At 57.1% G+C, this 69,700-nt stretch overlaps 2 protein-coding genes across 2 annotated transcripts; both read right to left on the bottom strand.

Moving 5' to 3' along the window:
* Positions 1-7,157: 7,157 nt before the first annotated feature.
* ASB10 (ankyrin repeat and SOCS box containing 10) lies at positions 7,158-22,151 on the bottom strand. The gene is made up of 5 exons (XM_042857112.2): positions 21,712-22,151; positions 14,340-14,607; positions 10,672-11,176; positions 8,007-8,120; positions 7,158-7,679 (listed from the first exon to the last, which is right to left on the bottom strand). Exons 1-5 carry the CDS (start codon positions 22,001-22,003, stop codon positions 7,494-7,496), a joined length of 1,365 nt encoding a protein of 454 aa, XP_042713046.2. The 5' UTR covers positions 22,004-22,151; the 3' UTR covers positions 7,158-7,493.
* A 2,558-nt stretch (positions 22,152-24,709) lies between these two features.
* IQCA1L (IQ motif containing with AAA domain 1 like) lies at positions 24,710-64,407 on the bottom strand. The gene is made up of 17 exons (XM_065586426.1): positions 64,277-64,407; positions 62,625-62,813; positions 51,012-51,083; positions 40,812-41,017; positions 40,447-40,531; positions 39,797-39,922; positions 39,472-39,547; positions 38,131-38,237; positions 37,802-37,894; positions 37,510-37,562; positions 37,056-37,138; positions 36,622-36,729; positions 35,479-35,678; positions 35,171-35,257; positions 32,436-32,613; positions 27,912-28,150; positions 24,710-25,810 (listed from the first exon to the last, which is right to left on the bottom strand). The coding sequence occupies exons 1-17, from the start codon at positions 64,388-64,390 to the stop codon at positions 25,697-25,699; spliced, it is 2,130 nt and encodes a 709-aa protein (XP_065442498.1). The 5' UTR covers positions 64,391-64,407; the 3' UTR covers positions 24,710-25,696.
* Between the last annotated feature and the right edge of the window lie 5,293 nt (positions 64,408-69,700).

Below are 69,700 nucleotides of genomic sequence, written 5' to 3'. Positions count from 1 at the left end.
TTCAAAAGGGAGCTAGATAGATTCATGGAAGATAGCCAGGATGGGCAGGGATGGTGTCCCTAGCCTCTGTTTGCCAGAAGCTGGGAATGGGTGACAGGGGATGGATCACTTGATGATAACCTGTTCTGTTCATTCCCTCTGGGGCACCTGGCATTGGCCACTGTCAGAGGACAGGATACTGGGCTGGATGAACCTTTGGTTAGGGTTACCATATATCCGGATTTTCCCGGACATGTCCGGCTTTTTGGGCCTCAAATCCCGGTCCAGGAGGAAATCCCAAAAAGCCAGACATGTCCGGGAAAATAGGGAGGGAGGGAGGGCCCGGCGATGCGGGGCCGGGGGCTGGGGCCGGGGGCTGGGGCCGGGGGCTGGGCCGGGGCCAGCAGTGCTTGGCCGGGGGCCAGGGCCGGGGCCGGGGCTGGCGGTGCTCGGCCGGGGCCGGAACGGGGCCAGGGCTGGTGCCGGTGGTGCTCGGCTGGGGGCCGGGGCCCCAGGGCCCGAGCCGGGCAGGAGATTCCGGGGCCAGAGCCTCTTGGCCTGGGCCGGCCGGCCGCCGGAGGGAACCGCTCGGCCAGGAGGGACGGACTAGGCCACGCCGCACCCCGCCCCAGCCCCAGCTTACCTGCTGCCTCCCTGTTTCAGGCTTCCCGCGAACATTTGATTCGCGGGAAGCAGGGGAGGGGGAGGGGCGGGGGGCGGAGCATTCAGGCGAAGGGGTAGAGTTGGGGCGGGGACTTTGGGGGAGGGGCGGAGTTGGGCGGGGCTGGGCGGGGAAGGGGCGGAGTTGGGGCGGGGCCCCATGGAGTGTCCTCCTTTTTTAAAACTAAAATATGGTAACCCTACCTTTGGTCTGACCAAGTATGGCCGTTCTTATGTTCAGGGACTGGCCGAGGCTAGTGCGGAGGAGGGGCTGACAGGGTACAGGGCCAGGCAGCACCTCCACGAGCCCTGGGGGATGAGCCGGTAAGGAAGCTAAGAGCTGCTGCGGCAGCAGGAGGGGGGCCTGGCTGGTAGCTCGCTTGCAAACAGGCCCTAGGAGTGAATCTGGCAGTCACGGCCCTGGGAGCCGTCTGCCAGCAGCTGGTGAAGAGGTTGAAGCAGTGATTCACTTAGAATGATCATCATCCCCTTAAGCAGGCATCAAAGGAGAACGACACGTGTGTGCCAGGCCCAGCCGCCCGCGCTGGGGGAATAAAGCGCTCTGTGGGGTGCAAACGCTTGGCTCTCACCAATAAAGGACATTACCTCGCCCACCTGGTCTCCCTAGGGGACCAAAAGCCACAGGACAGAGCCCTCCAGCCAACGGTCTGGCAGAGAACGAGCCGTGTTGCAGCAAACCCTCCTCCCGGAGCTCACACCCCCAGCGAGCATCAGCAGCTCCTCGGTAGAAGCCAGCTAGTTAATGGCCTGGGGTTAGGAGAAGACCAGCGAGTGCTTCCTCTCTCTCCCATCAGAGCCTTCCTGCCCCTGGGGCCTCTGCTGCCTCCATTACTAGGCTCTCCCCGCAGCAGCTAAGGGGCGCCAGCAGGCCTGGGGCCCCTTCATCCAGCCATAGCTCTGTGGGACGGACTCTGCAAACCTAGGCCAGGAAGGGTTTGCCGGCTGGCATCTTGTAGGCAGCCAGCACGTCCTGCTAGGGTCACTGCTGATCAGCAGGTTTAAGCCAGCAAACTCTGCTCAGTTGTGTCAGAGATGTGATTTCCTCACCCCCAGTGTGTCGGGGGAGCATTTCCAGGCAGGACTACTACAGGACAGGCCCAACAAGGAAAATAACAGAACACCACTGGCCATCACATACAGCCCCCAGCTAAAACCTCTCCAGTGCATTATCCACGATCTACAACCTATCCTGGAAAATGATCCCTCACTGTCACAGACCATGGGATGCAGGCCAGTCCTCGCTTACAGACAACCCCCCAACCTGAAGCAAATACTCACCAGCAACTACATACCACATCACAGAAACACCAACCCAGGAACCAATCCCTGTAACAAACCTCGTTGCCTACTCTGTCCCCATATCTACTCTAGCAACACCATCAGAGGACCCAACCACATCAGCCACACCATCAGGGGCTCATTCACCTGCACATCTACTAATGTGATATATGCCATCAGGTGCCAGCAATGCCCCTCTGCCATGTACATTGGCCAAACCAGACAGTCTCTACGCAAAAGAATAAATGGACACAAATCAGACATCAGGAATGGTAACATACAAAAGCCAGTAGGAGAACAATTCAATCTCCCTGGACATTCAATAACGGATTTAAAAGTAGCCATCCTTCAACAAAAAACTTCAAAAACAGATTTCAAAGAGAAACTGCAGTGCTACAATTCATTTGCAAACTTAACACCATTAATTTGGGTTTGAATAGGGACTGGGAGTGGCTGGCTCATTACAGAAGCAATTTTCCCTCTCTTGGTATTGACACCTCCTCCTCAATTATTGGGAGTGTACCACATCCACCCTGACTGAATTGGCCTTGTCAATACCGGTTCTCCACTTGTAAGGTAACTCCCTTCTCTTCTGTGCCAGTATATTTATGCCTGTATCTGTAATTTTCACTCCACCCATCTGAAGAAGGGGGTTTTTTTACTCACAAAAGCTTATGCCCAAATAAATGTTAGTCTTTAAGGTGCCACCAGACTCGTTTTTATTTCAAGCCCTAGCATCTACATGGGGAACCATTATTTACTAATGAGTTCTTTAATCTAGATGAGAAAGGTCTAAATTCTCCAATGGCTGGAAGTGGAATCTAGACAAACTCAGAATGAAAACAAGGTGCAAATTTATACTGGTGAGAATAATTAACCCTTGGAAAAATTTACCCAGGGTGTTGGTGGATTCTCTATCACTGCCAGTGTTTAAATGAAGATGGGATGCTTGTCTAAAAGCGCTGCTCTAGGAATTATTTGGGGTACGTTCTGGGCCTGTGCTGTACCAGAAGTGGCTTACAGGTTTGTGAGGCCCTGGGCCAATGCAAGTGGGGGCCCCTCCCCACCCCTTCTGCCTGCAGTCCACCCTGCAGCAATCCTGCTGGGGAAATGGGGTTGGGACATCGGGGCTTGCCCCACCTGCCCAGCACTCCTGCCAGGGAGCTGGGTCAGGGCACAAGGGCTTCCCCCCTCCCCAGCAGGAGCACTGGGTGGGCGAAGAGGGTCAGGACATGGGGGCACGTTTTTCTAGGGGTCCCCCAATTGGCCCCTGGGCATGGGCCCCATTGGCCCATCTGACACTGTGCTATACAGAAGGTCAGACTGGATGATCACAATGGGCCCATCTGACCTTGGAATCTATGAAAACCAGGCCGTACAAAGTTAAGGTACACACCACCACCCCAATACAACTCTTGTACCCTCCCTTGTACTGCTCCAGAACCCGCTGTATGCCCCCTCAATGCGCCAATCCCCTCCAACCACACCCAAGTGTTCTGAGTCCCGCACCACTTCTCCAACATTCCCTGCATTGTGCCATTGCTTAAGCCGCAGCATGCAGCCCCTCTGCTAACCCCTCCCAAGCAGTCACTGACCAGTCAGCCTACCAGCTAGAGCCGGCGCCAGGAGTCAGAGCACAGGGTGAAAAGCAGAGATGGAGGCCAAAGTCAGGGGTCAGAACTGGGTTCTCTGCAGCCAGCCAAGCCAGGGCTGGATCAAGCAAGCACTGGTGCCGTCCAGGGCTGGCTCTAGCCTTTTTTGCCGCTGCAAGCGGCGAAGAGGGAAAAAAAAAAAAAAAGCCCGCGATCGGCGGCACTTCGGCGGCTGCTCTCCTGCGCTGCTTCATTCTTCGGCGGCCGGTCCTTCCCTCCGAGAGGGACTGAGGGACCCGCCGCCGAATTGCCGAAAACCCAGACGTGCCTCCCCCTTCCATAGGCCGCCCCAAGCACCAGCTTGCTGCGCTGGTGCCTGGAGCCGGCCCTGGTGCTGTCCCAGCTGTAGGTAAATGTTTTAAGTGGCCACTGAACTAGTGCCATCTGAGGTTGTGCTTAAGTCTGCTGAGTCGTCAGACCAATCAGGTGGTATAGCCAATTAGGTCACCTACTCCAGATGAGCTGCATGCATTAGGTTGCCTGGAGACTGGCTCTGCTGCAGGCCTTGATTTCTGACACCAACTCCATCCTCCACCTTGCCACGCCGTGCCCCACTGCTAGGCCATGAGACAGTGGTGGGCTGGGAGGGGTTCATGTGCTAGCAGGAGGCAGAAAAGTGATGCTAAGAGTCCTTACCCCAAATCCAGACCTAGTGTATGGGGAAGGGGTTCTCACGGCCATCTGCAGCACAGCAGACTCAGTGAGGTGTGAAGTGGCCCATTCATCTCAATGAGATGTTCTCAGATGAATGAGAACACCCCATGAAGATGGGCACTGCCTGAAAGAATCGCTCTAAGAGGTGCAAACTGCTCAAATTTGCTCCATGGAGTCTGGTGGCACCTTAAAGACTAACAGATTTATTTGGGCATAAGCTTTCGTGAGTAAAAACCTCACTTCTTCGGATGCATCCGAAGAAGTGAGGTTTTTACTCACGAAAGCTTATGCCCAAATAAATCTGTTAGTCTTTAAGGTGCCACCAGACTCCTTGTTGTTTTTGTAGATACAGACTAACACGGCTACCCCCTGATAATTTGCTCCATGTGCGTTCTCACCCTTCCTGCAGTGTCCCAGCTCCAGGGGCTGTGTCAAGCCCTGAGCATGCCTGTCTTCAGCTCCCAACCCCATGTGCGCCTGTGCCATGCACTGACTGTGCTCATTCTTGGTTCCCCATCCCAGACTCAACACTCACTGTAGGGCTATGTTTTGAAGAGGGACAGAAATGGGGGGTATGAATGTGAGGCTGTTTGGGAGCAGAGCTGAAGCCTCCCCCACATTCCCCACTGCAAAGCTCTGACACCCCTCCCTTACTCCCCCCCCCCTCCAGACCCACTGCACTGATCTCTCCTTTCCCCCTAGAAGCAGCAGCCAGGGGTAGGGCGAGCTTGGAGCCCTTGCTCCACTGCTGGGGGCAGTACAGGGCAGGTGGGGAGTTCTGGGCTCCTTCCCCGAGCAATGAAAGGAAGTTGAGTCCCTTAGCACCCTCCCTTGGCCTGGTGGAGCCAGGGCCGGCTCCAGGGTTTTGGCCGCCCCAAGCAGCCAAACAAAAACAACAAACAAAAAACAAAAAACAAAACAGCTGCAATCACGATCTGCGGCGGCAATTCAGCGGACGGTCCTTTGCTTGGAGCAGGAGTGAGGGACCGTCTGCCGAATTGCCGCCGAACAGCTGGACGTGGTGCCCCTCTCCAGAGTGGCCGCCCCAAGCACTTGCTTGGTAAGCTGGTGCCTGGAGCCGGCCCTGGGTGGAGCAACTGTGGAGGAGGGAGGCTATTGGTTGGGGAGTAAGGGTCCAGGCCACAGATGGTTTGGCTTCCCTTCCCCTCCCCGAATATGTCACTGGAGGGGAAGGTGTCAGCACTTCCAACCTCCCAGACAGCAAAGGTCCCTTTGAGGATAAGCCCTTATTCATTGAGGGATCGTAGAAAAACTTTTTTTTTTTTTTTTTTGGAAACCCAGTTAGTCAAAGCTGTAGTCATTGACCTGGGTTTCAAAAGCATAATGTCTGACTGTGCCTTGCACTAACAAGGGTGGTTGTGTGCAGGTGAGCTGGCCCTGCTCAGCCCCACGGGTGAAGATTGGCAAAGGGGCAGAACCCCACACCCTGCAACTTCCCAGCTCCTCCACACTCTCTAGCTCTGCACCAAAACCGTTACGATTATCTGGAGCTTTGAGTCGCTCATGTGTATCAGGAATCCCTGGAGCAAATGACCCAGCCATTTGCTTGCCTTTGATCACTTATTGTTCAAGAAACATGTGAAGAGTATGAGTCACGTTTACGTTTTTCTAACTACCTAGTAGCATCTTTCATCTTCCCTCTGACTAGTTAATGCTAATTTCCCTGCTACTAATTCTAAGGTAAAAACAGAGTCTGCTTGGGCAGCCATAGCACGTCACCTTGAGCCATGCAGATACTCTGACAGCCAATACCAGCAAAGCCAATGGGTTCTAAGAGATGCACGCGTTTCACTAGACATGTGCATTTCACTCTTTGACATGTCATTAGCTCAAGCCAACAAGAAGCAACCACGTTTACCTCGAGTAACTTATCCAATATTGCGTCCCCAGGGGACAGAAGGTGCCCTGCACTAGCAGATCTAAATCCCAAGAGCTGAGATCAGTTAAGGGAGGATCAGAATGACCGTTTGAGCCCCAGGAAAATGACTTTATAAGAACCAGATGATTTTGTGGGGTTGTATCTCAGGAGCTCCTTGCTCAAATGACCCCAGATTTGGATCACTAATCCCACCCTGCATCCCCATGAAGCACAAAAAACGTCATGCTGATCCAACTAGCATACAGATTTTGGAGCCCTTGGAATACTCATCCAGCAAGCAAGTCCCAGACAATTCTAGCAGAGCTGCCAAGGGTGCTATAATTAATCTTGGCTCAGGAACATAGACATGCGATCCTGCTGCCTCTGCTGCATACCTCTCACAGCGGCACAAGCTCAGGCAGAGTCATGCACCCTCCTGGAGCAGACAGCGAGAGAATGAGCGACTGGGCTCCCGGCTGCACAACACAAACGGCCACACTTCCAACGTAACCAAGAACTGAAGAGCTTTTGAGCAGAAACCCCCCTCCCCAGCAAAACACCCCCCGTTCCTCCTTGGATTCAATTAACATCACTTCTCCGGCACCAGCCAGGCTTCACCAAGGGTCACTACGTATTTGGCTCTGCGGGGAGGGCCACAGCTGCCTGCACAAGCAGGCTCCATCAGCCACTGTGTCACTTGGGCCCGTCACAAACCTTGGTCTACAAAGGCCTTGGTCCCATCTGACGCGGTGCTGGGAGGAGCAGAGCTGGTGGCATGATTCATCATGAAGAACAGGAAACCGAGGCAGCTGTGAATCTGTCAAGCTGAACTCCAAGCTGGCTCTGCCACACCTCAGTGGTAACTACAGCCCAGAAAAGCTACTGAGGGAGGGGGAGGCCGCAGCCTGCGGCCGTGGCCCCAGCGTCCCTGTGGCCGTGCCTGCACCATGTGTTCTGCAGAGCCAGAGCCAGCGTGGGGCAGGTCAGACGGCAGCCCCCAGTGCGACAAGGAAGGACACATGCCAACCAGAGCATACAAACACCAGGATTTATTCCATAATACAAAGCAGGGCCAGCGGAATGGCTCCACGAAAGGCAGGGCCCCACCACCGGCTACAGCAATAGAGCCTGTGGGCATGGGATGGGCCGGGATGGTGCGGGCAGAGGGTGTCTCGGCTGGGAGAACAAAGGGCAGGCCTGGCACAGGTGGGAATGGCGGGTATGGGGTGGAATGGGCACAGAAGGGCTGGCTTTGGCTGGTGTGAGTGGGGAGGGCAAAGCTGACCTGGGCTGGGCAGAGCAGAGCTGTCACAGGCTGGGCAGGGCACAAGAAAAGGATTTAGAGGTGACTCAATCCAGGCTCCAGGCCCCTAGTAGAGAATGTCCTCGAAGCTGAGCAGCAGGAACTGGTGCAGGGAAGATGGCAGGTGCAGCTCAGGCAAGACCTGCAGCAGCCGGCCCTCCAGGTAGCTCCTGAGTGCACAGCGGGCCAGGTGCTGCAGGGAGCGGGGCCTCTGCCCCAGGGAGAAGAGCGACTCGTAGAAATCTGGGTGCTTCTGTCAGGAGAGAAGAGAGAGGTCAGCATGGGCCACGTTTCCTCCATGACAGCGGGCTGGTGCCCCTACCCCATGTCATGTGACAATGGCAACAAATCGAGGCAGACACTTTCCACCAACACTGAACAAGGAGCTCTGTTAGCACAAAGGTCACAGCCTTATCCCTACAGCCGTTCGATTTCTGTCTCTCCCTGTTTCACTGCAGAGCTTCTGCCCAGCACCTTCCCTGCCCCCTCAAACCTTCAGAGGGGGCTTCTGGGACCTGCCCGGTCAGCCAGGCACTGTGGGGTGAAGCCCCAGGTCCCTGAAGACTCTTGGTTCTCTTACCTGCATGATCTCAGCTGGGACAGCCTCTGCCCACTCGTCAGTGACCCGCACACGGTCATAGCTGTTGATCAGCACCTCGATGGTGCGAGGCGAGGAGCAGCAGTAGCGCAACACCTGCAGCAGGGGAGGGGACGGGAGAAGGCTGGTCTCACACACCAGGCACTGGATTCCCTGCTCTGCTTCTGCTGCCCTGTGATCCTGGGCAAGTCCTGTAACCTGTGTCTTTTCCCAGTCTGTGATGGGCCATGCCCACGTCGCATGTGATGGGGTGGGGTGGGGTGGGATGGGCCGTGCCTGAGGGTTGCAGGCCTGCGGGTCGTTATGGCAGCAGGAGGGCTGCGTGTGGGTGGATTCCCTCCCCATCCCCTGACTCCCACTCCCCATGGCCCAGGCCATCAGTAGCTGTCAGAGCCTATTCCAGCTGCACGAGTGAGCCTCATTATCTGGTGTTAATAGGAGATTAATTAGTGTTAATTGTTGATTTTCCTGTATTTTCCCAAAGGGGAGAGCAATCTGCAGATCTCCAGGCTGGGTAATTATTGCACTGCTCGGGAATTAAGGAAGATAGTTAACCCTTTGCTTGCTGGTGTCTCGCACAGAGGAGGCGGCGGGAGCTGGGGACAATGCCCCATGGAAGGAGAGCACCGCCTAAGGCCAGTGCCGAAGAGACAGGCCAACTTCACCAAGGCGGGACAGCACCTCGTGGGGCCTGGAGATTAATGGAGCTTGGTGGCAGGGCTGTGTGCTCAGCACACAGAGAAGGCAAGAGACCCCTAGGGGGAAATATCACTCCAGGTGTATCCCCCCTTAATACACCTCCCTCTGCAGCCCCCCCAGACCGTGCCTACCCCCACGTCACCTGTTCTCCCCACACACGTCAATCTCTGTAAGTCTGGGCATGCCACAATCCCTGCCCCACACCCTGGCATGCTGCCCCCCCCCGCGCTGCCCAATCCCCATCACAGCCTGGAAGCATGGCAAGGGAGGGGCAGGTCATAGGCTGTTCAGGGCGCCCCATGGGCGTTCCTGGTAGGACACTGCTCGCCAGGCAGCCGACACGTTCTGCATCCACTGCAGCGCCCGCCCTAGCTGATCTCAGGTGCACATTGCACTGACCCAGCTTGGAGGTGACAGAGGTCTAGCTCATGGTGCCACACTCCCTGGCAGACAGCTTCCACGCTGCCCTCCAGCCCAGCACGCTCTGGGATGAGCCCCAGGCACTGGGAAAACCTGCACGCTCCCTGCAGAGGGGGCAGAGCCAGGAAGTTGCATGTGGCCAGCACCTGGACATGCTGCCTGCAGCTGGCCTCTCCTCACACCTAGCCCCCGCCCCACCCCTGCAGGACAAAGCCCTCAGCAGAGGCTGCCACCCTCAGGACCATTGGCGAAGAAGTGTGACTAGGGGCTGAGCGTGAGTTCCTGCCACTTTGTCCTGCCCTCCATGGCCCTGGTCTAAGAGCACAGGTTCTCCGGAGCATGGCCTCTCTCATGCACCCCCTGTGCCCTGCCCCACCTCAGCCTGGGCCCACACAACCCACAGCCCCTCCTGAAGAATGACTGGCCGGACTGACTGCACCAGGACTAACCAACTCGAGCCAAGGGACGATGGCCCACGGACAAAGAGCATCTCCTAAGGCCAGTGCCAGAGAGACAGGCTCACGTTCTCTTTCCCAGCCAAGTCCCCACTGCTCACAACGCCAGGGCTGGGAGCTCACGCCCTCACAGCCCCCCAGGCCCTAGTAACCTCAGCAGGGGGCAGCGGTGCCCTGCCCCGGTAGATACCTGAATATGGCCATTAAAGGGACACAGCTGGGCCCCTCAATCAGCAGCCCAGCCAGGGAAAGGAACCCAAATGCTGGTGCCTGGGGACCTGTAGTGGGGCGGCTGCCCCACTCCTGGAGAACAGGGGTTAAAAGGCAGCCAATCAGGGCCAGGCTGGCCCTATAAAAGAGCTGCCGGGCCACCAGGCAAACAGTCTCCCTCCTGCCTTGGAGGGAGAAGGGCCCGGCTGCTGGGGGCAGGGTACTGGACAGAGCAGGGCTGGGGAAAAGGGCAAGAGGAGCTGGGAAGCTCCTGCCTGGCAACTCCCCAGGCTGAGGCCTTGGTCAAGGCCTAAACAGATCCTGGGGCTGGGAGGTGCAGCCTGGGGATAGGCCGAGGCAGCAGGTCCTACCCCCTTGCTGATGATGAGTGGCCACGACAGACTGCGTCTGCCCCAGCGAGTGGGGGCTGGATGACGACTGGCAGTAGCCATTGAGGCAAGGTGGGGATAGAGGGTTGGGGGTTCCCCTGGGAGGGGAGACCCAGAGTGTGGGGGTACTGTGGGAGCAGAACCCTGAGGTAAAGGGCACCAGGGTCCGGGAGGGACACGGGGGTCCAGCAGCAGGTGAGACACCAGCCTACAGAGGGCGCTCCGGAGGCTGGAGAGCTAATTCCCAAGACGACCAGCAGGAGGTGCCGCGCCAGCGAGTCTTTGACTTTGCTACAGGACCCCAATTGCTGGGCAGCAAGAGGGAACTCAAGCCCCTGAGCTGGCTGGGAACAAGACCTCGACAAGGGGAGGGGGCCCTGACTGCAGGGGAGGGAATGCCTCCTGGAGGGGACCCTGTTCACACACCCCTCTCACGCAGCACCCATCCTGCTGCTGCCCCAGGCAGCTCCACACCTTGAGGAGGGCCCCAGGCCAGATGCGTATGGAGCCATGGTTTAACAGCGCCTGCACCACGAGCTCTGGCCGGTGCCCCAGCTTGTAGGCCGCCACCTGCAAGATGTTGTGCATGGCTGTGTTGCCGCTGTAGCTCATAATGTTGACGCTGGCGCCGTGGGCCAGCAGCAGCTCCACCACCCGGGCGCTGGCGTTCTTGCAGGCCTGGTGCAGCGGGCGCTGCTGGTCCTGGTCCGCAGCATCGACGTTGGCACCGCTCTGCACCAGCTGCTGGCATACGCGATAGTAGCGCTCCATGTCCTGGGGTGGGTGTGCCTGGGCGCAGGCGGCATTCAGGGGGGTCTGACCCTCCTCGTTCTTGGCCTCCAGCCCCGCTCCATGGCGCAGGTACAGCTGGACGTGCTCTTCCAGGCCGTGCCGTGCTGCCACGTGCAGCGCTGTGTCCTCTTCCTCCTCCGTCTGGCTGTTCACGCTGGCACCATATTGCAGCAGCAGCTGCGCACACCTGCAGGGCGTGGGACCCCTCAGCCGTGCGTTTCTCCCTCCTCTGCCCAACACCTACCCACTATCCCCCACAACTACCCACTGCCCCCTAACCCCCATCTGCTGTCCCATCCACCTACCACCTGCCCGCTAGCACCCCCTTCCCTCCTCCATCCACCAACCGCCTGCCCCCCTCTCCACCCTCAGTCCCCATCTACCGACCGCCTGCCCGCTAACCTCCCTCCCCACCCCCATCCACCTACCCACTATCCCCCCCACAACTACCCACTGCCCCCTAACCCCCATCTGCTGTCCCATCCACCTACCACCTGCCCGCTAGCCCCCCCTTCCCTCCTCCATCCACCAACTGCCTGCCCCCCTCTCCACCCTCAGTCCCCATCTACCGACTGCCTGCCCGCTAACCTCCCTCCCCACCCCCATCCGCCTACCCACTATCCCCCACAACTACCCACTGCCCCCTAACCCCCATCTGCTGTCCCATCCACCTACCACCTGCCCGCTAGCCCCCCCTTCCCTCCTCCATCCACCAACCGCCTGCCCCCCTCTCCACCCTCAGTCCCCATCTACCGACCGCCTGCCCGCTAACCTCCCTCCCCACCCCCATCCGCCTACCCACTATCCCCCCCACAACTACCCACTGCCCCCTAACTCCCATCTGCTGTCCCATCCACCTACCACCTGCCCGCTAGCCCCCCCACTTCCCCCAGCCATCCCCCATCCATCCACCCACTGCCCGCTAGCCCCCCCCTTCCTCCCGCCATCCACCCACCGCCTGCCTCCTAGCCCCCACTCCCCCCCGCCATCCCCCATCCATCCACCCACCGCCTGCCTGCTAGCACCCCCTTCCCTCCTCCATCCACCAACCGCCTGCCCCCCTCTCCACCCTCAGTCCCCATCTACCGACCGCCTGCCCGCTAACCTCCCTCCCCACCCCCATCCGCCTACCCACTATCCCCCCCGCAACTACCCACTGCCCCCTAACCCCCATCTGCTGTCCCATCCACCTACCACCTGTCCGCTAGCCCCCCCCCACTCCCCATCTACCTACCGACTGCCCACTAGCCCCCCTCCCCACCCTGTCCCCCATCCACCTACCGCCTGCCCGCTAGCTCCACCCACCAACCTCCATCCACCCACCCCCTGCCTGCTAGCACCCCTTCCCCCCGCCATCCACCCACCGCCTGCACGCTAGCCCCCTCTCCACTCCCCCCCACCAACCCCCATCCACCCACCCCCTGCCTGCTAGCCCCCCTTCCCCCTGCCATCCACCCACCGCCTGCACGCTAGCCCCCTCTCCACTCCCCCCCACCAACCCCCATCCACCTATCAACTGCCTGCTAGCCCTCACCCGCCGCCCCCCATCCACCCACCCCCTGCCTGCTAGCAACCCTTCCCCCCGCCATCCACCCACCGCCTGCACGTTAGCCCCCTCTCCACTCCCCCCCACCAACCTCCATCCACCCACCCCCTGCCTGCTAGCACCCCTTACCCCCGCCATCCACCCACCGCCTGCACGCTAGCCCCCTCTCCACTCCCCCCCACCAACCCCCATCCACCCACCCCCTGCCTGCTAGCACCCCTTCCCCCCGCCATCCACCCACCTCCTGCACGCTAGCCCCCTCTCCACTCCCCCCCCAACCCCCATCCACCCACCCCCTGCCTGCTAGCACCCCTTCCCCCCGCCATCCACCCACCACCTGCACGCTAGCCCCCTCTCCACTCCCCCCCCATCCACCCACCCCCTGCCTGCTAGCACCCCTTCCCCCCGCCATCCACCCACCGCCTGCACGCTAGCCCCCTCTCCACTCCCCCCCACTAACCCCCATCCACCTACCAACTGCCTGCTAGCCCTCACCCGCCGCCCCCCATCCACCCACCCCCTGCCTGCTAGCACCCCTTCCCCCCGCCATCCACCCACCGCCTGCACGCTAGCCCCCTCTCCACTCCCCCCCCACCAACCCCCATCCACCTACCAACTGCCTGCTAGCCCTCACCCGCCGCCCCCCATCCACCCACCCCCTGCCTGCTAGCAGGGGCGGCTCTGTTTTTTGCCGCCCCAAGCACAGCAGGCGGGTGGCTTTCGGCGGCGCGCCTGCGGGCGGTCCACTGGTAAGGCAGATTCGGCGGCGCGCCTGCGGGTGGTCCACTGGTAACGCGGATTCGGCGGCATGTCTGCAGGAGGTCCACCGGTGCCGCGGCATCGGCGTCCCCGCCGCCGAATTGCTGCTGAAGCTGCGGGACCAGCGGACCTCCTGCAGGCATGCCGCCGAAAGCCACCCGCCTGCCACCCTCACAGTGACCGGCAGGCTGCCCGCCACGGCTTGCCGCCCCAGGCACGTGCTTGCTACGCTGGTGCCTGGAGCCGCCCCTGCCTGCTAATCCCCTATGCATCCCTTAACCCCCCCCCCCAACCATTCCCCTCACCGCCCACCATTCCCCCCCCCCAACCTCCAGTTAGCCCCAGACCCGCCTGCCCTGCCCCCACCTACCTACCTGGCTACTAGCCCCTCAGTCACTCAATCCTGCCATTCATCCACCCTATGCTGACACCCCGTTGTGCCCACACCTCTCCCACAATCCCAGTGGTTGGGCCCTGGCATCCCAGGCTCCAGGGGCCCTGTATTCAGACCAGTGGGTTCCAACAAACAGGACAAGGGACTGGGCAGCAGGACTCCTGGGTTCTATCCCAGCTCTGCCCCGGACTTGCTGTGTGGCCTGGGGCACGTCCATCACTCTGTGCCTCGGTCTGCCCCTGCCTGTGGATGCTCTGCTCCTACCTGACCCCCTGTGACATGGTCTGGGCTTTGCCAGTGCAATGCACGCTGGCTGGGCCTCACTCGCCTCCTGCTGGGGTTGTGGGCACGAGCCCTGCTGGCTGGGGAGGCAGTGACCCACCCACCTGAGCCAGCCCCATGCTCTGGCTTTGGGATGGAGCCTGCAGTCAGCTACCAGAGTCCGACCGCACTGCGCTGTGCTGTACAGACAGGCCTGGGCGGCCCCAGCTGCCGGGGCGAAAGCAGGCCTCTCCCCCATGGGCTGTGGCACCCAGACACTCAGCCCTGGGCTGGCGCTTGGCCCTGGGGCGGGGCTGCTAACAGGCCCTGCGTGTGCGTGCACAGGCGGGTTGGGGTGTGCGCCCCCCCCCCCCCCCGGAGGAAACTCACTGGATGGAGGCTGGGCTCTTGCAGAGGTGCAGGGGCTGGTAGCCAGCCTCAGAGACAGTCTTGGGGTCAGCCCCGAAGGAGAGCAGCAGGCGCACGCAGTCCGTTCTGGCCGCCGCGCAGGCCTCGTGCAGAGCTGTCTTACCGCCAGGTGCGAAGTCCACGGCAGCGCCCCTCAGCAGCAGGTGCCTGAGGCAGTCCAAGTAGCCGCGCCCAGCCGTGATGTGGAGCGGCGCGGTGAGCTCCTGCTCGTAGGTCAGCGACCACAGTCCTGCAGCGGGAGAAGGGCTGTGAGGGGGACAAACGCACACATAGCCACAGTGCCCACCCCTGCCTCTCCCCACCAAACCCTCTCCCACAGGAGATCAGCCCCTCCTTCTCTCAGCCTGTGGGTGGGGCTCGCCCGTGGGGCACGCCCGTGGGGCACGCCCAGGTGCCATGGGAAGGGGATTTGCTCTCTCAGCTGCACCCAGCCATGGTGTGCTCACCAAGACAGGCAATCAGGACAAGGCATGTCAAACACTCAGAAAGGGAGGGGGGCTTCTGGTCATAGGCGCCGGCTCCGGGGCTGGAGCACTCACGGGGAAAAAATGGTGGGTGCTGCCCCCGATCAGCTCCCCCCCACCTCCCCCACTGGCAGGCCCCCTGGATCAGCTGTTTTGATCAACCTCCCCCTCCCTCCCCACGCCTCCCGCACAGCAGGAAGGGGTGGGGTGGGGGCAGGGCCCGGGTCAGAGCCGGGGGTCAAGCACCCCCCTGGTGCCTGTGCTCCCAGTCTCCACAAGCCCTGGGCAGTGGAGGTCCCAGGGGTGACCACAGCAGTCAATGCGGGGCATTGTGGGACAGCTGCTCGACCATAGCATCTCCACTCGTGCTGCATTGCCCTAAGGACATGGACGGTAGCTCAGAGCCACTTGGGGAGGCGGTGTCACTGGGGTGGCATGCGGGGCACCCACATCGGGGGGAGACACATGCACGACTAGGCTGATGCAAGCTGCCCTGCGTGTGGTGTGGCCCAGGCCCGAGCGCCTTACTCAATACTTCACATTGCAAATGCTTCAACTGATTTGTCCTCCTTTCCCACATCCTTAACAAAAGGATCAAAGCATGTTCATGGCACCTTTGCCCATGGGCGGCGGCCAATAGAGGCTGGGGGAGGCTAAGTCTCCCAAACCTCCGCTAATGCTCCGCGCCAGCACCCTGGGGACAGGCCGCGGCAGGGCTCAGAGCTCCTCTGGGGACCCAGGCTCAAGGCTCAGCTCCAGCTGGGGCTGCCCCGGGCTGCTCTGGGCCAGCCAGGGTTCAGGGCTACTCCGGGCACTGGCCGGGGTTCGGGGCCAGGCAGTGAAAGCGGGAGGGCGGAGGAGGCGGAGTTGGGGGCAGGGCCTCGGGGGAAGAGGCAGGGGTCTAGCCTCCCCAAACTTGGGGCGCAGGCGCCACCCCCGCCTTTGCCATGGCACTGAGCCGGCAGAAGACTCTGTATATTAAAGCCCAGACCTCGTCTGAAACTGTTTAATGTTGAATGGTGACCTAGTTATATTAACACCTTTAGTCCATATATTCAAGTTAAATTAATACAGCATCCCAACCCCCCACCCCAGACAGCACCAGCACCACCACCTGCCCTGCCCTAACACCCCCAGACAGGGTCAGCGACACCCCCTGCCCTGCCCCAACATCCCCCAGACAGCACCAATGACACCCCCTGACCTGCCCCAACACCCCTCAGACAGCACCAGTGACACCCCCTGCTCTGCCCCAACCCCCCAGACAGTACCAGTGACACCCCCTGCCCTGCCCCAACCCAGACAGTACCAGTGACACCCCCTGCCGTGCCCTAACACCCCCCCAGACAGCACCAGCGACATCCCCTGCCCTGCCCCAACGTCCCCAAGATAGAACCAGTGACACCCTCGCCCTGCCCCAAACCCCCCAGACAGGTGACTAATAAATGCTCCCTAGTTTCGAACAGACTGCCTTGCCTCACAGATTGTAATGCTCCCTAAGAAGGAAAAGCCTCTCTCAGTCATCTGATCTCGACTGGCCTCACTGGTGAGAACCACGGAGAGAAACGAAGGTTGCTGGAACGCAAAGGGTCAGTCTCGGAGTCCTTGAGAATACATGATCTGTCCTTGGGAACAGGTGGGCTCTGGCCCACCGAAGGGGTTACACTAGGGGTTCTCAAACTGGGGGTCGTGAGCTGTCACCCTCCACCCCAAACCCCGCTTGCCTCCAGCATTTATAATCGTGTTGAATATAAAAAAGTTGTGTTTTTAATTTACAAGGGTGGGGGATCGCACTCAGAGGCTTGCTGTGTGAAAGGGGTCACCAGTACAAAAGTCTGAGAACCACTGGTGTAAGATCTGAGGCCTTTGTCTGCAGCCATATTAGGACAGCAATAGCCATGAGCTAAAAAGCAGGAAGTCACATCCTCACATTCCATCTAAATTACATTACAAAAAATGTAATATCGGTCTGTTAAGAAGGCGATCCTGTCCTAATAGCACCCACCAGCACCAGATAATAATCTAGCTCTTAAAATGATTAAACAAAACTTCATTTGATGGCATTCTGTCCGGCAAGAAACCACTTATCAATAGGTTTCCGAGTAGCAGCCATGTTAGTCTGTATCCGCAAAAAGAACAGGAGTACTTGTGGCACCTTAGAGACCAACAAATTTATTAGAGCATAAGCTTTCGTGGGCTACAGCCCACTTCTTCGGATGCATATAGAGTGGAACATATATTGAGGAGATATATAAACACACATACAGAGAGCATGAACAGGTGGGAGTTGTCTTACCAACTCTGAGAGGCCAATTAAGTAAGTGAAAAAAAAAAAACCCTTTTGAAGTGATAATGCATTCTATATGCATCCGAAGAAGTGGACTGTTGCCCACGAAAGCTTATGCTCTAATAAATTTGTTAGTCTCTAAGGTGCCACAAGTACTCCTGTTCTTTTCACTTATCAATAGTCGTGGGTGTGAAATCTATACTTCTCTGTTGTTTGGCCTTTATGGTCCCTACTGCTCTATTGTTTATCTATATGGTTTCGGTTGGGTTCTTTGATGGTTTCTGTCTGTTACATAACTAATTTTGCAAGAGGTAAATCAACTAAGGTGGTGGGCTCTGATTGGTTAAATAATTGTTTCACAATAGGTTAGGATTGGTTAGAGAATTGGTTAGTAATAATTTAGTAAAATGATTGGTTAAGGTGCAGCTAAGCAGGACTCAAGTGTCACTATATAAACTGGGGTCCAAAGGGAAGTTCTTGGGTACCAGCTCCAGGCCCCAGCCCCAGTGTCAGAGCTGCCAGACCAAAACACCCTGCCAACCATACCGTGCAGAAGCTGGAGTCCCCCAGATGACCTGATCGTGACCGGCCAGCGAGAAAAGCTCATCCGCCTTATTGGGAGTGGTGAGCACTGTAGGCTCAGTGTGTGCTTCTGTTTTGGTGATAGATAATAAATAGCGGTTAAGGCAGAGGTCCCCAAACTTTTGAGGGTCGTGTCCCTCCTTACTGCTGTCTGCACACACACCCCGGGGCCAGGGGTGGGGCCGCAGCTGGGGGGTGTCGGACAGGGGTAAGGGGCTGGGGTCACAGCTAGGAGTGAGGCTGTGGCCAGGGGCCGAGGTTGGGGGCGGGAGCAGAGCCACACTGAAGCTGGGGCCAGGGCCAGGAACGCAGCTGGGAGTGGGGAGGGTCTGAGTGGCGTCAGGGTGGGGGTGCCTAAATTCGCCCGGTTACAACTTGAGCCCATGGAAGGTAAAGGTGGGGTGCCCTAGCATTCAGGTAATACTGGAAACTGCTTAAAGGCTGGGGCATAGCACAGACGCTGTGAATCCATCAGACGACTTCATCACCGCTTTATTCTGAGTCACCCCAGCGAACACTTCCTCTTTGTCACCCAGCAGGCATGGCAGAGGTACATACAAAGCCCCAAGAGTTTCCTGCCTACTTCCCAGCAGGGGTATCTGAATATTGCCCAGGAACACGTGTGTTTAGGGCCTACCAAATTCCCGGCCATGAAAAACGCGTCACGACCCATGAAATCTGGTCTCCCCCGTGAAATCTGGTCTTTTGTGTGCAGATTTCAGTCCCAGTTTGTCACATCTCTCCCCCCTTCGAGACCGAATTGAGCGGGGTCACCTGCGGAAATTCGAACCTACCCACATTCCCATGGATGCCCCAACATCCCTCCCATTCTTTGGTGAGAATTACACCAGGCCCTTTCAGTTTCACGCTCCCCTTTAGGTCGGGGGTGCTCATAGTTTGCATGTGGGGAGGCTTATGCGCCCCGTGCCCTTTTCCCACCCCAATACCCCTGGGGTTCCAACTGGGCTGGGGTCTTCTCCCAGCGTTCCAGTCTGGAGGGCTGTGATTCGGGCTCTCTTGGTTCAGAGCCCCCCTTTTGACCTCAGCCACCCTCTGGAAATGATTGGCAAGGGTCCTAAAGCCGTTTTCCCCTTGTCCCGGGCCTTCCTCCCCCTCTGACAGGGGTCACAGGATCGCCAGTACTGTCGGACAGTAGCAAAGACCCCAGACCAGTAAAAGTTTCGTAGCAGCCTCTGCTGGGCACGCCAGGTTCCCTGGTGCCCTGAGAGGGGAATGTCATGGGCTCGGTACAGCAGCTGGCGGCGATACTTCTGGGGTACCACCAGCTGCCTCCTGATCCCCCCAATTCCATTTTCCCTGGGGGAGCCCATTCTCGGTACAGGAACCCCTTCTCCCACAGGAACCTTTTCCGGCCACCTCTCCCCATGGTCTGTACCGCACTGAAGTCAGCCAGGTCCCTTATCTTCCGCAAGGAGGGATCTTTCTGCAACTCGGCCTGGAACTCAGCAGCTGGGACAGGGATGGGCACCTGCTCTCTCTCCCCGGCTGGGTCTGAAGCCGCAGCCTCCCATAGCCGTGTCCCTGGGCGTTCCCCTCCCCACCAGGTTAGGGTCCTGCGCCTCAGGCAAGGCACCCTCCCTGTTGTCAGGGCGCAGTGCCCCTCGCCGGCTCTGGCTACGGGTCACGACCAGGGCACCCTGGGAGTTGCTTGGCCAGTCCTCCAGGTCCCCGTCCCCCACATCAACACCTCAGTGGGCAAATACGGGTGTATCCCCACATCCTTGGCCCCCCACTTCAGGTGTACCCTCGCCACGGGCATCTTGAATGGGGCCCCGCCCACCCCTGTCAGGGTCAGGTAGGTGTTGGGCATCACCTGAGTCCAGTGAGGGGATGAGAAACTACAGCCTGTCTGCAGGGTCAATCTGGAGCAGCTCGCAGGTATTCTCAAAGGCCGTCAGGAAGGTATCCATGTCCTCCCCCTCCTTGCGTTGGGCCAGGAAGCACTTATCAAAGCTCTTTGCAGTCTTGGGTCCCCCCTCGCTCACCGCAGCCGGGGCCCCACTGCTCCTCAGCCTGGCCAGCTCCAGCTCATGCTGACGTTGGTCCCGCTCATGCTGATGTTGTTTCTCCTCATGTTGACGTTGTTTCTCCTTCTCTTCCCGCTCCTGCTTCAGTTCTTGCTGCCGTAACTCGAGCTCTTTCAGTCTCAGCTCCCTGTCATATTCCAGTTGCATCCACTCCCGGGACGGGGAGCTCCGCCGGGATGATCCCCTGCTGGCCGCCAGGGTCAGGGTGCCCTCGGTATTGGCTGGGCTTCCCCCAACCCCTCCCCTAGGTATAGGTAGGCAGGGTCTCGGGATGTCCTCGGCAGCAGTCTGCCCCTTTCCAGCCATGTCAGGCCCTGGGGCCCACGCTGCATCCGCCGGGCGGCTTCTCTCAGGGACAGGGCTCGGTTCATCCAAGCGATCCCTCTCCTCCAGCTGGGCAATGAGCTGTTCTTTGGTGGACCTCCCAATGCGCAGCCCCCTCTGCCTGCACAGCTCCACCAGGTCGCTCTTAAGGCGTTTAGCATCCATCCTCCTGCTGGCCACTCCCCGGCCTGTGCTCTCAGCTTTCCACCGATCCAGGGGGACCCCTAGTGTGCCAGCCCTTCTTCAGGTCACCACCTCTCTGCCAGGGTCGAGCTGCAGACCCCTCCGCCCCGGGACAGCTCGCTGCGATCCCCCGGGGGACCCTGTTACTGCAACAGTCCTTTTCACTGGTCACACACTCCCAGGGGTTACTCGCCCCCTGAAGCATCTCTCTCTGACTCTTCAGCCCACCTGGTCCCCGTCAATCCCCCTTCGTTTTACTGCTCCCCAGTCACTTACTGCAGGAAGCGCCATCCACAGGGTGCAGTAGATCCCACCTCTACCACCAGTTGTCACGGAGTGTGGGGGGAGACAAGGCCCTGCACCCTCGGCTTCCTGCGATTCACCATGACTCTCAGCCAGCCAGTAAAGCAGAAGGTTTATTTAGACGACAGGAACACGGCCCAAGACAGGTCTTGCAGGTACAGACAACAGGACCCCCCAGTTAGGTCCATCTTGGGGTCCCAGGGGCACCACAGCCCCATTGGGGGGTCAGAGCCCCGTCCAGGCTCCCCTCCATTACAAGCCAGCTCCAAAACTCCAACTCCCTCCAGCGTCTCTCACCCAGCCTCTCCCCGGCTCCTCCCCCAGCCTTTGTCCAGTTTCCCGGGCAGAGGTGTCACCTGGCTCCAACCCCCTTCCTTGGTTCTCACATTACATACATCTTCCCTCAAGGCCAGTCTCCCATCCCCCAATGCAGACCATCCCAGCCAAACTCCCCACTCAGCATTCAAAGACCACATTAAGAACAGTCCCAGGTCGTCACAACCCTCCACCCCATCCTGATTTTTCACACTTGCTGTCTGCAAAAAGAAGAACAGGAGTACTTGTGGCACCTTAGAGACTAACAAATTTATTAGAGCATAAGCTTTCGTGGACTACAGCCCAGCGCAACAGCACTGGAAACACTGGGCACCCTACCATCAGGCTGGCCTGAGTATCAATAGCAGTGCAGCCGCGGCTGAGCTGTGCAGAATATAAACCCGCCTGAAACCACTGGGCATGTTCTTGGCACAGCTCAGCCGGGCCAGCGCTGCCATGGCCACGGTGCTACAGCTACTGGTGCTAGCTCGTTGAGAACTAGGGGTGTATGTGCACACAAGCGGAGTCACGCCCCTAGTCTGCAGCGTGGACGTAGCCCTAGAGACTGGGATGGGGACCCAGGTTGGATATAAAACACCCTAGTGCTCCCTCCCCATCCCCCAGCACTCCCTCATCACCCTCTGGCGCTCCCTCTGCCCCCAACACACATCCGCCTGGACTCCCTTCCCCTTGACACCCCCCCAGCACTTCCTCTCCCCCTGTGGCCCCCCCGTACTTCCACCCATTTAGCACTCTGCCCTAGCACTCCCTCTCACCCCCCAGCCTCCACCCACCAAGCACTCTGTCCCCCAGGTGCTCACTCCCACCGAGTTTCCGGCTGGTCCACCGCAGCTCGTCACCCTTGGATTCAATGATGAGGTTGACGGCAGCGCTCTCAGTGAAATGCTTCCGCACCGCCTCCAGGTCCCCGGTGAAGAGCGCATTCTGCACCAACACATCTCGGCACTCGATCGGCTCCATGCGGCTGCTGCGGAATCCCCGGCCCCCGGGCGTTGGGGCCATCAGGCCTTGTTCCATGTGCCTGGTGTGCGTGCACCTGCCCACCAGATCCTCGTCCGGCTGCAGTGCAGAGCTGAAGGGGCAGCTGTAGCCCGTCATGGGGAGACACACGGGGTGAGTCTTGGCTTTATAAAGGGGCAGTTGGCGGCTGCTGCTGCAGCCCCCGAGCTCCTGGCTCAGTGGCGTGTCCTTGGTGGGCTGCTCCCGGGTGCAGGCTGCTCAGGGCTGGCACAGGCCTGACTCAGCCTTTATAAATAGCGCTCTTGGCAGCACCCACCACCAGAGTTTGTTTATCCTCCGCTGCTGGCACTCATCTCCAGGGTCACTTTGGGCAGGGGGCAGGCCCCCTGACTGCTCGCTCTCCCTGGCTAGCACAGGGCAGTGCGGACTCTTTCCCTGTGCCCCTGGGCAGTGGGTGCAGGGACGGAGGAGCCATGCCCACAGCACCCGGAAATGTGCACCGCAGAGCAGAGCCGGCCTGCCCCGGAGCTCACTGGAATGTGGTGCAATGCAGGAGCAGCACGCAGGGGGGTGCATCTGAGACAGGCGTTGGGGGCGATGCCAGGGCCAGGTTAAGCCTGCTCTCCTTTACCCTCTGTACAGGGCCCCTGGGATATAGAGCAGCAGAGTAGTGACGACCCTGGAGGAGCCCAGAGAGAACCGGGGGGTGGGGGGAGGAAATACTAGGGCAAGACTTGGCTGGAGCAGTGCAGTGAATAGACCTCACCTAGGGCCATGGGACTGGGCAGGAGTGGGGAGCAGGGAACGTGGGGACTGTGCATTGCAGTCTCTTTCCAAAGGCAGGGAAGGGACACACTCTCGCTATGGGGCTCTCGGGAGACCCCTCTGGGAACCCTGCACTCCACTCTAAGCCCCATGGTCCCAGAGGCCTGCCCAGGGGCAGGGAGGGGCCAGCCCATTTCTGTGCAGTGTCCAAATCCAGCCCCCAGAAAAGGGAGGAAACCAGTTCTCTCCAGCTGCTTCAGAGGGGAGAGGTTCCTATGGAAACCACCAGGGCTTTAAAGAGCTTTTCCGTTTGGTTAAGTCACACCAGAACACAGCAGCCATCTCAGAGACACGACCTGGTTCGGGGTGAGAGAGATGCAGCTGCCAATGCTCCCCCAGTCAGAGACGTGCTCCCAAGGAGGGCACCCCAGGTGGGCCGTGTGGCTGGGGTGGTTCCCTGGCCTGGCCTGGCTGGGCTGGTTCTGCCGCCTCACGAGGCAGGAACACTATTTTTTGCATGTATTTCTCTTGTGAGTTTGTTCCAAAGTAAGAAGGTGGGAATGGGAGCTGGCCCCTGTGAAGCATCTAGGAGCTAGCTTGGGCTCTCTGCTCTGCTGCCTGGCAGCTCACACACCCCGCTGAGCTGTCAGACTCTCCTGGGCTCATGGCATCTTTAGCTGGGACACCACCAGCTGTTCAAGCAGCTCCAGCCACCGTGAGAGGGGAACAGCAGCCACTGGGAATCACTCTAGATAAAGCAACAGAAAAGATTTTGCTTCAAAGCACCTTCACCTTGCATGGTCCCTTGAAAGATGTGTTAACTCCTTATGCTAAACAATCTGTTCCACCTTGCACTGAGCTGTGTGCTCTGAGGCCAGGTCTGCACTGCAGACCTAGGTCAGCGTAGCTATGTCGCTCAGGGGTGTGAAAAGTCTGGAGACCTTCTCCTGCTGACACAGCTACCGCCTCTCGGGGAGGTGGATTAACTACACCGATGGGAGAAGCTCTCCCGTCGACATAGGAGCCTCTTCACTTAGGCTATGTCTACACTACCACTTATGTCGCTCGGGGTGTGAAAAAACCATCCCTCAAGCAATGTAAGTGACACTGACAGAACCCCGGTGTGCACAGCGCTGTTGGGGGGAGAGCTTCTCCTACCGACACAGCTACCGCTGCTCACAGAGGTGGCTTTATTATACGGACAGCAGCACTCTCTCCCGTCGGCATCGAGCGTCTCCACCAGACGTGCTGCATCGCTGTATGTGTAGACATGCCCTTAAGCACTGCAGCCGCACAGCTGTGTCAGTGCAGCTGCGCTGATGCAGCGTTTTAACCTTGCCCAGACCTGAAGAAGAGCTCGGTGTAGCTTGAAAGCTCGTCTCTCTCACCAACAGAATTTGGTCCAATAAAAGATATTCCCTCCCCGCCCTTGTCTTTCAGAAACCAAACAAGAAAGCTCTGCTAAGGCAAGTCTGAACCTGGCAATTACTGAACTGACTCTCAAAGCTGGCTTGTCTCCAAAGGTTCAATGAGGTCTACAAGCCCATCTGAGTCAAAGCTCCTACAGCCAGACGTCCGAGAGTTCCCGAGCCCACTTCTGACTGGAACATGCAGAAGTATCTTTCGTGCCCCACTTAACTCTAAATAGGATGAACTGATTTTGCCCAAACTTTAAAATAATAATAATGGGAAAAAATGCACTTCTGGGCCACTCTCCTGGCTGGAGAATCCCAGCGCAAGGGGAACTGGCCTGTGGAAGTTCGGAACCACTGCAAACGGCCAGTGAGAATGTAGCAGACAGAGGCACAGCCCCCCTGGGAGCTCCCATGCAACCTAGGAGACACCTTGTCTCTGCCTTGCTCCATCCCTACTGTTCATTCTCTGTTAAGCGCTGGCAGTGACCTAGATGCCGAGCCAGACGCACAAGTGAGTCGCCGCCCTGCAGAAAATGTGCTGCGAACCAGCCGAGCCACCATGGCAGGAATCTGGCCAGAAGAGGCCCCCGCCCCCCGACTTCCTGCAAATACAGAGCTACCCAGGGCTTTATCCAGTTTAAATGGCTGGAGCAATGCAGCTCCCACCACCTCCCAGTGGCACCGTCCAGTAACCAACAGCGCCTGGCGTTCTTCCCCTTTGCTCAGTCACTCACATCCCATGATCCAGTCAGACCCCCAGGGCTACACTAAGCTCCTCTCCCTTCTTGGGGCTCTGCAGCCTGTCCCCACACACTGACACACCCTCAGGCAGCTACACAGCTCCTGGAGCTCCCTCCATGTGAGGGCCGAGAGCCCCAGAGTTGAGTGCAAGGTCTGAGGGGAGGGGGAAGAGAGGAGCATGGTGTCCCGTGTGCATGTGTGTCCGTCCCCAGCTCCCTATAGGGATGGGGGCACCCTCTTCTCAGGGCCTGGGGACCCAGAGCTGCATGCAGGGTTCAGTGGATGGGAGCTGAGCAGAGGGGCCCAGAACCCTAGAGGGAGGGGCTGCCCCCCATTCTCTGGAATAGAGACATCTGGGTGCACAGCTCAGAGCTGCCTGGGCTCAGGGGCAGGGGGCTCGTTCCCTCTCAGGGCTGCATGAGGGCAGTGACCCAGACCACGGGCCCGCTCAGACTGGAGCTGGGCAGACCCCCACCGTGCTCCCGGTTGCCATTCCAGGCGTAGTTCTTGGCTCTGTCTCACCCCACATGCACTGCTTTTGCTCATCCTCCCCAGGGTACATGCATACATGCCCCTACATGCGCACACACACATACCCCACATGCATGCACAACCCCCCACATGCACCCAGTGCATGCATACATGTACACACGTGCGCAAACACACACCACATGCATGCACAATGCCCCAGGCTCACCCCACATGCACACACATGTGCACAAACACAGACACATGCACAGATACCCCCCCAGGTTTGCTCCATATGTGCACTTGCACACCCCCGGCTCACTCCCATCTTTCTGCACAGACGGGCGCGACGAAGAATAAGTTGACTTTATGGGGCTGCCCTGCCCCAAGGGCCCCAGAGCATAAAGCCCGGGGAGGGATGTGCAGGGCCCCTCAGTCAGCACTATTTCTTCCCCTTCTTTCCTTTCTTGTCCTTCCCCTTTCCCTCCTTCCTGTCTGCGCTCTCCTGCGCTGCCTTGAGTCGCTTCTTACCCAGTGGCGTCTTCACGTACCAGTCCTGCCAAGAGGGTGCAAAGGAGTGGGGGAGGTCAGCGCAGAGCTGATGCTGCATTGCAGAGAACACCCCGGGTTGGGGGGATGGCAGGGGTGAGCCTGAGTCAGCCCCTAATGGTGACAGTAACATGGGGGGCAGGGAACAGGCTGGGGTGTGGGGCTGGAGGAAAGGGCCCCCCTGTGCCTGCCCCAAGGGGTGACAGTAATGTGGGGGGCAGGGACCAGGCTGGGGCAGGACTGGGGGAAGAGCCCCTGTGCCTGCCCCAAGGGGTGACAGTAATGTGGGGGGCAGGGACCAGACTGGGGTGGGGAGCTGGAGGGAAGGGCCTCCCTGTGCCTGCCCCAAGGGGTGACAGTAACATGGGGGGCAGGGACCAGGCTGGGAGGACTGGGGGAAGAGCCCCTCTGCCTGCCCAAGGGGTGACAGTAATGTGGGGGGCAGGGACCAGGTTGGGGGGACTGGGGGAAGAGCCCCTGTGCCTGCCCAGAGGGGTGACAGTAATGTGGGGGGCAGGGACCAGGCTGGAGGAAGAGGTCCCAGAGGGGTGACTGTAATGTGGGGGGCTGGGACCAGGCTGGAGGAAGAGGTCCCAGAGGGGTGACAGTAATGTGGGGGGCAGGGACCAGGCTGGAGGAAGAGGTCCCAGAGGGGTGACAGTAATGTGGGGGGCAGGGACCAGGCTGGGGCAGGACTGGGGGAAGAGCCCCTGTGCCTGCCCAGAAGGGTGACAGTAATGTGGGGGGCTGGGACCAGGCTGGAGGAAGAGGTCCCAGAGGGGTGACTGTAATGTGGGGGGCAGGGACCAGGCTGGAGGAAGAGGTCCCAGAGGGGTGACTGTAATGTGGGGGGCAGGGACCAGGCTGGAGGAAGAGGTCCCAGAGGGGTGACAGTAACATGGGGGGCAGGGACCGGGTTGGGGGGACTGGGGGAAGAGCCCCTCTGCCTGCCCAGAGAGGTGACTGTAATGTGGGGGGCAGGGACCAGGCTGGAGGAAGAGGTCCCAGAGGGGTGACAGTAACATGGGGGGCAGGGACCGGGTTGGGGGGACTGGGGGAAGAGCCCCTCTGCCTGCCCAGAGGGGTGACTGTAATGTGGGGGGCAGGGACCAGGCTGGAGGAAGAGGTCCCAGAGGGGTGACAGTAACATGGGGGCAGGGACCGGGTTGGGGGGACTGGGGGAAGAGCCCCTCTGCCTGCCCAGAGGGGTGACTGTAATGTGGGGGGCAGGGACCAGACTGGAGGAAGAGGTCCCAGAGGGGTGACAGTAATGTGGAGGGCAGGGACCAGGCTGGAGGAAGAGGTCCCAGAGGGGTGACAGTAATGTGGGGGCAGGGACCGGGTTGGGGGGACTGGGGGAAGAGCCCCTCTGCCTGCCCAGAGGGGTGACAGTAATGTGGGGGGCAGGGACCAGGCTGGAGGAAGAGGTCCCAGAGGGGTGACAGTAATGTGGGGGGCAGGGACCAGGCTGGAGGAAGAGGTCCCAGAGGGGTGACTGTAATGTGGGGGGCAGGGACCAGGCTGGAGGAAGAGGTCCCAGAGGGGTGACAGTAATGTGGGGGGCAGGGACCAGGCTGGAGGAAGAGGTCCCAGAGGGGTGACAGTAATGTGGGGGGCAGGGACCAGGCTGGAGGAAGAGGTCCCAGAGGGGTGACTGTAATGTGGGGGGCTGGGACCAGGCTGGAGGAAGAGGTCCCAGAGGGGTGACTGTAATGTGGGGGGCAGGGACCAGGCTGGAGGAAGAGGTCCCAGAGGGGTGACTGTAATGTGGGGGGCTGGGACCAGGCTGGAGGAAGAGGTCCCAGAGGGGTGACAGTAATGTGGGGGGCAGGGACCAGGCTGGAGGAAGAGGTCCCAGAGGGGTGACTGTAATGTGGGGGGCAGGGACCAGGTTGGGGGGACTGGGGGAAGGGCCCCCCGTGCCTGCCCAGAGGGGTGACTGTAATGTGGGGGGCAGGGACCAGGTTGGGGGGACTGGGGGAAGGGCCCCCCGTGCCTGCCCAGAGGGGTGACAGTAATGTGGGGGGCAGGGACCAGGCTGGAGGAAGAGGTCCCAGAGGGGTGACAGTAATGTGGGGGGCTGGGATCACCAGGGCTCAGCCAGGCACCTGCAGTGTCTTCTCCTCCTCACTGTAAACGGGGTCAGCCTTGGCCAGCAGCTGCAGGAACTCGCCTGCCCGCAGCGGCTTCTTGGGCATCTGCAGGAGGCGCCGCTCGGTCAGCGCCGTCCGCACGGCCCGCGCCATGTGCCCCTGGCTGTAGCCGTCCGAGAGCTTGGCCAGGGCACTGACGTCCAGGGCGGTGGTGATGGTGCCCCCGTGCTTCTTGATCAGGCGCTGCCAGGTCACTGCGGAGGCAAAGGGGACAATGGTGGCGAGAGACCCGCCTGTGCCGGGGGGGAGGGGGCAGGAGGAGAGACGGGGCATGGGGTGGAGGAACTGGGGGGACCCAGCCAGAGGGAGGAAGGGCTGCAGGGGAAAGACATAATGTAGCAAACTCCCCCCACCACAGAGCAAGGCAAGCCCCGAGGTGGGGGGAGGGGGCATCTGTGCAGCCGCTATGGGGCTGGGCCCAGCCTGCCCCTCTGATGCAGAACAGGCTGAGTTCTGTGGGGGAGGGGTAGAGTGGGTTTTCGCCAGACCCTTCCCAGCTCAGCACTCGGCAGCGCCCAGCCCACTGCTGCTCGGGGTCCTGGAGCTGGGCACTGCCAGCTGCTGGGCTGGCCTGGGGGCTGAACCCTGCAGTCACCTTCCCCCACACTTTGGTGTTAACCCAGGGGCTGCAATTTGGGGGTGGGGCAAGGAGAATGGGAAGCCTGGCAGTGACATCCCCAGGCAGCTTTGGGGGGCTCGGGGAGAGGTCAAGCCAAGCAATAAAAGAAAATAAATCCCCCAGTCTCCCCCTCAGTCCAAACCCCCTCCTGCAGTGAGTCCCCTATAGGGCCCCGGACTTGAAGGTGATTGCCCCACACCTGCACAATCCAGGCCACTCCCCCCTGCACTGGGGTCAGCTCCTTCCCAGGCTAGCAAAGGGCTCTCGCTGCTGCCCATGGCAAGGGTGTTTGATTTTAACTCCCTTGTACTTCACACTTAGCTGACTTGCATCATGTTGATATCAGACCAATTCTCTAATTTGCAAAGGTTGTTTTCAGTTCTTATTTTTCCTCCAAAGTGCTTGCAACCCTCCCCCCCCCCAAGATTAGAGTCACCTACAGATTTTATAAGCATCTCGCCTCTTCATTATCCAAGCCATTAAGGGAAATATTAACTAGTGCCAGACCCAGGAATGACCTCTGCGGGACCCCTAGATACAGCCTCCCAGTTTGACAGCAACCACTGATAACTCTGTGATTACTGACTTCCAACCAGTTGTGCACCCTCCTTATAAGAATTTCATCTAGACCACACTTCCCTAGTTTGCTTATGAGAGTGGCTCGTGGGACTGTGTCAAAAGCCTGAATAGAACCAAGATCTATCACGTCCACTGCTTCCCTCCACCCATTTGGCCAGTTACCCTGCTGAAAAAGAAAATTAGGTTGGTCTGGCATGATTTCTACTTGCAATCCATGCTGGCTGTTCCTTAGAACCCCCCTATCCGCTAGTGAGTGATCACAAACCAATTGATCAATAACTTGTTCTAATATCTTTAGGGTTACCATATTTCAGCGAGCAAAAAAGAGGACGGGAGGAGCCCCGCCCTAGCCCCGCCCCTGCCCCTCCCACTTCCCGCCCCCCCCTGACCTCCCAACCCTCCCCCCGTTCCTTGTCCCCTGACTACCCCCTCCTGGGACCCCTGCCCCTAACTGCCCCCCAGGACTATCTAAGCCTCCCTGCCTCTTGTCCCCTGACTGCCCCAACCTTTATCCACACCCCCACCCCCAGACAGACCCCTGGGACTCCCACGCCCCATCCAACCACTCCCCACCCACTGACAGCCCCCCCCCAGAACTCCCAACCCATCTAAACCCCTCTGCTCCCTGTCCCCTGACTGCTCCGATCCCTCTCCGCACTCCTGCCCCCTGACAGCCCCCCCCAGAACTCCCAACCCATCTAAACCCCTCTGCTCCCTGTCCCCTGACTGCTCCGATCCCTCTCCCCACTCCTGCCCCCTGACAGCTCCCCCCCAGAACTCCCAGCCCCCTACCCCCCCCGCTCCTTGTCCCCTGACTGCTCCGATCCCTCTCCCCACTCCTGCCCCCTGACAGCTCCCCCCAGAACTCCCAACCCATCTAAACCCCTCTGCTCCCTGTCCCCTGACTGCTCCGATCCCTCTCTCCACTCCTGCCCCCTGACAGCTCCCCCCCAGAACTCCCAGCCCCCTACCCCCCCCCCCCCGCTCCTTGTCCCCTAACTGCCCCCTCCTAAGACCCCCCCCAACTGCCCCCCAGGACCCTACCCCCTACCTGTACCCTGACTGCCCAAAACTTTCTCCACTGCCCCCAAAAAGCCCCCCCTGTTTCTTGACCTCCACCTCCAGAACCTTCCTGCCCCCTGACCTCCTTACCCTGCTGCTCAGAACAGAGTTGGGCTCTGTGCAGCCGAGCCGGACACGTGGCTGAGCTCCCCTGCACAACAAAACCCGGTCTGGCCCTGCACAACAAAACCCGGTCTGGCCCTGCACAGTGTTGCCGGACTGGGCTGCAAGGCAGCTGCTGGCTCAGAATGCAGGGCGGATCCGGCTCCTCTACAGCTGCTCCCGAGTCCAGCCCGGGACTTCCCTGCAGCCCTCCCAGCCACTCTCTGCTAATCCCGGACATTGTGAGAGCTTTGCAAATTCCCCCCGGACGCTATTTTTAGCACACAAAAGGAGGACATGTCCGGGGAAATCCGGACGTATGGTAACCCTAAATATCTTTCCAGGTATTGAAGCTAGGCTGCCTGGGAACAATTCTCCACAACCTCTCTAGCATCAACACCCATCTCTGATAGCACAGTGCCTGGCAGCCCATGACTAGCCACGCTGGAGGGTGCTCCACTTGCTCTCCATGGATGTCAGGCCCACGGACGTCCGACAGGAGGGGAGTCTATAATCTAAGCCCCCAGGATGTTTTGGGGCTGCCTGTGGCAGGGCACTGCTAGAAAAGCCCTTCATCAGCTCCTGCCACCCCAGCCCAATCAGGGGAATGGATTGGGGCTGAGTAAATAGCCAGTGCTTGCCTGGGAACTGCCCGCACCTACCAGCCTCATTAGCAGGAGCTAACAGGCTGGGGGGAAGGGGGGGGGGATGATGTTATTAATATGAACTGTGACCGTATAGATCATTGTTGTAACCAAGGTCATATAATGGCACCAAATCTTGTACAAAGGAGGTCAAGTAAGGTGTCCATGAAAAGGTTATGATTTGCTGGTTATGATTATGCTATCTGTATGCATGTATCATTTTTGCATTTAAAGTTATAAGTATTAGCTCTATATTGTTTGTATTTCAAACTTGTGCTGTGCTTCTGGGTGACACCCAAGACGGTTTGGAATCAGCTCGGCCTAGCCTGCTTGATAGCCCATTACGGACCATCAGCTACACAACTGACCCACTGAGAGAGGGCAGATACACCTTGTGACTCAGCAAGGCAGGGACAGGCCTATAGACAGAACTCTGAGGTTTTTCCAGGCCACGTGCTGGGCAGTTTGTGTTTGAAACAAAGAAAGAGACTATAAAAGGCTGCTGCAGCTCCTCCATCTTGTCTTCAATCCTGCTTCTGACCTCTGGAGGGACTTTGCTCCGCTGAAGCTCTGAACAAAGGACTGAATGACCCATCCCAGCTGGGGATGTTCCAGAGACTTGATTTGAACCTGCAGTTTATTCTATCGCTGCTGCAAGCCTGAACCAAGAACTTTGCCATTACTGTATGTAATTGATTCTATTTAACCAATTCTAGCTCTCATCTGTATTTCTTTTTATGAATAAACCTTTAGATTTTAGATTCTAAAGAATTGGCAACAGCGTGATTTGTGGGTAAGATCTGATTTGTATATTGACCTGGGTCTGAGGCTTGGCCCTTTGGAATCGAGAGAACCCTTTTTCTTTTACTGGGGTATTGGTTTTCATAACCATTTGTCCCCATGACGAGTGGCACTGGTGGTGATACAAGGGAACTGGAGCGTCTAAGGGAATTGCTCGTATGACTTCTGGTTGGCCAGTGGGGTGAGACCGAAATCCTCTGTCTGGCTGGTTTGGTGCCTTAATAGTAAAGGAACTCCAGCTTTGGGCTGTAACTTCCCTGTTCTAAGCAATTTGTGCTGAATTGATACGCTCAGTAGTGTCCCACCAGAGGCAGCCTCGTTACAGAAGGACAGAGACCAGGAGGGGAAGGTCAGGCTCAGAGGGAGGAAAGAGCCTACTAGTCTGTTGCTGGTCAGGCTGGTGTGAGGCCAAGCCGTGTAAATAGCCTGTAAATAGTGGGGAAACTGGTGGTGGGAAATGCTCACTAAATAAAGAGCAGGGGTGTTGCACCAGCTTGGAGCATCCCTGAGTTTTTAAGAAGCGGGGTTGAGGGGCCAAACCCGATGGGGCACAGTGTGCACCCCGTTACAGCCCCCTAAAGCACTGGTGAAAGGGGAAGGAACCAGCCAGTCACCAGCACCAGCTGGCTGACCTCCACAACCAGCTCTGCCTGGGCCAGGCTGCCCCCTCACCGTAGCGGGATGCGTAGTCAGGTCGGGGAAGGAGAAGGATCCGCTCATAGGCTTTGCACAGCGTCTTCACATCAGCTGCATAGGGCTTATCCGACGTGCCGATCAGCAGCACCCGGTCCTCTGGCTTCAGCAGCTTCAGAGCTTTAGGTAAATCCCGCTTCAGTCGCTTGGGGTCAGCCTGTGAGGCAGCAAAGGGCAGAGTCATGGGGGTCAGGTCAAACCCACGTGCAAGGTGGGGGAGAGTTTCTGGGGGTCAGGTCAAGCCATGGGCAGGGTCACTGGGATCATGTCGAGCCCACAGGCGGGGTGGGGAGGCAGAGTTACAGGGGTCAGGCTGAGCCTGTCTACAGTGGGGGGAGTTTCTGGGGGTCAGATTGCCTCATGGGCAGGGGGAGGGGAGAGGAGAGGAGGGCAGGGTCACTGGGGTCAAGATGAGCTTGCAGGTGGGGTGGGGAGGCAGAGTTACTGGGGTCAGGTGGGGGTGGGGCCAGGGTCTCTGGGTCAGGTTGAGCCCGTGGGTGGGGCCCGGGCAGGGTCCCTAGGGTCAGGTTAAGCTTGCAGGTGGGGGCCGGGTCACTGGGACCAGAGCGAGGGGCCTGGCACAGGTTAGGGTGCAGCTGTCCCGATGCACATTCTCAGGTGCCTCTGCCCTCTCTGGCATGAAGTGGGGCAATGTCTGTACAGTTCATGAATTCTGGCTAATGTGGTGAGGTGTATTCTGAAAACCAGCTGTATCATGAGTGCCCATATGGCTGTGGGGCCAGCACTGCTGATGGGTCTCATAGTGGGGACACACATGACAGACATCAGGGGATCCTTTAGATTTAACAACCCTACTCGGGGCCAACACCTGGGAAGAATAGGTGAGTGAAATCCCTAGAAAACCAGTTTCGCTGACTCTTGGGACAGGAAGGGAAAGGCAGGAGCAGTGGGAACTCAACCCAAAGACAGAACAAAGGATGCCAGGGGGTTTAAGTAGCAAGGCCCACGAACAGAGGGGGGCCAGATAAGAGGAAGCAGGAGAGACCAAGGTCACCCACCATATAGCAGTCTTATAGGGCAGGGGGCCCGTGCCCACTTTCCTGAGCCCACATGGTCCAAAGACTGCACAACCCATGGGATGCTGACACCAACCCAAAGAACGCCCTGGAATGGTGAGGAAACTGAGGCAGGGACATGGGGGTAGTGTGTGTTGTTTTGTACTCTCCTGTGCTTTATGTGGTTATGTCAAAGAGAATTAATGTGTTACCCTCTGTGCAAAAGGCGTGAGTACGTTCACTGCTTCACAGCTGCTGCGTGCCCCGGGCCTAGAGCGTTAAACTGTAACCAGAAGCTCTGGGAAAGGGTGTGTTTGAGTACAGGGGAATCCGAAGGGTCACCACTGCGCTCAGCTGTGCTAGATGGCTGGACAGTGGCTTCCAGCACTCCAGACAGGGGGCCAGACAGAAGGCCTGTGCCTAGAGACCCAAGGATTGGGACAGTGGCTGGGCTGTGCAGGTTCTGGGACCCAGGGCAGTAGAGGCTTGGACTCCCCTGTCGGCAGTCCTAGTGTGTGGCCATAGGCGCCGACTTCACCACTTTCACATGGGTGCTCGAACCCCCCCCCCCGCCTGCCCCCTTGCCACCCCTTCCGTGAGACCCCACCCCTTCCCCGCCCCCATTCCAACCCCTTCCTCAAAGTCCCCGCCCCAACTCTGCCTCTTCCCCACCTCCGCACCTGAGCGTGCCACGTTCCCGCTCCTCCTCCCACCCGGAGTGTGCAAACAGCTGTTTGGCGGCGGCCGGGCAGGAAGCGCTGGGCGGTAGGCGGAGGAGCGGGTAGGCAGTGCACACGGGAGGGAGCTTGGCTGCCAGTGGGTGCAGAGCACCCACTAGTTTTTCTCCATGGGTGCTCCAGCCCCGGAGCACTACGGAGTCGGCGCCTATGTGTGCGGCCAGGAGGGGGTGCTAGCTAGGATCTATTACACCCTCGGTGTGATGAAGTGGGGGAGGGGTTATTCATCTTGTTATGTTGCATGTGAGTCTTATTGTCCTACACTAATGCTGTTGTACCTCAGTTTCCCAATACTCGGGGGTGGGAATTGGGGGGGTGATTTTGCTGAGGCTTTGGGGCAGGTGAGGCTGCCCAGCTGTTTGCACCTGTGTAACCCGAGACCCAGGAGGGGGGTGCGACCAGGTGACACCTTTGGCCCGGAAGTGAGACAAAGAGAAGGAGGAGGGGCACGAAGGGGGTGTCAGAGGTTGGGTGGCTGGAGGCTGGCAGTCTGTGTGGGGGGACTGGAAGAGGGGGAGTCCAGGGCGTCTGGCCCAGGATTCCCAAGATGGACTTGGCTGAAAGTCACTGATGTCTGTGATAGCAAGCTCTGTTCTATGCTGTGGCCCTGTTGACAAATAAACCTTCTGTTTTCCCGGCTGGCTGAGAGTCACGTCTGACTGCGAAGTGGGGGTGCAGGACCCTGTGGCTTCCCCAGGACCCCGCCTGGGTGGACTCGCTGTGGGAAGCGCACGGAGGGGCAGATGCTGAATGCTCCAAGGTCAGACCCAGGAGGTGAAGCCGTGTGAGCTCCTTGCCCTGGAGACAGTCTGCTCCATGGGAGAGGATGCTCCCTCGGAATCCTGACTGGCTTCGTAGGGAGCAGTTCCAAAGCATCGCCCCGGTGACTCCGTGACACTCCCCACTCCTGGTAACCCCGTCCCCCTCCCTTTCCCCAGCAGCCCCCGGCCCCAACTCTCACCTGCTTCTCCTCTTTCGGCACCTTCTTGTAAAAGGTCTTCTCTGCGTTCCCGATCCAGATCACCGACGGCTGCATCAACCTGGCCACCTAGAACGCCCGGAGAGGAGGTTTAGCCTGAGCCCCAGCCACAGGGAAGGGGAGGGTAGGCCCCTGACCTGCTAGCCCCAGAGAAGCGCTCCCCTTGCCCCCCGCAACACCATACTGCACTAGGCCCAAGTGAAAATCTGCCCCGTCCCTCCTCTGGGGTCTGAGCTCTGCCCTGCTCAGGTGGGGAGTGGCCCACATCCTGCCCTGCACTGTGTCGGTACCTTGAACACCACGTGCATCAGCATGCTGAGGCCAGCCTTCCCCGGGTACTTGCCCACCAGGTTGTCTGGGGACAGGTCGAAGAGGTTGGCACCTGTCTCGGTGCACACAGCATGGACCAGCATCTTCTTCCCAGTTCCAGCAGGCCCGGCAAGCAGGACAGACTTTACCAGCGGCGCCATCTCGTGCAGTGTGGGGGACCCTGGGGGACAACGGGGGTGGGGAGAAGGTTTCTGCTTCACTCCACCACAGCCATCAGAGCATCCTATGGAGACACCCCTCCTCACGTGAATGCCCATCCCCTACCCCACAGAAAAACCGAGTCATGCCCGACCCCTGTATGGGAATGCCAGGCCATGCCCCTCCTCCTCCCCCCCATGGGAATGCCAGGCCATGCCCGATCCCCTCCCCAACACGGAGAAACCGAGTCATGCCCAACTCCCCCATGGGAATGCCAGGCCATGCCCTCCTCCCGACCCCTCCCATGGGAATGCCCATCACCTCCCCCACAGAAAAACTGGGCCATGCCTGACCCACCTCCCCCCCCCACTGCAATGCCAGGCCATGCCCGACCCCCAACCCCACATGGCAATGCAGGGCCATGGCTGCCCCTCCCCCTCCCCACGGACTACAGGGCCATGCCCGATCCCGCCCCCACACACACATGTGAGTGCCAGGCCCTGCCCGACCTCCCCCCACCCCACGAGAACACCAGGCCATGCCCGACCCTCCCCCACATGGGAATGCCAGGCCATGCCCGACACCCCCACCCACAGGAAAGCCAGGCCATGCCTTCCCCACACCCACTCCCCATAGGAATGCCAGGCCATGACTTCTCCCCTCCCCACCATGGGAGTGCCAGGCCTGTCCGACCTCCCCCCACCCCACAGAAATGCTAGGCCTAGCCAGACCCTTCCCCCCCGTGGGAGTGCCAGGCCATGCTGCCAGGCCCTGGCAGTGACTAGGGTGGTGCAGGGCTTTCCCACACAGCGATTTGGGTCTTGCCAGGGGAGACTGCAGGGATACTGCACCCTTCTGCGGCGCACACCCTGACGTCTGTTGCAGGGCAGGGTACCTCCATCACCCACCTGCCCCCCCCCCACCAGACCCCCACGTGCACCGGGATGGGGTGGCTGGTCCCTTACCCAGGCGCAGGATGGCATACAGGGCGATGTTCTGCCTGATGTCCATCACCGAGGGCGTGGGTTCAATGCCCGCCATGCGCAGGGTGGTGCCCAGGTAGCAGAAATCGCCTGTCAGGGGAGGCAGGCAGGAGCGGCAGGGAAGAGGGGGACAGAGACAGTTGCCCACCCTCCACCCCGCCAGTGGCGAGAGACACAGGCTGGGTCAGACCCCTCCCCCCCACACATCCTCTCACGTACAGCAGCACGCTAGGTGGGGCGAGACGCCGCACCTCCCCCTTCCCCTGGGGAGAGGACTCCTGTCCCCACCCACTCCCCTGAAGCAGCAAGCAGCTCCTGTCCCCTTTGCACGCCCACCCTGGCCTGCACCCCCGACACAGAACCGCCGGGGCAGCGAGCTGGTCCCCTCCCCACCCCCACGGCCCTGGCGGACTCACCCGTGTAGTCAGCCAGCTGGACACGCTGGGCCTGCTTGAGGATTCCCTGCAACACCAGCTCCTCGTACAGAGAGTCCAGGGTCCTGGAGGGGGAGGGGGATTAGGGGAGCCCAGCGCCTGGCTGTGCCCAGCCCCACCCACAGTCTGGGGGGCAGATTGGGTCAGTATTGCCACCGAGCCAGGGCGAGCTGTAGCAAGGCGCAGGGGCTGGGGAAGCCCCACCAGGGCCCATCCCATCTAGCCCCGGACAGGACGGTTCCACAAGGCCCAGACTAGCAGGGCACATTGGGGGACAGAAGCGTGTCAGGGGAGGTGGGGGATTCACCCAGGAAAGGGGAGCTGTGGGGAGCAGGAGCTGGGTGTGTCCGGCCACTGGAGTGCAGGAGGGGTCAGGGCACACAGGGGAGCTGGGGGGGGGGGTCTCCCCCAAGGAAAGGGAGTTAGGGGCTAATACCTGTCCGGGGTTAAATCTTTCTCCTTTTTCCCTCCTTTCTTCCCCTTCTGCTGCTGGGAAAAGAACAACAAATCTTAACCTCTAAGAAGGCTGAGAGCCCCCCGCGCTACCACGTAAGTGTCCTTTCCGTGTCTCCAGTGGCAGCCCCCCACCCTTTGTGAGAGTCCCCCCATCTGTGGGCGCAGTAATATCACTCCGTCCCCATTCGCTGGTGTAGGTCCCCAGGGCTGTCCCCCCAAAAGTGCACCCCCTCGCCTTTGGGGGGCCCTGGGGTAGGGACATGCCCTCTGACCTTGCCGCTCTTCTTTGCCCTGCGAGATTTCCCGTCGTCTCGATCCACAGCCAGTTTCAGTCGCTGCAATTCCTCTCGCATCAGCTCGTCCACCTGGGGGCAGAGAGCCCTTGAGACAGCAACTGGGGCCTCCCCACAAGCTCACAGTGCCCAGCTCACACCAGGAGGACCCACTCACCCCCAGCACCCCTGAACCAGGGGAACCCAGAGCCCCAGCTCCCCTCCCCCAAACCCAACCCACACTCAGCATGCGGTCCCTGGAGCAGTGACCACTCAGCAGGGCGAGCCCCCTTGTACTCCCTCGACACAGCCCTGTCTCTGCCCCTCACTTGCAGCCGCAGCTCCTTCTCCACCTCCTTCCTCTTCTGGGCTTTGATCAACTCTGGCTCATAGCGCTGTTCGAAGTTATCGGACTCGCCCCGATTCCCCCAGATGGCTGCAGGGAAGGGGAGCAGGTCAGATGTTGCTTTTGCCCCTCCCAGTTCTGCCTTCCCTGCCCCTCCTCCTGGAGGCACTTTTTTTTTTTTAATGGAGATATCCCATCTCCTAGAACTGGAAGGGACCTTGAAAGGTCGAGTCCAGCCCCCTGCCTTCACTAGCAGGACCAAGTACTGATTTTGCCCCAGATCCCTAAGTAGCCCCCTCAAGGATTGAGCTCACAACCCTGGGTTTAGCAGGCCAATGCTCAAACCACTGAGCTATCCCTCCCTCACCCCGGAGTCTCTTGGGGTCTCCACCTTTTCACAGTGTGGACGACATTTTAATAGGGAGACTTTCTCAGCGCAACTTCCCTCTTCCCATCCACCTCCCTCCCCGCAATTTCACAAGCACCCAACAACCCTGGGGTATCTCTAGCAACCACTTACATGGGAAAATCTTATTAGGAAAGGATTTAAGCCCAGTAAAGTTCTCTGCATTTTAATGCCATGCAGCAGTGACCCCATGAGCAGAGCCTACCCGTGCCCTGCAGGCACCTGCGAACTCTCCAAAGGAAACAGTCTCAAACACACATGTGACAGCCTGCTCAGATCAATGAGACCCAAGGAGCTCGGCGCGGCCTGGGATAGGCTCCCAGCTCTCCCCGTCAGCAGGAAATGACACCGTAGCACAGTGACTAATGCCCCAGGCAAGAATGTGCCAGATTTTACAAAACCAGTTGCCCAATGTGAACACGTGAGTGATCCAGGATAACAACCTAGCTGTGTAGGGAATGGTCTTACCGGAGACCACACAGCTGTCTCTGGGCCATGGCTTCATCAGCTCAGTGACGGCAGATCTCCCTGGCGTAACACAAGCTCTGTGCTGGTTGTTCCCCAGCTCAGCCAGACCCTGAGTCCTGAGCTCGGCAGGGTAGGCGTGTGCCTCCCCTGCCCACAAGGTGGAGGGTTCAGGGGTGGTGGGCACAGGGGGGCAGTACAGGAGATGAGTTGTCTTGGTCTAACACAGCAAGACCCAGGACTAGACTAGACTAGACTCCAGTGACTGGGCCAGGCTGGATGTTCTCATCCCAGGCCAGAAAGTCACAACTGCACCACCCAAGCCAGGTAGCAGGGCCCAGGGCTGGGTTTCTCTGTTAGTCCTGCCCTAACCTGCTCACGACCCCCTGCCACCCTGCTCCTGGGTCTGTACAGGTCAGGTCCCACCCTGCCCCAGGCTCAGATCCCCCTCACTCTGATACTGTGTGAAGCCCTCGCTGATCACTGGCAGGAATTTGGACAGAGCCAGTTTCAAACCTTCATCTTCTTCCTGGAAAAAATAACCCAAACCCAGCAAGTTACTCAAATGAACTGAACCACCATTGGGGGGGAACCCTGGGGGGAGCCCTAGGACACAAGGAACAAGTAGTGCCTGGCCCTGCCCCAGAATTACCCTCCATGTACCACCATCACACTCTGCCCCACCCCTCCAATCCATGTGCCCCCTTGCTCCCCGCATTTGGGGTACTCTGTCCCTGCTGTGGGGCTCTCCCCTACCCCACTACCAGCCAGCTCTCACCTGCTTCTTGCCCTTGCCTTTCTTCTGCTTCCCTTCCTTGGTCTTCTCTTTACCCTTCTCTTTACCCTTCTTCTTATCCTTCTTCTTCTGTCCCTCAGCTTCCAGGAGGTCCAGCTCAGCTTTGACCTGCGGGAATCCCAGCCAGCTGGACCCACCGCTCGGTGCCAGAGTCCCCATCCACAGCAGGATGTGATAGGGGGGAGAGGGGCAGAGCTCCCTGAGTCTCCAGGGGGCAGGCAGCTGCTCCTGGCAGAGCTCAGGGAGCAGTGGAGGTGAGTATAGCTGAGAGTCCTTTCTGACCTGGGGCTGGATCAGGGCTGGCCTCTCTTAGCGGGGAAAGGCCCCATATCCCATTCCTTGTCTACCTGAGCCAGCCACTCTCCGGCTTGGAGCCAGTGACCCATATTCCATTCCCCACACCCTGGGCTGCATTGGAGCTGGTGCACCCTATAGAGGAAAGGCCCCACTCTCCTAGGGTGACCAGATGTCTCGATTTTATAGGGACAGTCCCGATATTTGGGGCTTTTTCTTATATAGGTGCCAATTACCCCCCACCCCCTGATTTTTCACACTTGCTGTCCGGTCACCCCACACTCTCCTGCTCTTGGCTCACTAGCCCCTGCCCCCCAGCCTGGATCCTGCCTTGATACCTGCTCTGGAGTCTTTTCTGCAAAAAGGATGCTGGAGCCTCCAATCTCCTCGTCAGGGAATTCGGGGAAGTGGCCGGTCAGGTCGCTGTGGAAGGAAAACACGAATGTCAGCACTCAGCCGTGACCCAGTGAGCATGTCCCAGGTGCAAAGCCCTGTGCTGGTTTGTTAGCTGACTGGGGGAGGCAGTGAGCAGACGGGTCAGTGCTGCAGGATTGGCTGGAAGGAGACACAGTAGCACAGGGGGTGGGCTGCAGAGCACTGGGATGGCATAGGTGCGTGGTGACTACTGGGCAGCAGGGAGCCCAGGAAAGGGGTGGGGACATGGAGGGGCATGGGAAGGGCCCATGCAGCAGTGCACACTCACTGGCACTCAATGAACCACTGCCGGAGCTGCTCCTTCATCTCCTCCCTCATGTCCGGTCCCTCCACCTCGTAGAGCCCTTCCCGGATGCTCACCAGGGCCTGTTGGTACTCAGCTTCATAGTCAGCCTGCCGCAGGCGCCGGAACTCCTCCCCGAGCTGGGCCCGCAGCATGGCGGCTGACAGGCCCGAGGCCTTGGGGTCTGGGGCCTGCAGGGGGAGGACCAGAAAGATGATGGGCAGGAACATGGGAACACCCCTGAACTGACCAAAGTGGGGGGGGAGCACGAGCAGGATGGGGCACAGGCACAGCCCTGTACTGACCGGGGGGAGGGGTCAGGTTGGGGGACTGGCGAGGGGGGTGTCAGAGCCATTAGCAGCTGCTGGACGTATCTCAGAGCCTCCATTTCCTGCCACGGCAGTGGGCCCCTAACCCTGCTCTGGCCTTGCTCCCTTGTTTCCCCTGCCCCGGTCTCTGCTCCTCTGGGTGCAGGCAGCAGCACTGGGTGACAACGAGCCGGGAGAGTGTGCGACCTGGAAGGGACATTAGCAGCATCAGGGAGAAATTGTGTGCGAAGGCGAGCAGTGCGTGTGTAAATTACCCCGTAATGAGTTTGTAATATGCATGTGTGGTGCTTCCCGCGCGGCGTCATCACAATGGCACAGGCACTTTCCTGCCTCATTGCCTCCCAAATGGATTTTAAATATCATTCTGAGGACACAATTATTTAAAACGCTGAACTAAACACTCGCTAATGGGAAAGCGGCGTGCGGCCCACACCAACCATTCCTCACAGGGGCTGCTCTCCGACGGCCTGGCCCCACCCCGCCCCACTCCACAGCCACTCCACAAACCCAGGAGCTCTCTGCTTCCCTCGCAAATAGCACAAATCTAGGCAGGAAAATCCTCAAGGAAACAGAAAACTCCTGCCATCCGGCAGCCCCCTCCTCGCCCTGCACCCTCCAATCTCCCCATTGCACACCCCAACCTCTCCACCCTGCAGCCTGATCCTCTCCACTCTACCAGGGCTGCTGGGACAGTTTGTATAGCGCGGGTGCTCGAGAGCCATGGAACCAAACTGTAAACCCTGGATATGATGGAAACCACTTCATGCCAGCAGCCCTAGTTCCAGCACCAATGCACCCCACCCTTCCCCCTGCCTGCCCCGCACCTGGTGCCTGTGTTAGCTACAGGAATAGCTGAGAGCGAGGAATGTTGGAAGAGTCAGGCTGTCTCATTACCGAGGGGACTGAGCAGCCGGAACCAAGGCAGGGAGTTGGTACCATGTGACTCACTAGCTTTCATGGAGCAATGAGGGAACCTCTGGCTTAGGCAGCCTTGACCAAAGTTGCTCCATGGTGCAGAGGAGGCAGGCTGGGTACTCCAAGAGCCAGGGGGATGGTGCAGGGCTGCACACAGGCAACGGGAATCACTATCCAATTGATGGGATGGGAGGAGCCTGTGGAACTCACTGCCACACCATCCTGGCAGCCAAGACACAGCCAGGTTCAGAAAAGGATCTAACATTCCTGGGTGGGAGGTGTACTGTGGGGCCTGTTGCAATAACTGGGCCTACAAAAGTGAGAGCTCATCTGTGAAAAGTGAGTGAAAGTTCATAAAATATCCCAACAGTTTAGAACAACAAATACTGATGGAAAAGGAAGAGCCAGAAAAACTGAATTAGTCCTGACAAAAAGGCCTCCTGATACAATTCAAAGGCTGTGTTAAGATCATGCCTGGTAAACAAGAACAGTAGGACTGGAAATCAACACACCAACATGGTGAGCCTTAACTGAGCCTAAGCCCCACATCTGCCCCCGTCCAAGATCCCACTCCCCCATCATCGCCACTCCTGCTCTCCCACCAGCCCCTGCCCAGAGACCACACTCCTCTTTGCACACACAGAGCGGTGCCAAGCACCAGAGAGCTGAGTGTTGATGTCACCAGAGACAGCATGAGTAGAAAAGAACCTGGGGATTACAGTGGACGAGAAGCTGGATATGAATCAGCAGTGTGCCCTTGTTGTCAAGAAGGCAAACGGCATATTGGGCTGTATTAAGAGGAGCACTGCCAGCATATCGAAGGAAGTGATTATTCCCCTCTATTCGACACTGGTGAGGCCACACCTGGAGTACTGTGTCCAGTTTTGGACCCACCACTACAGAAGGGATGTGGAGAAATTGGAGAGAGTCCAGTGGAGGACAATGAAAATGATTAGGGGGCTGGGGCACATGACTTATGAGGACAGGCTGAGGGAACCGGGGTTATTTAGTCTGCAGAAGAGAAGAGTGAGGGGGGATTTGATAGCAGCCTTCAACTACCTGAAGGGGGGTTCCAAAGAGGATGGATCTAGACTGTTCTCAGTGGTGGCAGATGACAGAACAAGGAGTAATGGTCTCAATTTGCAGTGGGGGAGGTCTAGGTTGGATATTAGGGAACACTTTTTCACTAGGAGGGTGGTGAAGCACTGGAATGGGTTATCTAGGGAGGTGGTGGAATCTCCTTCCTTAGAGGTTTTTAAGGCCTGGCTTGACAAAGTCCTGGCTGGGATGATTTTTAGTTGGGGTTGGCCCTGCTTTGAGCAGGGGATTGGACTAGATGACCTCCTGAGGTCCCTCCTGAGGTTCCAACCCTGATATTCTATGATTCTATGATCCGAGAGCACCCACTTTTCCTGCACTCCCTGTGTGAGTGCTATCACCCTGCAGCAGGGCCAGGGCCAGCGCTGAGGCCAGGGAGGCTGTGGGAAAGGCGCCTCTTTACTCTGCTCTGGTTCTATGTCCTACAGCACCGTCTACCAGGGTCACCAACGCTCTGGGTCTAGAGGCAAAAAGGCATCCTTTAAAAACTGGAAGTCAAACCCAAGTGAGGAAAATAGAAAGGAGCATAAACTCTGGCGAGTCAAGTGTGAAAGTAGAATTAGGCAGGCAAAAAAATAATTTGAAGATTAACTACCGGTAGCAAAAGACACAAAAACTAACAGCAAAAAGATCTGTAAGTACATCAGAAGCAGGAAGCTAAACAATCAATGGACGATCGAGGTGCTAAAGGACCATTCGAGGAAGATAAGGCCATTGCAGAGAAGTTAAATTAATTAAATTAAATTAATTCTTTGCATCGGTCTTCACTGCAGAGGACGTGAGGGAGATTCCAACACGTGAGCCATTCCTTTTAGGTGACAAATCTGAAGAACTGTCCCAGATTGAGGTGTCAATAGAGGAGGTTTAAGGCTCCAGAGGTGATACCACCATTTACGGGCTTGTAACTTCAGTACCAGGCAAACAGGTTAAAACTATAGGAAAGTATAGAATTATCAGACACATAGATTAACACAATTTGTTGGGAAAGAGTCAACACAGCTTTTGTAAAGGGAAATCACGCCTCACCAATCTATTAGAATCCTTTGAGGTGATCAAGAAACATGTGGACAAGGGGGATCCTGTGGATATAGTGTACTCAGATTTTCAGAAAGCCTTTGACAAGGTCCCTCACCACAGGGCCGGCTCTAGGATTTTTGCCACCCCAAGCAAAAACAATTTTGCCCCCCCCCTGTTTTTTTCTTACCCCACCCCCGGCCCCGCCTCAACTCCGCCCCTTCCCCAAATCCCCAGCCCTGCCTCCTCCCCCAGGCTCTCAAGCCTAGGAGGGAGGGAGGGAGGGAGGGAGGGAGAGAAGAGGCGCACGCGCCGTGGCCACTCGGAGTCTCCCCCTCCCTCCCAGGTTTGAGAGCCTGGGAGGGAGGGCGAGCAGTGGCGCGCAAATCAGCTGTTTCGCGCGCCATGGCGCACGAGCAGCAGCAGCGGAGATGAGCTAGGGCGGCTGGGGCACATTTTTAGGGGCAGCAGGGGTGGCATTCTGGCGCCGGCCATGCTGCCCCTAAAAATGTGCCGCCCCAAGTACCAGCTTGTTTTGCTGGTGCCTAGAGCCGGCCCTGCCTCACCAAAGGCTCTTGAGCAAAGTAAGCTGTCATGGGATAAGAGGGAAGGTTCTCTCATGGATCAATAACTGGTTAAAAGACAGGAAAGACAGGGTAGGAATAAATGGTTAGTTTTCAGAATGGAGAGAGATAAATAGCAGGGACCCCACAGGTGTCTGTACTGGGACTAATACTTTTCAACATATTCATAAATGATCTGGAAAATGTGGTGAACAATCAGGTGGCAAAATTTGCAGATGCTACACAATTACTCAAGATAGTTAAGTTAAAAGCTGATTGTGAAGAATTTCAAAGGGATCTCACAAAACTGGGTGACTGAGCAACAAAATGGCAGATGAAAGTCCATGTTGATAAATGCAAAGTAATGCACATTGGAAAACATAATCCCAACTATACATATAAAATGATGGGGTCTAAATTAGCTGTTACCACTCAAGAAAGAGATCTTGGAGTCACTGTGGATAGTTCTCTGAAAATATCCACTCCATGTGCAGCAGCAGTCAAAAAAGTGAACAGAATGTTGGGAATCATTAGGAAAGGGATAGATAATAAGACAGAAAATATCATATTGCCTCTATATAAATCCATGGTATGCTCACATCTTGAATACAGCATGCGGATGTGGTCACCCCATCTCAAAAAAAGATATATTGGAATTGGAAAAGGTTCAGAAAAGGGAAACAAAAATGATTAGGAGTATGGAACGGCTTCCGTATGAGGAGAGATTAATAAGACTGGCATCAGAGGAGTAGCCGTGTTAGTCTGGATCTGTAAAAAGCGACAGAGTCCTGTGGCACCTTATAGACTAACAGACGTATTGGAGCATAAGCTTTCGTGGGTGAATACCCACTTCATCAGATGCATGACAAAGTGGGTATTCACCCACGAAAGCTTATGCTCCAATACGTCTGTTAGTCTATAAGGTGCCACAGGACTCTTTGTCGCTTAATAAGACTGGAACTCTTCAGCTTGGAAAAGAGATGCCTAAGGGGGTGTCCCAGAGTCCCCGGGCGATGCTCTGGAACTGCTCCCCACAAAGCCAGTCAGGACTTTGGGGAACCTCCTCTCCCTTGGAGCAGACTGTCTTCAGGGCAAGAAGCTCACACGGCTTCACCTCCTGGGTCTGACCTTGGAGCATTCAGCATATGCCCCTCCGTGCGCTTCCCACAGCGAGTCCACCCAGGCGGGGTCCTGGGGAAGCCAGAGGGTCCTGCACGCACCCCCACTTTGCAGTCAAACATGACTCTCAGCCAGCCAGTAAAACAGAGGTTTATTAGATGACAGGAACACGGTCTAAAACAGAGCTTGTAGGTACAGCGGCGAACAGGACCCCTCGGCCGGGTCCATTATGGGGTTCAGAGAGCCAGACACCCACGTCTGCCCTCACTCCTAGTCCCCAGGTAGCTCCAACTCTGAAACCCCCTTCAGCCCCTCCTTCTCTCTGCTTTGTCTTTTTCCTGGGCCAGGAGGTCACCTGATCATTTTGTTCACCTTTAGCTATTTCCTTGGGGGGGGGGGGAAGGGGCCCTGGCCATTTGTTGCCAGGGAGACAGAGTGTCAGTGATTTATGCACACTGGCCTTTCCCCACCACCTAGAGACTTAAGAAATGCATAGGGGAAACTGAGGCACCCACACAGTATTCAGAGGAAACATTAAGAACAGTCCCACTTCGTCACAGGGGGGATATGATAGAGGCCTATAAAATCATGACTGCTGTGGAGAAAGTAAATAAGGAAGTGTTATTTCTTCTCATAACACACGAACTAGGGGTCACCAAATGAAATTAATAGGCAGCAGGTTTAAAACAAACAAAAGGACTTCTTCACACAACACAGTCAACCTGTGGAAATCATTGTCAGGGGATGTTGTGAAGGCCAAAAGTATAACGGGATTCAGAAAAGAATTAGATAAACTCATGGCAGATAGGTCCATGAATGGTTATTAGCTAAGATGGTCAGGGACGCAACCCCATGCTCTGGGTGTCCCTAAGCCTCTTGACTGCCAGATGCTGGGACTGGACAAGGGACGGATCACTTGATAATTGCCTTTTCCTGTTCATTCTCTCTGAAGCACCTGGCATTGGCCACTGTCAGAAGACAAGATACTGGGCTGGATGGACCATTGGTCTGACCAGCATGGCCGTTCTTATGGGGAAGCCTCCCCAGCACAGAGCACCATGGCCATCCTGGGCTCTGGGCTGTGGTGGGAAGACAGCCTGGAATAGTTCCACTGACACCTGGGCCATGCTGAGCCTAGCGCTGGCAGAACGTCAACGTGGGGGGTAAGGTCAGCTTTGCCCCCTTCCCCGGGGCTGGGTCTTCTGTGCCATGCAGAGCTCAGCATAGAAAAGGGGGCTGGGGGAGAGCACCAAGGGTTTGGGAGGGCATCGGCATTTATATGAGTCTTGGGCATAGTGCCAGGGCCTGGCCTTAGGGTGACCAGATGTCCCGATTTTATAGGGACAGTCACGGTTTTTGGGTCTTTTTCTTATATAGGCTCCTATTACCCCCCACCCCCTGTCCTGATTTTTCAAACTTGCTGTCTGGTCACCCTACCTGGCCTGCATGTGGGGCTTGGAAGGGGGAAGAGAGGGCACCAGGGTGAAACAAGGGCACTTTGATTGTTCTGAGCAGTGATCAATTACTTCAATACAATGACACACTGTTGGCAGAGCAAACTAAATAAGTGCTGTCACCAGAAGCCACACTCCTTGGTGTCTTGGCATAGCCACAGCCCCAGGACAGGGTCTCCCTTCCTGCCCTGGGATGGGCTGTGTGGTGGAGCAATGCCTAGTGGCATCGCAGCTCTACGTAAACTTGTGGCTTCTTCTCAACCCATCTCTCCTCCACCCAGTGACACTAACGCCTGCAGTGACACAGAACTGCCCCAATATGTGTTTGTTGGTAGGGAGCAAAAGTTTTTGCCATCTGGCTTTAGCTGCTTCTTGCTTTGCACGGAGTGGAGCTCTCTTCTGTCTGGCCTATAGAAAGGTGCATCACCCGGGTGAGATTCTTTGCCCTGGACTATGCAGGATGTCAGAGAAGATGCTCAGTGGATTTAGGGAACCGCTATCCTTAAAACAAAATCACTTAAACCAGGCTAATTGGGCCTGGTTCTTTTCTCAAGTGCTAAGCAGGAGTAATCCAGCCAGGGCCAATGGGATGGCCTCAGGCCCCTACTCTGACTCCATATGTCGCTCTGGCAGTGTATCAGGGCCACGATGGGGCTGTAGTTAGGTCAGATGAGAATTTCCCAGGGCCAGAGCAAGCATGGTCTTATTCTGTCCCCACTCCTGCAGGCCCCACTGAAGGGGCAGGCCAGGGAGAGGCCTGGTCAGAGCGTTCAGTGCTGTGGGGCTTTGGGGCTGACATCTATGGGGAGGCTGCCATAAAGCGGAGCAGAGCCTCGGGCTGCTCTCTCCCTCACACGGGATCTGATTCAGCCACTGCAGCAGCAGAGCCTAGATGTGATATAAACCTGCCTTTGCTCCATCTCCCCCTGAGCTGTGCCTGTCAGGAGACATAGCACGGGACCCGGCCCACTGGAGTAACACCAATGTAAAACCAGCCTCAGGGAGAGCAGAATCCGGCCCAGTGGAGAAAGGTTAAGCTGCCAATGGGACCTTATCTGAAGTTTGTTTGGAGCAAATATTACTATGCTGGGTCGGAGCCTTGGGACAGTAACAATCCTGCAGCGCAAATTGGGGGGGGGACGATTCTTACACCATGAGGCTGCTCCCCAACCTCGCCCAGGGCAGGACGTGCAGAGAGGGGAGGAACGGGGGCAAGGAGGGTGTGCAGTAGTCACGGCATGCCTGCCTGGGGCAGCACCCAGACACAGAGGGGCTCTATGGATCCCACATCCCCTCAAACATTCAGGTCCAGCCCGGTATTGACAGCCTGGGTGGGGCAGAGGGGTTTCCCATATCCACTTAGACACCAGGGTGCATCTGGGTGCCACACGGGGGTGATAAAGAGATTCCATAAGCCCTCAGACACTGGGGTCTGTCCCAGTCCTGATGGACCTGCCCTGAATGGTGGGAGGGGAAAAGAGATCCCATAAGCCCTCAGACACTGGGGTCTGTTCCAGTCCTCATGGACATGCCCTGAATGGAAGAAGGGGAGAAGAGATCCCATAACCGCTCAGACACTGAGGTCCGTCCCAGTCCTGCTGGACCTGCCCTGAATGGAGGAAGGGGAGAAGAAATCCCATAAGCCCTCAGACACTGGGATCCATCCCAGTCCTGATGGACCTGCCCTGAATGGAAGAAGGGGAGAAGAAATCCCATAACCGCTCAGACACTGAGGTCCGTCCCAGTCCTGCTGGACCAGCCCTGAATGGTGGGAAGGGAGAAGAGATCCCATAAGCCCTCAGACACTGAGGTCCGTCCCAGTCCTGCTGGACCTGCCCTGAATGGTGGGAAGGGAGAAGAGATCCCATAAGCCCTCAGACACTGGGGTCCATCCCAGTGCCATCATGATGGGGTGGGGGCAGGGGACCCCAGATCATAGCAGACATTAGGGTCAGCGTCTGTTAGGCCTGGATTGACATTTGCTTGTCTGAAATGATGCTGCCCCCTGCAGACATCCCAGGAACCAGGAGGTCATGGAGGTCAGGGTCCCTAGTGTTTGGGGGCAGCAGCCTGTCCCAGGCAGGACTGGCGAAGCCGCGGCGTGCAGGGTGCAGGTCACCCCGACAGCGCTCCCCCTACCCCGCCTGACCTTGGTGCTGAGCAGTAGGAGTCTGTGGAAGTCACTCCGTCTCTCTCACCGCAGGCAGTGGAGCCGCGGCTGCACTTCATTAGGGGGTTCATATTTCACCCTAATGGCTTTCCCTGTGCCGAAGCCATCCATCACCAGCTCATTTCCCTGCAAGTGCCTTACTGCTCCTGCCTGCGCCATGTGGAACGGTTTCTAATGATGCACTAGAGCAGCGGCCCTGGCAGCACCGCCTCCTTGAGACCCAGCACAGCGAGAGGGACACAGAGTGGGGCCGCGCTGACAGCAGCTCTGGCCTATCCCCACCAGCAATGTACCCAGAGCACAGGCGCCGACTCCGTGGGTGCTCCGGGGCTGGAGCACCCATGGGGAAAAATTGGTGGGTGGTCTGCACCCACCAGCAGCTCCCCTCCCCACCCCAGTTCACCAGTGCTCTGCCGCCGCCTCCTCCCCTGCGCGCACCGCATCCCTGCTTCTCCCGCAGCGCTTGCCGCCGCCAAACAGCTGCTCTGGGAAGAGGCGGGGTCTGGGCGGGGATTTGGGGAAGGAGTCCAATAGGGGCAGGGAGGGGGCGGAGTTGGGGCATGGACTTTGGGGAAGGGGTTGGAATGGGGGCGGGGCAGGGCCAGGAGGGGGCGGGGCGGGGCAGGGGTGGAGTCGGGGCAGGACCGGGGGCAGGGCCGCGGGCGAGCACCCACCGGCGCTGGGAAAAGTTGGCGCCTATGCCCAGAGAGAGAGAGTGAGACCTGCAGGACCTGCCCCGACACACAGCCGCTGGAGGCCAGCCATGGACTATCCCAACTCCATCCCGCAGCATTCCCACAAAGGGAGGGTGCGGTGGGACCCAAAAGGTGGAAGCTGAAGTTAGACAAATTCAGACTGGAAATAAGGTGTCAACTTTTGACAGTGAGGAGCTGGCAGATTGGATCCATCTCCCAAGGGTCATGGCGGCTTCCTCATCACTGACCAGCTTTAAATCCCGATGCGTGTGTTTCTGACAGCTGTGCTGTAGGAATTATTGTGGGGCAGGTCTCTGGCCCAGGTCAGACTAGACATCATAACCATCCCACAATGGCCTTGCAAACTATGAAGTATAGATCAGGAGCAGCTGCTGCAGCACCCTGTGTCTGCCCCCTCCTCAGCATACCCAGAGCCACGACACCAACCTCAGAGACGTCTCTAGAACTGAGCCTGCTCCTGCCCAGAGTCAGCTGCACCCTGGGCCAGAGTAATGATTATTGTTCGTGGGTACAATAAATAACCTAATGAATATGAGGGGTGGGGCTTATATTGAGGGTGGGGAGAGAGTACTCGGGGCAATGCCACTGGGTGGGGAGAGACTGGGGAGGGACACATGGACAATGCAGCCAGGGCCATGTGTCAGGGCTTGGAATGGGAGGCATATGGGCAAAGCGGCTGGAGCCTGGGGACACGTGTTGAGGTTGCGGGAGGGGCAGGGGATACATGGGCAATACAACCAGGGCCATGTGTCAAGACTGGGCGGGGGGGGGGGGGGGCACGCATTCAGAGCTAAGGGAGAGACTAACCATCCCAATAAAGGCCATCTCCCTCTGTCTCTCCAGCTTGGTGCATCTGCGTTGAAGGCAGCCTTTCCAGACCTGCGGGGAGAAGGAACACAAGGATGTGAGAACCAGGGCACAGAGCCATTCCCCCTTCACCGTGCTGCCAACCCCCACCTGGATCCATGGGGCAAGGCACCTCCCTGCACAAGGCCCTCATTCTGGAAGCGACATGCTCTGTGGGTGCAACTCAGACACCCTGTCACGGCTTTACTGGTGTGTGCTATTGTGACATTATGAGTGTAATATAATATCTCATTGAAAGGTGACAGGGCCAGAAAGAGTTAATTAACTCACAGACTGTCCTGACCTATGGTGGAACTTTAGAGACTGGTTAGGCACATTCATCTGTAAATGAATAGAGCTTTGAAATGCAAGTCTGCATTGTTAGAGATCGAAGGGTAGATGTTTGCTCAGGTCTTGTGATGTCAGCAAACAAGTTTTGTCTGTTACTATAGCTTTGATTCAAAGTTCAAAAAAGGAATATTAACATTTAGGAAGACACTTGAGTGAAATAGTATTATTGTCTCTATGTCTCTTTGAAGGTTGTGGTAACCTGTATCCGAACTGTTTAATGGATAAATTACACTATGCTAATTGCCAGGATGTTTAGAAGAAGGAAAGTTAAACCTATTGTTTTCTCAGGCCGAAAGGCTGCTGGCAATGTATAAGAACCCTGGGACATGATCCTGCTTCATCTCAGATCTGCTTTGGGTTTCAAGTAGGGGAAACCTTAAGCCATAAGAACTGAGATCCTCCGTCACTGACTGGAGTCACTCTGAACATGGACATTGGACTATAACTTATGGACTATTTCTAAAAGAACTTTTGGCAACTACAAACTCATCTCTCATATGTATCTGAACCTCAAGAATTGAATTTAAGTCTGTATGTATATTGATCTTTTAACCAACACTCTCTTTTCTTTTTTAATAAATTTAAGTTTAGTTAACAAGAATTGACTATAGTGTGTATTTTGGGTCAGATCTAAGTTATAATTGGACCTGGGTGTGTGGCTGATCCTTTGGGATTGAAAGAACCTTTTCTTTTATATGATAAGATTTTCAGTAATCATCATCGTATCTGACGTGTGTGTCTGGATGGAGGCATGAGGCGGGGTACTTTAAGGGAACTGTGTTTTTTGGACTTCTGAGTAACCAGTGAGGTAACACAGAGGCTGTTTTGTGCTGGTTTGGTAAATCTAAGTATTGGAATATCCACCAGCTTTTGGGGTTTGTCTGCCCCGTTCTGTTTGCAGTTCACCCTCATTGAGTGACCTCAGCTGGCTCCCACGGGCAGCACCGTCACAGCTGTACCTGGCTTTTAAAAGCCTGTCTTGGAGTACCCCTCTTGTAAGCCAGCCCCATGGTGTAGCTTTTTACCAGGGTGAGCCCTGGAGCCCCCTCAACTCTGAGACGGGGCCTGTTGGCGTCAGCTGTCCTGGTTCTCTTCCTGTGCTCTCAACAAAAGTCTAACTGAGTTTAAACTCCTTTTGTTAGACTTTTACATCTTCAGTAAATATTTGCAGTGATGTAGTACAAGTCTTTCCTTAACAAAGTAGCATTTATTGCTGCAATACGTACAGGCGAGTCTCATCTTATGCGGGGGTTCTGTTCCACGGTTAGCGCGTAAAGCGAAAACCGCGTATAGTCAAAATTACATTGAGTTCAATGGCGGGCGGAATCGCCCGCACTACAGGTACAGTATTAAAATGGTTATTTTTCTCTTTTTTGTGTTTTTTTTTTTTGCCGACCGCTTAAAGCTGAAATTGCGCATGTTAAATGCGCGTAAGATGCGACAGATCTGTACTTGAGAGACCCGGTTAGAATGGTAAAGCAAAGCTTGCATCAGAGCCCATTTCTGTGGCACCGTCTGGCCTGCTTTCCTGAGTTTCTGTAAATCTGTCTCAGGGTGTGTCTACACAGGGGATTTAATCGGAAACGTTTGATGCGCATCAGGTAACTCTCAGTACACAAGCTGCAATAATGGCCTGCACTCACAAAGCCTGCTCCATTTCCACTTTGCATTGTGTGAACGTACGGCAGTCCACTTTTGTTGGACTTTCACACTGCAAATTGGGAAACTGAGGCAAAGGACCCTGCCCAATGTACTATGGGGTGAGTGTTCTCATATGGTCACATGTTTTTGAATCGTGGTTATGGTGTTTCCCCAAATTAATGTGGTGTCCCCTTTTTCCTGTTAATAGAAATGTTCTTCTGCTAGATGCAGCCTCAGTACTCACAAGGGGGCCACTATTGCCATTAGAGGCACCCAGGGGTGGTGCTAAATTTTCCCAGATGATTGGGTGGGGGCTCGAGCTGGTTATGCTTTGTATTGTTAAGAGGAACCCCTAGATATTGAACCCTGCCCTTATCGCAGCCAACTCCACCTGGCAGAAGTGTTACAGATGGAACCCATGTAACTATCACCCCCACCAGGGCAGAGAATTTAAAAACAAAAAGCAGTTATTTCTCCACTATGCTCCGAGGACTAGTGGACCAACCGTGGCAGGTTTACAGACCTAAATGCAGGAGGGTCCACAATGCTAGGATCTTTTGGACTGCAATACTAGTTAAATTAGTGGAGAAAGAACTGTTTGCCCCCAGGAACTCCATGGGTATTAATGGTGTGGAGGTTGGGCCGGGTATTCTGGGAGACCCAGCTTATCCCCTAATGCCCTGGCTAAGGAAGTCATACACAGGGCATGTGAACAGAAGGAAGGTATAATTTCACTATCGCCTGAGGGGTTGCAGAATGGTACTCAAGTGTGCATTTGGCCGGAGATGGTGCTTTTTATGGACTAGGTTGCACAATATTTGTGAGAGCAAAGGGGGAAGCCTGGCTGATGGGTGGGAGGCTGAGGTGTGAGACTTGCGAGCAAGGCAGCACACAGAGAACACAAACACCTGTGGGAATGCTGGCAGAGATGCCTATGGTTCATATTTTGAGCTCCATGCCTGAACACGTTAGCCCGTGGGCGGGGACACGGACAGCGAGAGCACTGAGGTATCATGCAGGGGTGGCTGAAGTTCAGAGTTCCATGTGTGCTTTTGTAAAACCCGATTCATTATTTCAGCTTTATTGAGAGGATTCTCTGGGTTAAATGAAATGATGATCCATGATGGGTGCAATAATAACAATCTTCCGTGCACAACAAAATGGGAGGGGGGGAGTTACAGGCCAGTATGTCCCCTCCCTCTGGCTCTTGCCTCTGTCACTTGCTAGGTGAGCTTGAGAGCTGCAAACAGAGGCAATGAACAGGGGAGTTTCAGAGAGAGTTTGGAGAGGCTTTCCTTCCAGCTGCAGCGTTATGCGTGATACCAAGATGACCAGCGACAGAACACTGGCAGTGACCTGCACCAGATTTGCCATGTTCTCTTTCCTGCCTGAAGGCAGAAAGGGTTTCATGAAGTGGCTGTACTCACAGAAAAGATTCTTGGATTGGCAGGGCAAGTTGGGATGCTACTGAGACTCAGAGAAGCTGAGGAGTTCCTGTAGAGCCAGGTTCGTACCCCAAGTTCAAGGAAGAATGGATCTGGCCACCGAAGATCTGGAGAAAGAGGAAGTCAGAGAAGAGGCCTGGTGGTTCATAATCCACAGAGGCAGGAGGTCACAGCAGCTGGAGACAAAGGAGGATGTGGCCACCAGAGAGCAGAGGACCAGGAGGAATTCCATAGGGCTAGAAGTTTCAAATCAATACCAAGTCTGCAACGTGGAAACATTGGAAGATACCTCTCAATATCCAGCAGGTTCAATGGAATATGGGACACACATATGGATGGCAGCTCAGCCCAACCGGTAAGAAAATGAAGCTTGCCTGCAAAGGGTTCTCCAACTATCCAAGGAAGACAGACAATCCTTGTTCGAGATTCAGTACTCGGAAGAACCAAAAGAACATTCTGCAAGGCACAGGCAGACAATAGGACAGCATGCTGCCTTCCCGGCACCAAGACACGAGACGTTACTCTAAGATTGGACAGGCTTCTTAAGTCGACAGCAAGGATCCATTGGTGATGGTTCATATCAGCACTAACGACACTGCATCGCAGGATATCTCACAGATAGCAAATGAGTTGAGGGAACTCAGAAGCGTGCTGAAGAAAAATGTCCAAGTGATCTTCTCTGAAATCCTTCCTGTCCCACAAGTGAAGGAAGGCAGAAGGCAGACGATTCCAGAAGTAAACCACAGGTTAAGTAAGTGGTGTAGGGTGGAGGATTTTGGTTTTGTGGAACATTGGTTCATCTCCCACGGGAAGAGGGGACTATATAGTTCAGATGGCCTCCATCTCAGTAGAAGGGGTCCAACCTCCTTGGAGACAGGCTCACTAGAGTAGTCAGGAGCAGGTTAAATTAATAGCAAAAAGGGAGGGTAAAAAGAGGGACAATCTGAGCACACAGCACAAAATCGAGATGTTGAGAACAAAACTAATCAAGGAGCCAAAGGACACAAAGAGAGGAAATTACTGAATTGCCTCTACACCAATGCTAGGAGTCTGGGTAACAAACAAGAGGAATTGAAATTGCTCATCTGTGAGCGTAAGTTTGATCTACCTGGTATTGCTGAAACCGGTGGGATGAGTCGCACAATTGGAATGTTAAAAATCAATGGTTATAACCTATTTAGGAAGGCTCGAGTGGGCAAAAGGTCGGGGGAATGAGCTCTATGTCAAAAATAGCATTCCCTGTTTCCGAATCAATGAAAATGAACGAAAAGAAAGAGCTTATGGATCAGTGTTCTAAAATAAAGCCCAGGATGGGGTATCAGATCACAATATCACACTAGGAAACATGAAGAATGGTCCCTTACACAGGTATCTATAATATGTAGGGGGGGAAAGCTGCACGATCATGGGAGACTTCAATTTGAGTGAAATACACTGGAGGTCTCATGCTGGCAGTACTAAAATATCCTTGGAATTTCTAAGCATTGTAGATGACAATTTCCTAAAGCAAACAGTGTTGCAGTCAACACAAGGGATTTCTTTATTACACCTTGTCCTAACAGATAAAGAGGAACTGATCACACAACTGAAAATTAATGATAACATAGTTACAAGTGATCATGATTAGATCACATTGGTAATTTGCCTTGCAGAATAAAGTCCAGATCAGTAACCTATATAGTGGTGCTTTAATAGGGCCAGTTGCACAAAGCTGCTACGGGCTGGGGACCAACTGGCTAAGCGGCAGTTCTACAGAAAAAGACCTGGGGATTACAATGGATGAGAAGCTGGATATGAGTCAGCAGTGTGCCCTTGTTGTCAAGAAGGCTAACGGCATATTGGGCTGCATTAGGAGCATTGCCAGCAGATCGAGGGAAGTGATCATTCCCCTCTATTCGGCACTGGTGAGGCCACATCTGGAGTACTGCATCCAGTTTTGGTCCCCCCACTACAGAAAGGATTTGGACAAATTGGAGAGAGTCCAGCGGAGGGCAACGAAAATGATTAGGGGCCTGGGGCACATGACTTATGAGGGAGGCTGAGGGAACTGGGCTTGTTTAGTCTGCAGAAGAGAAGAGCGAGGGGGGATTTGATAGCAGCCTTCAACTACCTGAAGGGGGGTTCCGAAGAGGATGGAGCTCAGCTGTTCTCAGTGGTACCAGATGACAGACCAAGGAGTAATGGTCTCAAGTTGCCGTGCGGGAGGTCTAGGTTGGATATTAGGGGAAAACTATTTCACTAGGAGGGTGGTGAAGCACTGGAATGGGTTACATAGGGAGGTGGTGGAATCTCCATCCTTAGAGGTTTTTAAGGCCTGGCTTGACAAAGCCCTGGCTGGGATGATTTAGTTGAGGTTGGTCCTGCTTTGAGCTGGGGGTTGGACTAGATTACCTCCTGAGGTCTCTTCCAACCCTAATCTTCTATGATTCTAAATCAGCTGTGAGGAAGAATTAAATCAGAAAAATGTGAATTATAATTTGGGAATCATGTAACAACACTTTACTAGATGCCCAAAAAGCCACAAGCCCACAATTAAGGAAGAAGGCCAAGCTGGTTAAAAAAAAAACTCCCTGATTTAGAAGGGAAGTGAAGGCAGCTGTAAAAAAATAAAATCTAACAAATGGAAGAGCGGAGAAGTTGATAGTAATGAATATAAATAAGAAGTTAGGAATTGTAGAAAATTGATAAGGGAAGCAAAGGGACACAAAGCGAACTCTATGGCTGGAAGAGTTAAGGACAGTAAGAGGGAGTTTTTAAAATATATTAGGAAACAAGGAGAACCCTGACAATGGTATTGGTCTATTACTAGATGGAAATGGTAGAGCTACCGATAATAATGTGGAAAAGGCAGAAATGTTCAATAAATATTTATCTTCCATAAACAACGGGTCTAATAGGCCAAATAAGGCTAAGCCTTCACTGGCAGAGCTGCTGCCACGGGACCCTGGATTGCGGTTTTTACTTATTATTATGCACCAGGCAGGTTCCGGAACAGCTGAGGAGGTGGTATCTGCTATTCAGCTTCCCAGGTTCATCAGTATCAACCTGGATTCGACAGAGATTACTGATGAGCCCGGGAAACTGAGTAGCCCCGGAACCTGCATGGCACATATAAAAAAGCTCAGTGTTCTTCCACTGGGTGGCTGGGGGAGGCACACCACCTTTCCCATTCTCTGGAGCTTCTCCGGCCACAGGAAGTGGGGCTGGGAGGGCTCAAGGCTCCAGCCACGGGGGATGGGATCTTGTGCAGAAGGGACAGGCTGGGGAGGATAGCCTCCCTGAAGGGGGTGTCCACCCACTGCCCATGTTCTGTTCTGTATCTGGAGAAAAAACAGATTATATAATCTCATCATATGCTTGTAGCAGGTTGGTGACCCGCTCCAGCCCTGACAGGGTTGGAACCAGCCCTGGGAGAGGGCTGGCTGGCTATGAAAGAAAGACCTGGGCTGATTGGGGAAACAGCCGCAGCTGGGCCACGCCCCAATCAGGGCCCAGCTGGCCCTATAAAGGCTGGGAGCCAGGAGCAAGGACACAGTCTCTCTTTGCATTCAGAGAGAAAAGGGCCTGGCTGCAGGGAGCTAGAGACAGGGTACTTGAGTGGAGCAGGGCTGGGGAAAGGCAGAGGAGCAGGGGAGCTCCAGCCTGGAAAGGCCCAGGCTGCGGCCTAGCATAAGGCCAACAGGTACTCGGGGTTGCAGAGGGCAGCCCAGGGGTAGGCCAAGGCAGCAGGTCCAAACCCTCCTTGCCAGTGATGAGTAGGCTGATACTGCAGTCTGCCCCAGGGCGTGGGGCTAGACGATGATTGGCAGTAGCCTTATACTGAGGTGAGGTGGGGATAGTGGGTGGGGGTTCCCTGGGGAGGGGAGACCCTAAGACTGAGGGGTTACTGCCAGGGGGCAACACCCCAGGTAAAAGGGCACCGGGGTCCAGGGCGGGACACGGGGGCCAGAGGACAGGCGGATCACTGGCCTGCAAAGGGCGCTCCGGAGCTGGAATGAGCTAATTCCTGGAAATCACCAGCAGGAGGCGTCGCAGGGGTGAGTCCCGCACGTCTACAATGCTGCTAACACACTGTCCGTTCCACTAGTAGCTCTAGTGACAGCCTCACAGAGCTCAATCTATTTAGTTTAACAAAGAGAAGACTAAGGGGTGACTTGACTACAGTTAAAAGTATCTACATATAGATATATTTAGTAATGGGGTGTTCAATCTAGCAGAGAAAAGTCTAACCCAGGGGTTCTCAAACTGGGGGTTGGGACCCCTCAGGGGGTCATGTGGTTCTTACAGGGGGATCGCGAGCTGTCAACCTCCACCCCAAACCCTGCTTTGTTTTCAGCATTTATAATGGTGTTAAATATATTAAAGTGTGTTTAATTTATAAGGGGGGGTCGCACTCAGAGGCTTACTGTGTGAAAGGGGTCGCCAGTACAGAAGTGTGAGAACCACTGGTCTAACATGATCCAATGGCTGAACGTTGAAGTCAGACAAATTCAGACTGGAAAGAAGGTGTATGGTTTTTACAGTGAGGATAATTAACCATTGGGACAATTTACCAAGGCTCGTATTGGATCCTCCATCACGGATATTGGATGTGTTTCTAAATGATCTGCTCTAGGCATTATTGTGGGGTAGTTCTCTGGTCTGTTATACAGGAGGTCAGGTGTTGCAGGCTCAATACAGCTGGACTCCCAGGTACAAGTGTTCTTAGTGCCCAGAGGTTGGATCTGAGAGGTGAATGGGAGTCCTGGGAACTGCATTGCAGAGATACAGAGGTTAGTAGTAGTTGCTGGTCTCAGTAGCCAGCATTATCCAGGGGCTCAAGAACATGACTGGATCCCAAATTATGGGCCTGCAGGGCCTGCTGGCCTCGTGGGAGCATGTTTTGCAGGAGCAACAAGGAGTCTGGTGGCACCTTAAAGACTAACAGATTTATTTGGGCATAAGCTTTCGTGAGTTAAAACCTCACTTCTTCGGATGCATAGAGTGAAAGTTACAGATGCAGGCATTATATACTGACACATGGAGAGCAGGGAGTTACTTCACAAGTGGAGAACCAGTGTTGACAGGGCCAATTCAATCAGGGTGGATGTAGTCCACTCCCAATAATAGATGAGGAGGTGTCAATTCCAGGAGAGGAAAAGCTGCTTCTGTAGTGAGCCAGCCACTCCCAGTCCCTATTCAAGCCCAGATTAATGGTGTTGAATTTGCAAATGAATTTTAGTTCTGCTGTTTCTCTTTGAAGTCTGTTTCTGAAGTTTTTTTGTTCAATGATAGTGACTTTTAAATCTGTAATAGAATGACCAGGGAGATTGAAGTGTTCACTTACTGGCTTGTGTATGTTACCATTCCTGATGTCTGATTTGTGTCCATTTATTCTTTTGCGGAGGGACTGTCCGGTTTGGCCAATGTACATGGCAGAGGGGCATTGCTGGCACATGATGGCATATATGACATTAGTGGATGTGCAGGTGAATGAGCCCCTGATGGTGTGGCTGATGTGGTTGGGTCCTCTGATGCTGTTGCCAGAGTAGATATGGGGACAGAGTAGGCAACGAGGACAATCTGGCTCAGGATCACGTCCATGAGTTGCCTCTGTATCTCTCTGTCTTTTTCCAAGCTTTTCTTTGCCAACCTAGTGAGGAGGGCTTTAAACTAGTTTCAAAGGGGGCAGGTGGTAAAAGCCCAAAGGTAAACATAGAAAAGGGCAACCTTAACAGAGGGTAGATGTTGGTGGGGATCATGGAAAATTACCATAGGATCATAGGAGAACAAGAGGGAAATCAGTGCGGGAGACAGCTCAATATTTTAGATGTTTATATGCAAATGCAAGGCGTATGGGGAATAAGCAAGTACACAAGCTAAATTGTGACTTAATTGGCATGACAGAGACTTGGTGGGATAAATCTCATGACTGGAATATTGGTATAGAGGGGTATCGCTTGTTCAGGAATGCCAGTCAGGGAAAAAAAGAGAAGTGGTGTTGAATTATATATTAAGAATATATACACTTGTTCTGAGGTCCAGAAGGAGGCGAGAGGCAGACCAGCTGAAAGTTGCTGGGTGAAGATAAAAGGGGGGGGAAAACAGGGGTGATATCATGGTAGGGGTCTACTGTAGAATAGCAAATCTGTACGAGGAGGTAGATGAGGCATTTCTAGAATAAACAACAGAAATATCCCAAACCAAAGACCTGGTAGTAATGGGGAACTTAAACTACCTGTTGGAAAAGTAATACAGCGAAATGCAGAATGTCCAGTAAGTTCTTGGAACACACTGGGGACAACATTTTGTTTCAGAAAGTGGAGGAAGTAACCAGGCGAACAGCCGTTTTAGACTTGATTCGGACTATGTGGGAGGAATTGGCTGCTTGGTGACTCGGGGCAGCTGGCCCGTAACTCCAGCTTTGCCCAGCAAGCACAGGTAGCAGTGATTGCTATGAGCACAGGGTGGTAGACGTGGGGGGGGGGGGAGGGGAGCCACACCTCTGGGCAGTGAGGTGGGAGGAGAGGAAGGAGTAGAGCCTCTGACGTGACGCCGCTCCCTGCTCTCAGCCCTGTGTTCACTGTGGCAAGCTCCCCACACAGCCAGAACTGGCTGCTCGTGCCTCCTGACCCCTGGAAGAATAGGCACAAGGCACGGACTGGGGACTCAAACACAGAGCCCCCAGCACTGCTGCTCCTAGGGCACCAAGGCCCCCTCACCCCCCACATTGCAGCGTGAAAGCCACACCCAGCGGCCTGGCCAGGGCACCACTGGCCTAGAATGCTGTGCAGCATGACCACCCCGCCCAGCTCAGCACAGGGCTGCATGCCAGAGCGGGACACATCTATGGGCTGTGCTGCTGGGGGCAGCTGCACCCTGATTGGATCCAGCCCTCAGGCTGCCTGCAAGCAGCCCAAGGAGAGGCAACCGTCAAGGCCCAGGGGCCAAGCTGTGACTGCTGGGAGAGCCAGGGCATGGAGGGTGGGACCAGGAAGACTGCTCCGCGTTGGGCGGCTGGCAATACAGTGCTCTGGACTGGACTGGCAATGCTCCGTAGTGTGTTCTCAGGCAGTCCAAGAGTGCCACCTCCAGGGCAGAGGCAGAACTGCAGCCCTGAGAGATTCCCCCGGGGCCATGTTCTCAGCCCTGGGACTGAAAGCAGGGAGTGTGGCGGGATCCCAGAAGAAAGAAATGGGAATCACAAGGCAGTGGGGAGCACTGCTCAGATCTGACCTCTGGCACCCCAGGTACCCAGCAGCCACCTGTTTGCTGGGTCTCCTGTTCCCTCCACCTCCATGCTCTGGTAGGGTTGCCAACATTCTAATCGCACACAACTGAACACCTCTGCCCCGCCCCTGCCCCGAGGCCACACCCCTTCTCTGAGGCCCCGCCCATGCTCACTCCATTCCCCCCTCTCTCTTCCCCACACTCACTCACTTTCAGCAGGCTGAGGCAGAGGGTTAGGGTGCAGGGGGGTGAGGGCTCTGGTTGGGGGTGCAGGCTCTGGGGTGGGGCTGGGGATGAGGGGTTTGGGGTGTGGGAGAGGCTCCGGGCTAGGGCAGGGGGGTGAGGTGCCAGGGGGTATGGACTCTGGGCTGGTGGTGTGGGTTCTGGCTGGGGCCAGAAATGAGGGGTTCAGGGTGCAGGGTGAGGGCTCCGGGAGGGAGTTTGGGTGTGGAAGGGGACTCTGGGCTGGGGCAGGGGGTTGGAGTGCAGGGTCCCACGGCACTTACCACAGCTCCCAGGAAGCGGCCGCCAGGTCCCTGCAGCCCCTAGGCGCATCTGTGGCCAGGGAGGCTTTGTGCACTGCCCTCGTGCTCGCAGGCACCGCCCCTGAGCTCCCACTGGTTGTGGCTCCCAGCCAATGGGAGCTGTGGAGCCGGCACTCAGGGCTGGGACAGCATATGGAGCATCCCTGGCTGCCCATGCGCCGAGGGGACGCAAGGACCTAGCGGCTGCTTCCTGGAGCCACACGGAGCTAGAGCAGGCAGGGAGCCTGCCTTAGCCCTGAGTGCCCGCTTCGCCGCCGACCGGACTTTAACGGCCCGGCTAACAGTGCCGACCGGAACCGCCAGGGTCCCTTTACAACCAGGCATTCCGGTAAAAAAACGGACGCCTGGCAACCCCACGCTCTGGGCTGGCATGTCCCCCTTACCTTCTGGATGCAGATGGCGGCCTGCTCACGGTCAAGCTCCTTGGCCCCAGTCTCCCGGGCCCGCCTCTCTCGCTCCTCGTCCCGCCGGATCTCCCACATGAACTTGGAACGAAGGCGGCCCTGGCGCATCCGCTCCGCCATCTGCACCAGCTGCACGGCCTCGTCGCGCAGCATGGCAGGCCGGGACGGCTGCAGGAGCAGGGCACAAAGAGGGTTAGGGAATCTGTGCCCCGATCCATCCCATGCCAACCCCAGCCACGGGGCACCAGGAAAAACAAAGCCTGCACGTCCCATGGCCAACCCCAGCCAGGGCACCAGGGAGAACAGAACCTGCACGTCCCATGACCAACCCCAGCCAGGGTGCCAGGGAGAACAGAGCCCGCACGCCCCATGGTCAGCCCCAGCCAGGTGCCAGGGAGAACAGAGCCCACACGCCCCATGGCCAGCCCCAGCCAGGTGCCAGGGAGAACAGAGCCCACACGCCCCATGGCCAGCCCCAGCCAGGGGCACCAGGGAGAACAGAGCCTGCACGTCCCATGGCCAGCCCCAGACAGGGTGCCAGGGAGAACGGAGCCCGCACGCCCCATGGCCAGCCCCAGACAGGGTGCCAGGGAGAACGGAGCCCGCATGCCCCATGGCCAGCCCCAGCCAGGGTGCCAGGGAGAACAGAGCCTGCACGTCCCATGGCCAGCCCCAGCCAGGGTGCCAGGGAGAACAGAGCCCGCACGCCCCATGGCCAGCCCCAGCCAGGTGCCAGGGAGAACAGAGCCCACACGCCCCATGGCCAGCCCCAGCCAGGGGCACCAGGGAGAACAGAGCCTGCACGTCCCATGGCCAGCCCCAGACAGGGTGCCAGGGAGAACGGAGCCCGCACGCCCCATGGCCAGCCCCAGACAGGGTGCCAGGGAGAACGGAGCCCGCATGCCCCATGGCCAGCCCCAGACAGGGTGCCAGGGAGAACAGAGCCTGCACGTCCCATGGCCAACCCCAGCCAGGGTGCCAGGGAGAACGGAGCCCGCACGCCCCATGGCCAGCCCCAGCCAGGTGCCAGGGACAACAGCCTGCTGCACTCTCCCCAGGCTTGCCCACAGTTCTCTGTCAAAGCGATCCAGGGCCAGACCCAGACACCTCATACATGGGAAACACCGGTGACAGGAGCCCATAGTCCCTGGTACGGCTCCATATCCCTAACAGGCCCTGGTAGAACCCCCACTTCCTGCCCTGCTCCCCCCTGGGAGCACACCCAGCCTCACAAACCTCCCGCCCACCCTGCAGGCCTGATATAGACCCACCCCTCCTTTCTGCCCTGCACTCTCCCAGGGGCTCCGATACAGCCCTGCCCCCACTCCTGCATCTCCCTCCACAGGCCCTAGAACATCCTCATTCCCCCTCCTCCCTTGCACCACCCCAGGCTCTGGTACAGACCCCACCCCCCTTACCTGTTACTGTCCTGCACACTCTCCTGAACTCTCCCCACCCCTCCCACTACAGCGCCACCCCCACCCTCCACCCATCCTCTGGGGCCTAGCACAGCCCTGCACCCTCAGCCCCTCGTGCAGCCCTGTACTTCAGGTGGGAGTCCTCTTGTCAGAGAAAGAGGCAGCCGGTGGGCTAGCATCCCTGTTACAGGCAGCCGCAGGGCAGGCACTCACCCCACTGGGCATGCTAGGCTCCACCCGGGCCAGGATCTCAGACAGCACCTGCTGACGCTCCTTCAGGGCCTTGGCTCTCTGGTTCACAAAGTACTTGGGGATGGGCACCTCCATGTCAGCCTGGGGAGAGAGCACAGGAGCCTCCCCATTAGTGCCATCAGCCCTGGCTTCAGGGCCCTCCACCCCAGCCTTTGCACCCAGCCCCCCACTAGGAGCTCCCTCTCCTGACCAGGGGCGTAACCATGGCTAGGCCATGGCCCACCCACTTAGCATCCAGACCCACCCCCATAGCCCCAGCTCCGCTCCGGCCCCAGCACTTGCCCCGCTCCACCCGCCCAGGCAAGCCTCTGCGCCCTGACCCTGCTTCCCAGATGCGCACCTGGGCCGCAGGGGGCCCCTGGCCAGCATGTCCATCGCCCCCAAGGCCGGCTGGAGAGGGTGGGGGGAAGCAGCCCTGATTCCTCCTGCCCCCCCCCAACCCCTGTCATTGCCCACCCAAGTGTCCTATCCTGGCTATGCCCCTGCTCCTGACGCTGCTTTCACAAACCCCCTATTGCCACCGGCGCAGTGTTATTATGAGTAATGGGGTTGCTATGATGCAAGAAGCTCCAGCCTCTTCACACCACTCAGCCCTGCTCTCCCCTCCCCTCGCTGGTCTTGTGGGGCAAAGGGGAGCAAAGAGCCCAACATCTCAGTGCAACTCTGCTTTCTCTTCCCCTCCTGTGAGCAACAGGAACAGGCTGTACCCCACTCCTCCCCCTCCCGCACCCAAAGGTGCCCCTGGAGCTGCCCCCCAAACCTGGGAAGCAAGAAAGGGACCCCCATGTCTGCAAATGGATTGCTTAATTATTTGCTCCATTATCTTTCCGGGTACAGAAGTTAAGCTGACTGGTCTATAATACCCCAGGTTGTCCTTATTTCCCTTTTTATAGATTGGCACTAGATTTGCCCTTTTCCAGTCCTCTGGAATCTCTCCTGTCTTCCTTGATTTTTTGAAGATCATCGCCAATGGCTGAGATAGCCCATGGAGAGTCCGAAAAGATAATGGCCACTCCAATTGCCCAGACATTTGGCACCTAACCACCACCGTAGATGGCCCACCTTCCTTAGGAAGCCAGCGGGGTGTCACCAGCTGGAGAACAAAGGGCTAAGAAGGAGGCCAGGTGACAATGTTTACCAGGAACAAGGACAAAGGAGAGGCCAGGAGAGGTTCGGTTGTTAAGCGCAGGCTGCTGGAAGGAGGCAGATGCTCCTGGACTGGGACTAAAGAGGGGATAGAGTAGGGTTACCATATTTTGTGCCTCCAAATGGAGGACACTCCACGGGGTCCCGGCCCCGCCCCCAGCCCCGCCCCCAGCCCCGCCCCCTCTCCAAAGTCTCCGCCCCCTCCCCTGCTTCCCGCGAACATTTAATTCGCGGGAAGCCTGAAGCAGGTAAGGGGGAGTGTGGGGGGAGGAGGCGCGGCCCAGACTGGCCCCCCGGCGGCGGGCCAGCCTGGGTCGGCTCGGGCCCTGGGGTGCCGGCCCCGGCCGACCACCCCCGGCCCGCCCAGCACTGCCGGCCCCTGGCGGCCCGGCGCACCCCCCGGCGGCCCAGCCCCGCGACCCCGGCCCCGCGACCCCGGCCCGGCTCCCGGCCCCGCAGGCCCGGCCCCCCGGCCCCGCGACCCCGGACCGGCTCCCGGCCCCCCAGCCCCGCGACCCCGGACCGGCTCCCGGCCCCGCCACCCCCGGACCGGCTCCCGGCCCCCCGGCCCCGCCACCCCGGACTGGCCCCCCAGCCCCGCCACCCCGGACCGGCTCCCGGCCCCGCCACCCCGGCCCGGCTCCCGGCCCCGCGGGCCCAGACCCCGGCACCGCGCCCCCGGCTCCCCGCCTGGCCCCGCGCCCAGCCCGGCCTGGCACCGCGCGCCCAGCCCGGCTCCCGGCCCGGCACCATGCCCCCGGCCCCGCAACCCCGGCCCAGCCCCGCACCGGCCCCGGCCAAAGAGGCCCTGGCCGAGCCCTCCCTCCCTCCCAATTTTCCCAGACATGCCCGGCTTTTGGGGATTTCCCCCCGGACGGGGATTTGAGCCCCCAAAAGCCGGACATGTCCGGGAAAATCCGGACGTATGGTAACCCTAGGATAGAGGGCTCTAGGACTGACCCAGATGGACTGTACTTTCTGTTCTCTAGGTTAACTAAGGGTTTTCTACACTGTGTTCCAGACATCTAATAAACCCTCCTGGTTTTACACCGCAGCTGAGAGTCCCTGCAGACTAAGAAGGTGGGGGTGCATGGCTCCCTTTGGGGGTACAAGTCTCCCGCAGGTGCCCATCTCAGGTGGACTCACTGAAGGGAGCTCACGGCGTGGCGCAGGGGTGCTGAAGGCTCCAAGGTTCAGTCCCAGGAGGCAGTGAAGCCATGTGGCTTGCCCTACTGAAAGACTGTGACCCTAAGGGGGTCTGGCTCCCTGAAGGGGTCCTCCCAGAGACTGCTCCAGAGCACTGAACCTGTGGCTCTGTGACAACCTGCGTTCCTTGATTAATAACTTTGCATTTGACTATATTAAAATGGATTTTGTTTGAATGGACCAAACTTCTAAGTTCCCTGTAAGCTGCACGGGCGCGCAGCAGCCTATTAAGCACCATGCAGGCGTTCAGGGCTGCAGCAGGGAGAGATGCCTCTCCCCCAGCCCCAGACCTGCCACGGTGAGGAGAGGCGCCTCTCCCCCAGCCCCCAACCCAGCCCCAGACCTGCTGTGCACGGGGGGGGGAGAGGCACCCGTCCCCAACCCAGCCCCAGACCTGCTGCGGACAGGGGAGAGGCATCCGTCCCCCGTCCCCAACCCAGCCCCGGACCTGCTGCAGACAGGGGAGAGGCATCTGTCCCCCGGCCCCAACCCAGCCCCGGACCTGCTGTGCACGGGGGGGGAGAGGCACCCATCCCCCATCCCCAACCCAGCTCCGGACCTGCTGCAGACAGGGGAGAGGCATCCGTCCCCCGTCCCCAACCCAGCCCCGGACCTGCTGCAGACAGGGGAGAGGCATCCGTCCCCCGGCCCCAACCCAGCCCCAAGACCTGCTGTGCACAGGGGGGAGAGGCACCCATCCCCCATCCCCAACCCAGCCCCGGACCTGCTGCAGACGGGGGAGAGGCGCCTATTCTGCAGCCCCAGCCCCAGAGCTGCCACGGTGGGAAGAGGCGCCTCTACCCCCCTAGCCCAGGTGCTGTTGCGGGGAGAGAGAGCTGGGGGGGGGGGGGGGGAGTCCTCTCTCCCCACCATAGCCTCAGAGCACCCTCCTGTACCCCAAACCCTTCATCCCCAGCCCCACCCCAGAGCCCACACCCACAGCCAGAGCCCTCATCCCCCACACCCTGACACTCTGCCCCAGCCCTGAGCCCCGCATCCCCAGCCCCAGTCCATAGGCACCGACTCCGTGGGTTCCAGGGCTGGCGACCCACAGGGAAAAATTGGTGGGTGCTCTGCACTCACTGGCAGCTCCCCGCCCCGCCCCAGCTCACCTCCGCCTCCGCTCTGCCTCCTCCCCTGAGCATGCCGCTGCGTCCTGCTTCTCCCCCCTGCCTCCCAGCGCTTGTGCGACAAAACAACTGTTTCGCGTGGCAAGCCTGGGAGGTAGGGGGGAGGAGAGGGAACGTGGCACGCTTGGGGGAGGAGGTGGGGCTGGAGCAGGGATTTGGGGAGGGGTCCAATAGGGGCAGGGAGGGGCGGAGGCGCGAGCACCCACCAGCGCAGAAAAAAGTTGGCACCCGCACCCCCAGCCAGAATCCTCACCCCCTGCCCCCCCCACTCTAAACCCCTCAGCACCACCCCCGCCACATGAATTTTGTTATGCGCACCAATACGGCGGTGATGTGTCACATGTATGGGGAAAATCAGAGGGAACATTGCAGCTTGCCAAGCACGCTAGATTGCCGTGTGCGAGTTTCCTATCCTATCGCTATTGCTCCTTGCCAAGCTTGGTTTCAGCACAAATTTTATTAACAGTGATCAGTGGAATCTGCTCCCTTCAGAACCCCACTAGAAACATCCCCACTCAATGCTGCCCCCTGATAACTACTTTTTGAGATCTGTCGGTTAGCCAGCTCTTAATCCAGTTAATAGTGCTTTAGTGTCATGTCGTACTAGCACCTTACAAGTCAAATGTATTACTTCTAGGCACATATCGTTATCAACCAAACTGGTTTCTCCTCAGAAAATGAAACCGGATCTGGCTGAGCTGACCTATTTTCCATAAAAACATGTTGACTGGTGTGACAAAGTGGGAATGTTCTTAATTTCTCTGAATACTGTGTCTGCCTTAGTTTCCCCTATGTATTGCTTAAGTATCTAGGTGGTGGGATAAGGGCTTGCAGAGACCTAGAAGGCAGGTGTGAGTACCATCTGCACAGAGAATGGCTGACACCCTGTAACCTTGCAATCCATGGGCCCCTCTTCTGCAACGTGATGGGAACAGAGATCAGGTGACCTTTTTGCCTGGGAAAGGGACAAAGGAGGGGCTACAGGTGCACAGAGGCTGGGCTGCTGGAAACTAGTCTCAGTCCAAAACCAGGAGATGGGGGGGGGGGCAGAGCCCAGGGCTCTGGACACAGCCCCCCCACCCCACCAATGGTCTCTGCTGAAGGTTCCTGATTTCTGTGCTAACAAGGTCTGTTCTATGTTGTGTTCCCAACAACTAATAAATCCCTTTGTGTTACACTGGCAGAGAGTCACTGCAGGCTAGAGATCAGGGTGTCATTGCTCCCTCTGAGTGGGGAGTGCCCGGGATCCAGATAGGATTGCCAACCCTCCAGGAATGGCCTGGAGTCTCCAGGAATTAAAGATTAATCTTTAATTAAAGATTATGGCATGTGATTAAATCTCCAGCAATATGTCCAAGCAAAGTTGGCAACCCTAGGTCCAGAGCAAGTGGACTCCATCATGAGCAGAGTACAGGTAGGGTGACCAGACAGCAAGTGTGAAAAATCGGGACAGGGGGTGGGGGGTAATAGGCGCCTATATAAGAAAAAGACCCAAAAATCGGGACTGTCCCTATAAAATCGGGACATCTGGTCACCCTAAGTACAGGGCTTAGCAGTCGAGAGTGAGAAGACCTTGAGCAGGGCTGTCGCACTGAAGGGAGGGGTCCTCCCAGGGACTGTACGGAGCAGAGGGCCTGTGAGTCTGACAGCTGGCATTATTTTCCTATGCTTTCATTTATCAGCTTTTCCATTATTTTGCCTGGGGTTGATGTCAGGCGAACTGGCCTATAGGTACCTGCCTACTTGCCCTCTTTGAAAAGGGCCAATGGGAGCTCTGCTCCAGTCCTTTGGGATTTCCCTGTGGCATGGGGCAGCTCATTCCCTTATGGGGCATGAGCGGTCAGCCTGTCTGTGACCACCTTATGAAGGCCCCACTTTGGGGCAAGCGGCTACCTAGTAAGTG

The sequence above is a fragment of the Chrysemys picta genome, chromosome 2 (assembly GCF_011386835.1).
Source record: "Chrysemys picta bellii isolate R12L10 chromosome 2, ASM1138683v2, whole genome shotgun sequence".
In the NCBI taxonomy this organism is placed as follows: Eukaryota; Metazoa; Chordata; order Testudines; family Emydidae; genus Chrysemys; species Chrysemys picta.
This window is presented reverse-complemented; position numbering and strand designations above follow the sequence as displayed.

Coding starts and splice junctions, on each gene's coding strand:
- IQCA1L (XM_065586426.1), bottom strand. CDS start 64,390: ATGGAGGTGCCCATCCCCAAGTACTTTGTGAACCAGAGAGCCAAGGCC. Junction 39,923..40,446: donor CAGAAAAGACTCCAGAGCAG/GTATCAAGGCAG, acceptor GGATTCCCGCAG/GTCAAAGCTGAGCTGGACCT. Junction 37,139..37,509: donor AAAGATTTAACCCCGGACAG/GTATTAGCCCCT, acceptor CTCCCCCTCCAG/GACCCTGGACTCTCTGTACG.
- ASB10 (XM_042857112.2), bottom strand. CDS start 22,003: ATGACGGGCTACAGCTGCCCCTTCAGCTCTGCACTGCAGCCGGACGAG. Junction 11,177..14,339: donor AAGAGCCCAGCCTCCATCCA/GTGAGTTTCCTC, acceptor CACGCCCTGCAG/GTGTGCGCAGCTGCTGCTGC. Junction 7,680..8,006: donor TCCCAGCTGAGATCATGCAG/GTAAGAGAACCA, acceptor CTCTCCTGACAG/AAGCACCCAGATTTCTACGA.